We start from the raw sequence: 72,089 nt of genomic DNA, 5'->3' as shown, positions 1-72,089 counted from the left end.
TATGAAACCTCACCAGACCCACACTTCTACAACACAATCAAACCCTTGGGTTATTGATACAGGAGCTACTAACCACATGACAGGAGCCTCAAATTTGTTCACTTCTTACACACCTTGTTCAGGTAAGGACAAGGTACGTGTAGCTGATGGATCCATGGCACCTATTGTAGGACATGGATCCATTAGGTGCACTAAGACATTGTCCTTATCTCCGGTTCTACATGTTCCTAAATTTCCAATCAACCTCTTATCTGTTAGCTCTATTACTAAATCCCTTAACTGTAGAGGTTGGTTTGATCCTACCTGTTGTGCTTTTCAGGAGCTAGCGACACGGAGACTGTTGGGGACTGGGACCGTGCATGATGGACTCTACTATCTTGATGAAGGAAGTGATGAAGTTGCTTTTGCATCATGCTTGTCTCCTAGCCAAGAACTGCTACTCCATCATCGCAGGCTTGGCCATCTATCTTTTGCTGCATTATTACGTATTTACCCCTCTCTTTTCAAGTTGTGTCCCAAGGAGCTCCTTGTATGTGATGCTTGTGAGTTAGCTAAACATACAAGGGGTTCCTATCCTAGTATAGGTTTAAGAAGTGCCAAACCATTTGAAATGATTCACTCGGATGTTTGGGGACCCTGTGAGGTTCGTTCCATTTTTGGGCACCGATGGTTTGTGACTTTTATTGATTGCTTTAGTCGTTACACTTGGCTTTATCTCTTGAAGCATAAGAGTGATGTGTTCTTGGTTTTCAAGGATGTATGTGCTCTCATTAAAAATCAACATGGGGCAACTATTAAAACCTTGCGTTCAGACAATGGTACTGAATATATCAACAACGAGTTTGGACAGTTCCTTGCCTCAAATGGCATTGAACATCAAACTACCTGTGTTGATACTCCGGAACAAAATGGTGTTGCAGAGCGTAAAAATAGACATTTGCTTGAGGTTGCACACTCACTTATGTTTACAATGAATGTGCCTAAATTTCTTTGGGGGGAAGCAATAAAAACCGCAACATATTTGATAAACCATATGCCTCTTCGGGTTCTTGGTCACAAGACTCCCGCTGAGTGTCTCTTGAATTCTAATGACTTTGTAGTTCCTCCAAAGGTCTTTGGGTGTGTGTGCTTTGTGCATGATTATAGGAACTCTGTTGGAAAATTAGATCCCCGTGCTCTCAAATGTGTTTTCATGGGTTATTCCCCCTCTCAAAAGGGTTATAGATGTTGGTGCCCTTCAGAGCGCCGGTTTTTTATGAGCATGGATGTGACGTTCCGTGAGCATGAACCATATTATGGCTCAACACGTGACACTGGCATTGCATTATCCCCACGTGAAGTGCAACAAGAAGGGGAGAGTAGTAATGTAGACTCTCCATTAAGCCCCATTCTTGTTTCCACTTCAAGTGGTTTACCCATTCTAGATAATGCTCAAAATCAGGGGGAGGAGACAAATAATGATGGGTGCAATAATGGTTCTGGTCATGGAGACACAGAAAATGCAATAGAAAATTCTTCATTTCCTTCACAAGACGGTGAGCTTCACATGCATGAGGACCCAGGTACTAACACTAACCCATGTAGTTCCGCCACTCCTATTAGCACCGCGGGGCAGAGTGAGAATCAATTATGTACCCTTGCTCCTGAAAATAATCTACCGATTGCTTTGCGAAAACCTACTAGAAATCGAAACATTCCAGGACACCTCAAAGATTATAAACATGATATTGCCAATTTCATTTCCTATGAATATTGTAATCCACCCTTCAAAAGCTTTATTGCCTCTTTAGACTCTGTGTCCATACCATCTAATTGGAAAATAGCTATAGAGGATCCAAAATGGAAGGAAGCAATGTTTGATGAGATGAAAGCCTTGGAGAAGAATGAGACTTGGGAGCTCGTGGATCTACCACCAGGTAAGCAACCTGTAGGTTGTAAGTGGGTTTTCACTATTAAGCAGACCCCCGAGGGAAAGGTGGAGAGGTATAAAGCCCGTCTTGTGGCGAAGGGCTACACACAAACATATGGAATCGACTATGAAGAGACCTTTGCACCGGTGGCAAAGATGAATTCGGTAAGGACACTTATGTCATGTGCTGTAAACCTTGATTGGGATATTTACCAGATGGATGTGAAGAATGCTTTCCTTCATGGTGATCTCCAAGAAGAAGTATACATGCATATACCTCCTGGGTTTGAGTCCAGTCAAACCGGTGGAAAGGTGTTGCGCCTACATCGTTCTCTATACGGCTTAAAGCAGTCACCACGAGCTTGGTTTGACCGGTTCAGACAATCCATGCTGAAAAGGGGCTATGTTCAAAGCAATGCTGACCATACACTATTCTACAAGCATAGTAATAGCAAGGTTGCAATACTGATAGTGTATGTCGATGACACTGTGATTACCGGAGATGATTCCACTGAAGTTGCAAATCTGAAGCATCATCTTGCACAGGAATTTGAAGTGAAGGACTTGGGAAAACTAAGATATTTTCTTGGTATAGAGGTCTCACGGGGGTCAAAGGGCATTTTTCTCTCACAACGGAAATATATCTTGGATTTGCTCAAGGAAACAGGTATGCTTGGTTGTCGACCTGCAGCTACACCTATTGAGCAAAATCATCGTTTAAGTAGTGATGCAGGTACACCCGTGGATCGAGAGCGCTATCAGAGACTTGTTGGAAGGTTAATATATTTATCTCATACCCGTCCAGATATTGCTTTTGCTGTGAGTGTAGTTAGCCAGTATATGCATGACCCAAAATCAGCTCATATGGAAGCTGTAAAAAGGATCCTAAGGTATCTTAAAGGGTGCCTAGGAAGAGGCCTTTTATATACCAGACAAGGAGACTTACAAGTTGAGTGCTATACTGACGCTGATTGGGCTGGTTCCCTAGATGACCGACGCTCAACATCTGGTTATTGTGCATTTGTAGGAGGAAACCTAGTTTCTTGGCGAAGTAAAAAGCAAGGTGTAGTGGCTCGATCTACTGCAGAGGCTGAGTTTAGATCTATGGCTCACGGCATATGTGAGTTACTATGGATACATATCCTCCTAGCAGAGCTGCGGCTGTACTATGACAACAAAGCTGCCATTGACATTGCAAATAACCCTGTTCAGCATGATCGAACCAAGCACATAGAAATTGATCGTCATTTTATTAAGGAGAAGCTTGATAGAGGGATAGTTTGCCTACCGTATGTAACCTCAGCTAGTCAGGTAGCAGATGTCCTTACAAAAGGACTCCCTGAAAAAACATTCTCCATGTTTTGTAGCAAGATGGGTTTGTATGATGTATTTGCCCCATCTTGAGGGGGAGTGTTGGTGTATGACTATATTTACCTAGTTCCTTAGGGACTAAAATGTAAAATGTACACATACTATAGATGTATACAGAGAGAGGGACCGAGGAGAAGGGTCCAGAAATTTCCCCAAATCCTCTCCATGGTTCTTCCAATCCCTAAAACTATTCTCTCAAATCTTGCTTGATTTTCAAGAAAGCTTCAAGAGAAATCTAGTTATTTGGCACTTTGAGGATGTGGCTTTACAAAATCGCCACAATCAAGATTGGCTTTGTAAAAATATCACCCAACTCGTGTGCGCTTTGATTACCGTGCCATTTTCTCTTTTGCATTGCTTTTATTTTTATTTTTTCATTTCCTAACACCACAAAGTACCGAACTACTGTTAACCTACACATCAGAGATCAACTTACATTTAGTCGAAATGTACCATGGAAATTTGAGAATATGTAAACTATATACTACATGTTTCTGTTACCATGATGTCATGTTTATGTTTTTCTATAAATAATGTTTTTATTGACTCGTAATGAAGCATCAAGAGAATGAAAATATAATGACTATACACCCGGTCATTGCATGACTATATTGCACACAACCAAAACTAACACATGCGCATAAAGAAAACACGTTTGCAACTGCAAGAGCAAAGTCATAAAAGACCGAAGTTATGTATAGGCCATGGAGAAAGAAACACCAAAATTATCAAACTCTGATCAACGAAGTACGTCAAAGACCATCAGCAGTAATCATCTCTTGGCAACACAAGGACTACAAGAAAGGTTCTTCAAAAACAACGTCTTCAGGAAGAGAACGACGTGTACACGTCATCATTGCCTGATCCAATCTCCGAAGGTCGTATCGTGAGTTTTCTCTCTAAAGATCATGTCTAAACAAATTCCAAACAATGTCTTCGACAGAGTGATGACGCAAAAACATCGCCATTGCCAAGTATAACCAACTTGGGTCAAACCTAGGGTTTACCCCCGGAGCTCAAGGCCAGGTACCTAAGAAGCACCACCAAATGGAACTCCTCTTGCATTGTCACCTCCACTTTTTCTAACAAGTTGATGATTTCTTCTCCCTTATTTTTGGCAAAGTGTACTAGCGAATTTTCCGATCTCTTAATTTCTATATGCTATAGTACTAGTTAATACTAGAAGAACGCCCGTGCGTTGCAACGGGGCCACGTTAACTTAAAGAGTTCAATATTAAGACACTGGCGACCTTTTTTACCATCAAATCCTCACACACGCACTCCCTCCCTCTTCCTCACTCTCTCTCCTCCTCTCCCACTCTCTAACACACACACATATCCATCTTATTGGGTACGGGACCATAATCCATCTATTTCACACACACACGTTAGTGCATAACAATATTGATTATGTGTATTATATTTGCCACCAGAACTGAGGGAATTAATTTCATGTAAATCGGCCAGCCACAGCTCCAAGAATACGTGGAGGAGGTGGCCCGGGTCAGCGTCGGCGCCGTCCGGCGCGGGCCACGGGCCCGCTTCCAAGTGCACATGAAATGCACGTCTTCACAAATATTACAACCAGATGTGAGAAATCACATACTAACACGATGTTGCAATCAATTTGTAATTAAAGAAGCCAAAAGTCTTTTTTCTTAAACAAGAATTCCTTATGCTGGAGTTTAAACAAACCCCACAATAGCCCTACTTATCACCTAATTAAGCAGATGCATGACTTATGAAGCGGATAAGAAATCATGTTAACTTGGAACTAAAATTCCAACAAAAGAGTGAGGAATAAACCTTTTTATCATTGCTCTGAAGTCTGAACCTCCCCCTATTTGTTAGTGAGATGTGAGTATGCTTGGAAGATAATAATTTCTTATGCAACATATGCTTTTACATCCGAAAGAGCTACAAAATATGTTGACCTACCTATGTGCACTTCCTAAATCAAGCGGATAAAATTATTTCTATCGGCAATATAAAATATTAAACATTAGAAAGAAAGGGACAATGTCCACTAACCATGCAAATATTCTGACCATGGGATATTTAGGCTGGCGTATATGGGAAATCAAAGCTAAAAATGACTCGATGAGTTAGGGATACATCAATAAATATTGTAAAAAGTGATAAAAACAAATCTGCAGCAACTCGCGACCCCACGAACTCGTATTCGCAATGAGCAAATTAGTGAGGCCACCACGGTAGGCTAGCACCAAGGGACAAGGGCAACAACCGCCTTCCCATCCAACCTACTGATTCTGCTGGCGCTACTTTCATCCTAAGCCCATGAGTACCGTTAGTGTGTTGCCACGTACGGAGAAACTATGCACTGAAATTTTCATCCAAATCATGAAAAATGTTAATGTTCCTCTCCTCTCCCATCCCTCGTGTGAACATACCCAATTCGTGGTTGGCTCGCTACATTCAGCGTAGCTTTGATGTGCACTGCCCTCGCTCTTGATTAGTTGCCGCAGTGCCACGCATCTACGCCAACAAGCTGGGGAAACAAATGCAAATGTTACACCGAGTCAAAATCAACCATCCCACAATCGTAACAATAGAAAAGATAATAACCAAAATTTAACAGAAGAACTATTGCTTGGCTCCCAGATCCATCTCGATAGCCCTTGATCTGGCTGCTGAGCTTCTCCTAGCTGCCTCAACATCACGTCATTACCAAACATGTAGTGGATGCCTAGTGGGACAAGGATTAAGAAATAACATGAGGTGAAAAATGCGATGGCTGTCAATTCCATAAGACGATCCAAGTAATTTGACAAAACAGATCGGGAGCATCTTGTATAATCTCAAAAAAGCAACTAAAAATATGAGAAATGAAGTGATGAAAATCAGCCCCTGCTCTCATTTATGCTCGCTTTTGTAATGGGAGGCAAGGAATGGAGATACCGGGAGAAGAAAGGATCACATGGACGGCAAGCCTCCACCACCGGCAAGTGGGGTTGCTTCACATCCAATCTCCACGGCCGCCGCCTCCATGGGGACGAACTCCCATGTTCACAACCGGGCTCCCAATCGGCCGCTGCCTCGTCGACCTTGACGACGAAGTAGTCCCTCCCTTCGATCCCATTCACAACGGAGGCACCACCCATCCCAGCGGACGGGTCCGCGGTGAGATCCCTACTGGATTGTGGTCGTGCCTCCCCAAACCTCACCGCGGGACACATGAGAGGGCGCCGTTGCCATGGTCAGGCTTGGATGGGGAAAGGAGGCGACATAGCAGCAACGGCGCCTTCGCCGGGATTGGTGGCGACGGCGGCGGCGAGCGAGCGGGAGGACGGCGGCGGCGAGAGAGTAGGAGGGTGGTGGCGGCAGTCCATCGGCCGCCGTGACGTGAGAGGAGGATGGGGATGGGGCCGCGATCTGGACGTATGGAGCGGTCGAGAGGAGGGGAAGCAGGCGGCTGGGTTTTTCCATCATGCGGGGTTTAGGGGAGGTCAAACGAGAGGGTTTTTTTCGTGCGGGAGGCAGAGCAACGAGGGCGGATGTAGGGAGACGGGACGTGGTCAGTTGGCAGGAAAAGGAAAGCTACGCAAAATCACATCAATATAAGAAAATATCCCATCAATACTTGATTGATTGCGATTTATTTTTTATATGGTAACTAATCTGATCATCAATACTTGATTGATTGTGATTTATTTTTTATATGGTAACTAATCTGATGGGTTTATGTGGGTGGTGAAGCGAAAAGGAAAGCTACGCATTTTTTTAGTCAGTAGAGATGATTGATGATAAGAAAGGGAAAATCACATCAATATAAGGAAATATCCCATCAATACTTGATTGATTGCGATTTATTTTTTATACGGTAACTAATCCGATCATCAATACTTGATTGATTGCGATTTATTTTTTATATGGTAACTAATCTGATGGGTTTATGTGGGTGGTGAAGCGAAAAGGAAAGCTACGCATTTTTTAGGCAGTAGAGACGATTGATGATAAAAAAGGGGAAATCACATCAATATAAGGAAATATCCCATCAATACTTGATTGATTGCGATTTATTTTTTATATGGTAACTAATCTGATCATCAATACTTGATTGATTGCGATTTTTTTATGGTAACTAATCTGATGGGTTTATGTGGGTGGTGAAGCGAAAAGACAGGTGGGAGGGAGACGAAATAAAACCAGCGAAATAAAACCAACGAAAGTGGTGAGGCGAAATAAAAAACAGCGAAAAATAACCGGCGGACTATTCGTAGATTTTTTTGGTTCGTTTGTCTTGGTGCGACGGGATGTTAGGGCCTGGAGTGCGTGGGGGCGGGCGGGGGACTCGGCTTGAGGGTTTTTTTTTGGTTCTATGCGGCTTAGCGTGAAACGGGAGGTTGGGCGTGTGCGGGACTCGATCGCGGAGTTTTCCTTGGTTTTTCGCGGCTGAGAGGGAGGTGGGAGGAAGTACCAAAGAAGTATCAAAAAAGATCGGGTGAGGTGGGACGAAAATAAAACCCGGAACGCGACCTACCAACTGAGACATTAGGAGTAGAGATTTTTTAGTCAGTAGAGATGATTGATGATAAGAAAGGGAAAATCACATCAATATAAGGAAATATCCCATCAATACTTGATTGATTGCGATTTATTTTTTATCCGGTAACTAATCCGATCATCAATACTTGATTGATTGCGATTTATTTTTTATATGGTAACTAATCTGATGGGTTTATGTGGGTGGTGAAGCGAAAAGGAAAGCTACGCATTTTTTAGGCAGTAGAGACGATTGATGATAAAAAAGGGGAAATCACATCAATATAAGGAAATATCCCATCAATACTTGATTGATTGCGATTTATTTTTTATATGGTAACTAATCTGATCATCAATACTTGATTGATTTTGATTTTTTTATGGTAACTAATCTGATGGGTTTATGTGGGTGGTGAAGCGAAAAGACAGGTGGGAGGGAGACGAAATAAAACCAACGAAATAAAACCAACGAAAGTGGTGAGGCGAAATAAAAACCAGCGAAAAATAACCGGCGGACTATTCGTAGATTTTTTTGGTTCGTCTGTCTTGGTGCGACGGGATGTTAGGGCCTGGAGTGCGTGGGGGCGGGCGGGGGACTCGGCTTGAGGTTTTTTTTTGGTTCTATGCGGCTTAGCGTGAAACGGGAGGTTGGGCGTGTGCGGGACTCGATCGCGGGGTTTTCTTTGGTTTTTCGCGGCTGAAAGGGAGGTGGGAGGAAGTACCAAAGAAGTACCAAAAAAGACCGGGTGAGATGGGACGAAAATAAAACCCGGAACGCGACCTATCAACTGAGACATTAGGAGTAGAGATGATGTGTGTTTTTGCGAGGAAGTTAAGTTTGTTGTATAACAGGGATTTACAATCACCACATTAAATGCTTGGTTTGTTTTTATGGAAGTCAAGAATTAGATGTCTAAAGCTTATGTATGTACTTCTCGATGCCGACACTGTCGTTTGGTTGACGACGAACCAACATGTGGTTCCGACAAAGCCCTTCTCATCGTCGACCAATCGGATGTCGGGGCCTGCATCGGAGAAGATGTTGATGGATTCCTGCAGTTGCCTCACGGTGTGGAACCACTCTTGAAAATCATCAAAGAACTGGCTACCTTTTGTGTGCAGTAGTGTTAAAACAGGTAGTAGCGTCGTCTGAACTTTCTTATATGTTCGTTCATACTCATTTACTGTCAGGTTGCGGCGTGAATGAGTGTTAGTTTAAGTGGGTACACAAGAACCGTGAACAAGATTTGCTTTTAAGTGAACGGTCCGTATAATCCCACATAATTATATAAAATATGTGGCGTTATGCGGAATGTCCGTGGTCTGTCCCACTTATAGCAAGCATTATGTATACCGGAATGCGCGGCAGTAGTGTAATTGCGTCAACAAAAGCTTTTACACAGAAAAAAAAAGTCCAAACTGCTGCCATTAAAAATCATGGGTGAATCTTGAGAAAAGGTCTCAAATCTCACAGGCAACCGCACAAAGTTTTTTTTAAATACCTAATTAATGTCACGTCGCTCGTCCACCTGATCACCCGATTCCCGATCCAACGGCGGATAGCCACCACCGAAGCATTCCATCCCCCACAAGAGGACAGGGAAGAATCTCGTTCGCGTTGAGCCGCCGCAGACCTTCCCTTTCCCCACGCGCAGGCGATCCCCTCAAATCCCCGCACCGTCCCCCTCTCCTTCGATCGGATCCGCCCGCCCGCCCGCCCGCCGCTCCGGTCGATCGACGATGACGCTGGGCAGCTCCGGCGCCGGATCGAGCGTCGTCGGTGAGCGATCCCCGTCCTCCTTCGCGAGCTACCTTCCGTTTTCTGTTTGTTCCTTCTTTCCTCTACCGCGCGCGATTTGGTCCTATCTGTGTCGCCTTGCGCCGCGGTCCGATCCGGCTGCTTGTTCACGATCTGATGCGGTTTGAGGTGGAACATGCATCTCAGGAAAGTTGTGCGAGGAATTTGGTTGGTTCCAAGTGACCAGGCGACGCCGACGCGTGGATTAACTAGGGGGCGGTAGTTGCTTGGCGCATGGTTGGATACCATATAAGATCTTCCTGTTCAAGTGATCACCTGATATCTTTGTTAGGCGATGTGATTGATTGCAAGCCGCACTTCTGCCGTCCTGCTGATAGATAGATATGGTTGATGAAGCCATGATATGGGGTGACTGTGATGTAGTGTTGGATTTTCTCTTTTCTGTTTCACCAACTAATTCTAGAAAAAGGCGTAACAGCGTATGTGCTAGCAAGTGATGCTTACGGCCATTATGCAGGTCTTACTCACAACTCAATTGGACTTATGTAGCGGTAGGTATGGGAGTGGGGGCTTATTGCCCGAAGTGGTCAATTGTAAGCAGCAAACTGTATGTGTCCAGGGTACTGCATTTCCTTTACTTAAGCAGAAGGATTTTGGTATTGGTAGACCATTCAGAATGCTGTGTAAATTGTAGATAGGTGGTATTTCACTAATTGAGCAATTTGCACTTCTTTCTTTCTCTTAATCAGATGTTGGAAATACTGAGAATGAGGTTGGCGCTATAGAACATCTTACTGAAAGGAGATTATGGCAAGAAAAATTCATTTCTTAGAATATTATCCTAGACACGTGGCACATGTTTCGTTGGGCAAGCCATGTTCTTAGAATATTTCCTTTGTGTCTTGGATATTACATATATCAAGATTTGGCCATGCTACATGCGTGGTGAAATCGAGACTGCTACTACAGTGTTCAGTATGTGTGCTTTGAGGGAATTTTTTCCTATGGTGTCTGCCTTGGGTCCATGGTGTCATGTTGGCCTCATTATGGCGCAGTTTGGCAGCACCCTCGTCCTTGCGTGTTCCTAAGGAACATGGCGTTGTGGTGGCGTGAGGATGTTGCATGGCTTCCACACTACTCTGGCGGAGAGGAGGGAGAGGCGTTGTCAGCAATGGGGAGGAAATGGTGGTGCTGATGACGAGGATGCGGGAGGGTATACCAGAGGGAGACTTGTGTGTTGTCTCTGCTGTCCATGTTTGTTGGTGGCAGTGCTGTTATGGGGAGAAGCCCTAAGGCCCTACTGCTCTCCCTGGGAGGCATGATGACATAAATGGGCCTGATGGGCTAAGAAAGTTCTTTTCCAAATCCCTCTTCTTTCCTTGTTCTTTTTCTGCCTGCTGGTTGGCTGGCCCAATAGTTCATAGCCATTTTCTTTATTCTTTTACCAATTCTTCATGATGGGTATAGGTATCTTCCCTTTTTATTTTATCTTTTTGGTTGTAAGATAATGTATGTATGGTAACCAACCATACAGGCACAGGTTACCTTACCGTGCGTTAGATGGTGAGGTCACCTCCCGCACTAATAACCATGTTTTGCGTATTGTATGTGTCATGCCTCTACAGGTAATTGAATATGTAGTGTAAAGTGTTGACACTTGTATGATTTCTTTGGTACCAACGGAAAATGCCAATTGATATTTCCATATTTCTTGGAAACTTGGATGTGTGTTCTCCATTTCTCTTTAAAAGCATGCAGAAAATCCATACCCTGATTTTCATTCAAAAAAAAATCCATTCCCTAACCATATTGCTCTAGATTTGCAGTTTTTTTTAATCTCAAACGTAAGATCTCTTGATGTTCTGATGATAAATTGGGGTTGTGTAACCACAGATGGACTGAGTTTGCTTTGTTTCAATTGTGTGATTTTTGCTTGCCGAAGTTCATTTAATATGTTTTTTTTCTTATTTAATGTTGTACCAACTGAGCTTTGTCAATGGAAATTAATTTGACGAAAAATGGAAGCATGACTGTCGGTGGGAACTGGAAAGGTCCAGTATAGAAGACACAGCAGGGTTTACTAGTCCCAGACTGTGTATGAAGGATCACAGAGTGTATTGGTATCATGCTTGTGATTAATTACTGCATAGAAAATCTGAAAGGTTAATTATGCAATCATAGAGCTACCCTTGCATATCCGGAGGTTAAATTTGTATCAGTCTTGCCTAAACTTTTTTCTCTGAATTTTTACTGCTCAAGGATTGCTGCTGATTCTTCAATAATTTTTATGTTCCACCTTTGGAAAATGAACTGAACTTACATATTTTCTTTAGTCATTTTAGCTTCTTATATGGAGGTAACTAATATTTCAACCTGCTTGCAGTTCCTCGGAACTTCAGGCTGCTAGAAGAGCTTGAGCGCGGGGAGAAGGGCATTGGAGATGGAACGGTCAGCTATGGAATGGATGATGCTGATGACATATACATGCGGTCATGGACTGGCACCATTATTGGCCCTCACAATGTGAGTTTATGAGATGACTATAGTTCCTTCCTGTTCTATTGGTGAAAATGTGTAGTGACATTCTTCTTCCTTCAGCCGTTGCCATTTATATTATTTAAAGTCTTTTATCTTACTCAACCTTTGCAGACTGTCCATGAGGGTCGCATCTACCAGCTGAAGCTGTTCTGTGACAAGGACTACCCTGAGAAGGCACCATCTGTTAGATTCCATTCAAGAATCAACATGGCTTGTGTTAATCACGAGACTGGGGCGGTACTCACTCTCTCTCTCTCTCTCTCTCTCTCTCTCTCTCACCATGTCAATCCATGCATAGAAGATGAGCTTTCTTGATGTGTGGCATAGATTCATTGTTTGCCGTGGTGATGCAGGTTGACCCAAAGAAGTTCAGTGTGCTAGCAAACTGGCAGCGGGAGTACACTATGGAACATGTCTTGACCCAGCTGAAGAAAGATATGGCGGCGACGCAGAACCGCAAGCTAGTGCAGCCTCCAGAAGGGACATTCTTCTAGCGGGGTGTTTGCTGGCCCATCTCCAGTTCCAGCAGCAGCTATCTATGTCACTCCCATGGGATTTGAAATGTAGATTCGGCGTCTGCTGCCTGCAGATCTTTTCCCAGTTTTATGTGAAACTGTGTCCCTTGCGATCTGCCCGATTGCCGTTAAGGAGATGGAATGAAACATGTACCGGTTTGGCGATTTGGTGGTACTAATTAAGGCCTGTAATTGAAGAAACAACCCGTATCAAGGAAATATAATATGTGTTTGTGTTTTCTTGTTTCTTTCTTTCAAATTGCGTGTGTTGCAGCAACTGTTCACTCTTTGATGGTCTCACACCTTTGTGGCTCCAGCCGCCACATCAGATGTATAGGTTTCAGATGAACATTACTAGTACATTATTAGTATCACTCTAAAAATAGGTGCTACTAGCTGACTGCAATCTCGTTGCTTGTTTTTTTTTTTTTAAGTTGATAAAACTTGATGAAGTTTGATCTTAGACAAATTTTATATGCAGAGTAAAAAGAAACATAAAGAATACTCCTTTGCATCATTGGCTTGGTCAATCTTTACCTGACCAACTACCTAATACTACGCAGGCTCATCAAACAGCACATGGGTATATATATCTTGCGACCCGTACGGTTGAAAAATTCTTCAAACGTTTTGAGCCCGCACCCCATTGCTACTGCCCCAATGGTCTTTGGATCATCACTATGGTCTCCTGTGTGTCGTCGTCGCAGGAATCCGTTGCCGTCAACGGAATCTACTCCATCGTTGCCGCCGTAGAGGATCGTCACCGAGTTAGGGTGAGATTCGATCTCCTCGTGCTTTCTTTCTCTGATTCATTGCACAAGGATCTTTCCTAGTATCTTGCCACGTTTCAGATTCATATATCCACCAAAAATATTCATTAGAATAGATTCGAAGAAAAAATTAGGGTTAGGTTTCCGCCGAACTCATCTCGGACCGACCGAAATGAAATTTTCGGTCCCACCAATTGGCCCTGGCCATTGCACAACTAGAACTCGGTTCCACTGAAACGTACTGATTGGTGAGACCGAAAGTAAAATTTCAGTGAAACCCTAGCATCTCAGAGCCACCGAACCACAACTCATTCCAACCAATATGGTGTGTTTAGGCTCTGTGAGTGCTTCGGTGTCACCGAAATAATCAACTCGGTAGCTCTGAAATGCTTTATGTGGAAAACTAATACTAATGTTTGGACTCAATTTTTTGGAAAACTATCTGCGTTTTGTGATAACTCATCTACTCTACCCATACCCATCTATTCACAGGACCAGCTTTGCAAGATGTCTAGTGTCAGTGATAGTCAGAACCATTCTGAACAGAATGTTGAGCTTAGTGAGGGATCTAGTCCCAATGAGAGCTATGATGATGGCAGCAGGAGCACTCCAAGCAACTTACCAAAGGCTGCCACCAGGACAAGAAAGAAGAGAACCTCAGAAAGTGAGGACGAAGATTTTGTTGCACATGAGGTCACTTCCAAGAAGAAGGCAGTACTCAGAAAGGAGTATGGTCTGCAGCTACCACTAAGCCAGGTGCCAAGAAGAAAACTGCTGTGAGGAGAGACCCAACATCAAAACCTTGGAAGACCTCAGCTCCACAAGAGACAATGACCTTCACACTGGAAGAACCAAGTGATGAAGAAGGTGATGCCGGCAAGAAGAAAAAGAAGGATAGAAAGACAACTCCTACAATTATTGGTCGACCTTCCATGAAGGAAGATGATCAAGAGGAGGAGGAGGAAGAGCATTCTGAAGCACCTCCAGCTAAGACACAGAAACTCATGGCTGATGCTATGAAGTCAGCTGCTGCTCCCTCCAAGACCAAGTCAAAGCCCAAGGTTTCTGCACCCAAGAGGTCAACAAGAAACATTCCAGCTGCTGAGAAGAACAAGGCCCAAGTGCCTGAAGTTCAAGATGATGATGAGCCACCAGTGCTCAGAAAGCTCAAGCTCAAGATCCTAGACCATGACAATGCACACCCTGTTGCAGAAAACATGATGCTCAGGAAGGGCAAGGGTCTACGAGAGTGGATGAAAGTGGATCCCTATTTAGTTAGGAGAAGGACTGCTTGTGACTACCGTTTCCATGACAGGGAACAACACGATTTCTATGAGACAATTTTGCTTGATAAGAAGCCCATTGTAAGTGACATGATGTGGCTGGACTAGAAATACATAGATGCAAATGAAGATTATTTCCCCCACATTCATGAGAGTTTCAGACTTGCCGGAGTTGATGCATTTGTTGGTCAGAAGCTCACCAAGTGGAATGATGATCATGCAATTCTACTCCACAACACACTCCTATCCAGAGTGGAGGATTGCATGGATGACTGAGGGTTCCAAGTACCAGTCATCAATCTCTGAGTGGGCGACTCTTATTAATGCCCCTAAGGAAGATGAATATGACGTTGATGTTTATGGGAAGCCCAAGATGGACCATAACTCAATGGAAAATATGTACAAGGAAATTCCCAAGAAAGATCTTGGTACACACAAGCTTGGGCCAGTCAAGCACTTGCTAGCTAGGTTGTCCACAACCAACTATATTGAGGCATACCCTTTTGCCCAAGTCTGGAGATGACAAGATGATACGTGGCCACTTCATCAATTTGCTTCACTTGTTTGACTCCCCACCTCAGAAGTTCAAAGTTATGAGTTTGATTGTAGAGACGGTCAAGAGGACAACTACTAACCAGAAGAGATCTTGTGGATATGCCCCACACATTCAGATGCTTATCAACTCCAAGTTGGTACAGACACATATCTACTAGATCGTGAGCACCTCCCTCTTCAGCTAGAGTTCAAGGATAATGTGGTGGTCATGGATCCCTTACACCCTACATATATTGAGGCCCAAGAGGAGGCCTAGGTAGTAGCAGCGGCTAAAGCAACTCAGGAAGCCGCAGCTCCCAATGCACACATTGCAAACCTTAAGTCAAAGAATGATCAGATGACATATCTTCTAGAGGCCACCCTGAGGACTGAGAGGAGTCTGGCCAACATCCCGCAAAACCAGGAGAGTCTAGAGCGGGTTATCGAGACAAAGATTCATGATCTTGATGTGAAGATCACTGAGGTTCAGACAGTTGTGGAGAAGCTGCAGGAAGATGTTGAGGCAAGCAGGATTGCTGCCGAGGACAGTGGAGATGAGAGACCTACCACTCAGAGGTTCCAGACTATACCCAGGGCACACAGATCTTCACCTATGCCAGTTGTAGACACGAGGCCTACTCACTCTGCACCTGCCGCTACTTCTCCAGTGCCACCTCCAGTGTCTACTCCACCGGTCCAGCATACATATTCAGAGGCATTTGCAGATGCACTTCTCTCCACACCATCTATGCACACCAGAGCCACAAGCCAAAAGACCCCTTCAGGAGCTCCAGAGGATTGTGCCTAGAGAGACGCTTAGCTCTATACCTTTTCGATGGTTTTGGTACTTGTTGCCAAAGGGGGATAAATTGTATAGATCATAGGCCGAGAGAGAGAGATAGATAGATAGATAGAGAGAGAGTCTCACTTTTTCTCTTTGGTTTTATTGAGTTTTTGCTACTATGTTCGTTTGATCCGTGCTACTTGATCGGTTGATGCTAATGAGATACTATGTTTGGTTGTGTGGTTGATCATACTTTGCTTAATGTGTGCTTAATGCTTATCCCTACAATTATTTGTGTACGATCATTCACTTATATCTTTGGTGATGCGTGCATGTTATTTCACTCATATCGTTTTGTGCGCTCCACCAAGATGTATGTGACATGGAAGAGTGACCCATGATCATAATCGATTGTGCATTTGCATTCAAATGCAAAATTTTAATAATGCACAAATTTAGGGGGAGTTCTTGCTTATCACATACTTCTCAAAGCGATGATGTATTTCATTCATTTAATCATTTGTCGAAGCTTTGATCTATATTCTGTCATCAATTACCAAAAAAGGGGAGATTGAAAGTGCAACTAATCCCCGGATGGTTTTGGTAATTCATAACAACATATAGCTCATTGAACTAATATCCATTCAAGACAAATATTTCAGGATGTTCAATGATTGGCATGGCATGGACTAGAGATGTGGACCCCTCAAAATGCTAAGGAAAAAGATTGGCAAAATCTCAAGACTCTTCATTTGTATTTAAGTGATCCAAGATCACATTGAGTCATAGGAAAGACAATACTATTAAAAGGGGATGAGGCATTGCTTAATGGTCTAGTTGCTCAAAGTGTTTAGTGATATTGCTTCAAAACCCTCAGCCACTTTCTCCATCCAAATATGTCCAAACCCCGATTCCAAACTCGGCCCCACCGATTCGTTTTAGTCGGAGCCACAAAGTTCATTTGACATAGCCATTGCCAGAAACCCTAAGAGTTCGGTCACACCAATACAGATCTCGGTAGGTCCCATCGAGTTTATGCAATCGGTCTCACCAAGTTGGTTTGACAGACTCTCTGTTGCTTATTTCTTCACTTTGATCCCACCGAGTTGATGCAGTCGGCGCCACCGAGATGATGTTTGCCCTAAGACCTAGCATATCGGTCCCACTGAGTTGTTCTAGTCGGTCCCACTGAGATTCCTAATGTTCATATTTTGGAACAGATCGGTGCCACCGAGATGAGTCAAAAGTGTGTAATGATTGGATTTTGTGTGGAGGCTATATATATCCCTCCACCCCTTCTTCCTCATTGAGGAGAGCCATCAGAACGTGCCTACACTTCCACCATTCATTTTCTGAGAGAGAACCACCTACTCATGTGTTGAGATCAAGGGATTCTATTCCAACCATTTGAACCTTGATTTCTAGCCTTCCCCGAGTTGCTTTCCACTCAAATCACTCTTCCACCATAGCCAAATTTGTGTGAGAGAGAGTTGAGTGTTGGGGAGACTATCATTTGAAGCACAAGAGCAAGGAGTTCATCATCTACACACCATCTATTACCTTTTTGAGAGTGGTATCTCCTAGATTGGTTAGGTGTCGCTTGTGAGCCTTCATCATGATGTGGAGTTGAACCAAAAAGTTTGTAAGGGCAAGGAGATCGCTTACTTCATGAAGATCTACCCGAGTGAGGCAAGTCCTTCATGGACGATGGCCATGGTGGGATTGACAAGGTTGCTTCTGAAAGAACGTGCGGTGCCCCCATGTTTGGTTTTGGTAATTGATGACAATCTCTATGGACTAATGGTTGCATTGAGTTATATTTGAAGGATTTGTCCATAGGCATTTCTTGAAGTCCATGTGCTGGTTTCAAGGAGTTTATGAGTTGACCAAGGCGATATTAAGGAATTATCCAAAGTTTGGTCATGTGAGTGTTGGGCTTATTACAAGTATGTTTTGAATAAGAAGATTGTGTGATCATTCATGCTTACCTTCAAGGCATCATCCAAATGAAGAGAGTTGGAAAGGTTCAAGGTTGATCAAGACTAAGTCAAGAGTGAATCAAGTTGATCAACTCACAAAGCGTAGAAGATGTATCGAGAGGGATCAAGTGATCCCATGGTATGGTAAGCATTGTCAATCCCGCTTTGTGTACTAACCCATGGTCTTCGTGAGAGTTCTTTGTGGGGTTAGGTTGCCGTGTGCAAGTTCAAGTGATGCATCACGAAAAGATCAAGTGCTTGAAGCTTGCCGTCCATTGTGGTGACAATGGACTTGTGAAGGTGTGCAGAAGAGTGGCTCACCCATAGTGGAGTATGGGGGAGCAATCTACTAGTCTTCACCAAGCCAATGCAATCAAGAAAGGTGGTCCAACTTGATGGAGTCAAGATCGTCATCATCTAGCTCAAGTGGACCATGTGCAAGGCAAAGGTTTGCCGTTGATAGGTTTTCTATTTTTCCGGTCTCATGGTGGTAGTTGGGAGACCGGATTATAGGATCGATTGTCGTACTATCAAGGGGGGCTCTCGATGAGTAGCTTGATCGTATCATTCGTAGAGAGCTCAAACCATTGCATCCTTGCGTCATCTTTCTTGGTTCTTGTTTGGTTCTCTTTGTGAGTGTGGAGCTTATGGTCATCTTGATGACAAGCTCGAGTTCATCAAAAACGGAGTTCACTTGCATCTTCTATGATGTTTTCGATGTTGGAAGTTATGCCGGTTCTTCTCTGTTGGAGGTCTCACTCCTCTATTTGTTAGACATACCTCCCGTGCCTCTTCTTACTATAACCAACAAGCTTGAGTTTGCTCAATTCGGAGCTCATTTGCAGAAGTTATGGCAGTTCTGGTTTTATTGGATTCGTCTGTTGTCTTTAGCTGCGTTTTGAAGGCGCCATGTGCTAAAGCCTCTGTGGCGTGCGGTAGTACTGCTCAAGGGAGCGGTAGTACCGCAGGGGCCCGCAGTAGTACCACTCCTAGTGAGCGGTAGTACCGCTGCCTCTAGCCCAGAACGCTGGCGCGCACGGAAGTAGGCGCGGAAGTGTTTTTTTTACCTCCGCGACCCACGCGTCCTGTCGCTGATGCGTGCGGTAGTAGGCGCGGATGTAATTTTTTACATCCGCCCGTATGCAGTAGTACCGCTCCCTGTGAGCGGTAGTACCGTGCCGACTTTCTCTCGTAGCTAGCTCCAGCGGATGTAGGTGCGGCTGCAATTTTTTACTTCTATGGTCGCGCGGTAGTACTGCAAGGTCTCGCGGTAGTACCGCTCCTGCAGTAGTACTGCCCTGTTGCACCGTTGAAGTGTTGTTTCATTTGGCTTTTGCCGCCCTAGTGGTAGTACCGCTCGGTGCGGGAGGTGAGGATAACGGTTGGATTTCCCCCCTGCTATAAAAGGGGGTCTTCTTCCCCAATGAACCTTATCCTCTGAGCTCGTGTTCTTCCCCCATTGTTGACCTTCTTCGAGCTTGCTAACTCTCAATCCCTCCATGGATTCTTGCTAGTTTTTGAGGGAAAAGAAAGAGGAGATCTAGATCCACATTTCCACCAATCACTTTCTCCTCTATGTGACGGGAACCCCTTGGATCTAGATCTTGGAGTTCTTGGTGTTCTCCTTCTTGTTCTTCCTCTAATTTTCCTCCCTAGCATTAGTTGCTTTGGTGGGATTTGGGAGAGAAGGACTTGGGCACTCCATGTGCCCTTGCCATTGCATTTGGTGCATCGGTTTGAGTTCTCCACGGTGATACGTGGAAGTTACAAGTTGAGAAGCTTATTACTCTTGGGTGCTTGGTACCCTTGAGCTTGTTCTTCTTGGGTGCTTGGGCGCCCTAGACGGTTGGTGGTGTTCGGAGCTCAATCATTGTGGTGTAAAGCTCCGAGCAAGTGTCGAGGTATCCAATTAGGTTGTGGAGATTGCCCCGAGCAATTTGACGGATTTCGGTGACCGCCCCCAAGGGTTGCCAAAGCATACGGGTTCGGTGACCGCCCCCAAGGGTTGCCATTTGTACGGGTTCGGTGACCGCCCTCAAGGGTCCCTTAGTGGAATCACGGCATCTTGCATTGTGCGAGGGCGTGAGAAGATTACGGTGGCCCTAGTGGCTTCTTGGGGAGCATTGTGCCTCCACACCGCTCCAAACGGAGATTAGCACCCGCAAGGGTGTGAACTTCGGGATACATCATCATCTCCGTGTGCCTCGGTTATCTGTTACCTGATCCCTTTACTTATGCACTTTACTTTGTGATAGCCATATTGTTCTTAGTCATATATCTTGCTATCTCATAGTTTCTTATCTTGCTTAGCATAAGTTGTTGGTGCACATAGGTGAGCCTAGTTGTTTTAGGTTTTGTGCTTGACAAATTAACCGCTAGGTTTATTCCGCATTTGTCCAAGCCTAAACTGTAATTATTTTAAAACGCCTATTCACCCCCCTCTAGGCGACATCCATGATCTTTCAGCTTCTTCATGGCCCCTTCGTGGGTGGAGCCCTCCGTGGACTTGCGAAGTGTTACCCTTCGTGGGTTGAAGTCTCCATCAACGTGGATGTACAATAGCACCACCTATCGGAACCATGTCAAAAATCTTCATGTCTCCATTGCGTTTTCTTTCTCCAAACCCTTCCCCTTACCTTCATATGCAATGTTTTACATTCCGCTGCTATAGTCTTAGAATTGCATGTGTAGGTTGATTGCTTGACTTGTGCTAATTGCTAAAATTTGGCAACAAGTAAAATTGGGAAAATGATAGATTTTTATTTGTTCAAGTAGCCTAATCACCCCCCTTTAGACATACTTTTGATCCTACAGAGAGATCCCTCTCCGATTTCCATTAGAAGAAATCACAGTGTCTTACATATATTCAGTTCCTAGAGGAAAAAAGAACTTGCATGTCCTTTTAGTCTAAAAATCATGTTAATCCTTGGAGGATGATGGGAACAAATCACACATATGACCTGTACTACACACGCGTGAAGGCAAAGGATTTTTCTGAATGCCATTGTTGTCCGGTACACAATGTTTATCAGTGAGTAATTTGTCCCTTTCGCAATGTGATACCGGTGCATAGGGGAAGCATCATACACCATTGGTTTTGTTGATCTATTAAACCACAAGCTGGTACAATGTTTGAGATATAATGTTTTCTATCTAAATGTTGTTTCATACAATTAATCATTGGTTTTACTTGAGATTAAACCCAAATTAGTTTATACACTAAACTAGAAATAACACAACTACATATTGATTTTTTGCTTAAATTCTACAATAGATATTTTGCCGGATGACCCACTGTATGTGGACGCCACATCCTTTCTTCCTCACCCAACACACGCCCCTGTAAGCCTCATACTGCCGATATGTTTGACGAGATATGCATCAATAATTTCAGTAAGTCAGTGTGCTCGATTTGAGTGTGACAGGTACATCATTGTGTGCTTCTTAGTACAGTATGTGAGGCACCATGCGGGTGGTGACCTGGGAGGCTGGGACATGCTGGCGTGGCCAAACATCCGGTTCACTGTGATCAGGGTGTTAGAGGCTCTTCTTAGCCCGCATGCCTGCTGGAGGTAAGTTTTATATCCTCTTTCTGTCCATAGATGCTCTTGGTGTAGAGATATCATCTAGACTGTATCTTTAGTGAAACTTGCAGCTATGTGACACGTCTCCAACGTATCTATAATTTTTGATTGTTCCATGCTATTATATTATCTATTTTGGATGTTTTATATGCATTAATATGCTATTTTGTATGATTTTTGGGACTGACCTATTAACCTAGAGCCTAGTGCCAGTTTATGTTTTTTTCCTTGTTTTAGAGTTTCGCAGAAAAGGGATACCAAACAGAGTCCAAATAGAATAAAACTTTCGCCATGATTTTTCTTGGACCAGAAGACACTCAGGAGACTTGGAGGACAAGTCAGAGGAGCCTTGAGGCGGCCACAAGGGTGGAGGGCGTTCCCAGGGGGGTAGGGTGCGCCCTCCCGACCTTGTGGGCCCTGATGAAGCTATGTACCTAGGGTAGGGTCATAGGCCTGACCTAGACGCCCTCCCCAAGGACATCACCCTAAAGCCAGAAGCATTCAAAGGGCACCATCATCCACTCGACCAGAGACATTCCACTCAGAAGAATCAATGTCACTCGACCGTCACAGAAATCACTTGACAAACAGAAGATCTAAAGTCACTCTACACAGCAACGGTCGGGCGTTTACTTATAGACTTAATTATCATTTATAGCACTTTAATATAGACATTACCTGTAACGCTCCTTCTTTATGTACATTGAACCCCTTGTAACGTGGGCAGGCTGGGGTCCTGGCGCACTCTATATAAGCCACCCCTCCTCTGGGACAAGGGTTCACATCTTTTGTAAACTCACACACACATACAATCCAGTCGACCGCCTCAGGGCACCGAGACATAGGGCTGTTACTTCCTCCGTGAAGGGCCTGAACTCGTAAACTCGTGTGTACAACTACTCCATAGCTAGGATCTTGCTTCCTCATACCTACCCCCCATTCTACTGTCAGTCTTAGATCCACGACAGTTGGCGCCCACCATGGGGCAGGTGTCTTAGCAGTTTGTTGGAGAAGTTGCAATTCTTCCGATTCCCATCATCATGGTTTCCGGCGGAGGATTGGCTGAAGGCCGTGAGATCCGTCTCGGCGCGCTCGTCTTCATCGCCGACGACTCCGCTTGGCTCACGAGGCTCCACTCGACGTCGAGGCGCTCCCCGTCCGTGGGGCGACGCACTTCTGTGCATGCGTCTGCAGCGTCCTTCTTCGACAGCCGTCGACTCAGTATCATTCGGCTCCTACGACATCCTCGCTTCTCGTTGTTCGCCGGCACCAGGGATCCGGTCGATCGCGGCTTCAGTGGTGGGTGAGACATGCAGTGGCCCGCCAATCGGCTACCCCACAAATTGCGCCGATCTAGCCCGATGAAACTCTCTACGGCATGTTTGATCTGTCGACTGGCTCCGTTGAGACTGCATCCAAGTGCGATAGCAGTGACCCCGCGACGGAAGTCTTGATGGTCAATGGACCACGCAGTCCTCCTGGCTTCCCCCATGAAGACGGTGGCGATGGCGTCGGCGACCCATCACATGTCCACGAGGAGTATCGCCCCGAACCCTTCTCTTCGCAGCGGAGGGAAGATCTTCGCCGCCGTAATATGGATGTACTTCACACTCCTATCGTTGGAGAAACCCCCGAGGCCCAGGCCTTGGAGGAGGCGCGCCTAGACAACTTGGCTGAGCGCACTCGACTGGAGAACCTCCAGCGCGCACTCGAAGAGCGTGCTCGGCAGCGGATTCCTGAGTCTAGTCGACGACAACTTTTTCTGCCTCTGACTCAGGTATACCGAACTTCGATCCAGAATCTCACAGCTGCAGCTCGAATAGCAGAGTCAATTCAACCTTCCAAGTCAGAAGCTGGCCGAGGTTTAATGCAGATCCGGGCTTTACTCCGGGCAGCAGGAGAGCAGAATACAGCAGTATATCAGTCGCGGAATAGGATTCATAGCAGATCTGTGGTGGCAGATATTGTCCAATCTGCTCACAGCCCAAGATCGCCTCCGCGACGTGAGGGACATGGGCACCGGCAAGATCAGTACAGGAACCGTGAGCAGTATGATCATCGACTCGACCACGATGACCGTCATCGAGTGCCCACGCCTCCTCCAAGGAGTGGGTCATACGTGCCTCGGCGACAAGATGACAGGCGCCCCCACAGCGACGAACGAAGAATTACGGTTGACCCTAGAGAGCCAGGCTTTGATGCAAGATCTATTCTCGTTCAAGGTCTGGTTGATAGGAATAGGGCTCACAGAGAAGGCCACGATAGAGATTATTCGACTGGAAGCAGGGTGCACATTTCAGGACCCGAGTGTTTCAGCAGAGCCATCAGAGCAGCAGTGATTCCTCCCAACTTCATGTTGGCAACTGGAGTCAGCAAGTTCACCGACGAGTCCAAGCCAGACACTTGGCTTGAGGACTAACGAGTGGCTGTGCAGATTGGTGGCGGCAATGATGATGTGGCCATGAAGCACCTTCCCTTGATGTTGGAGGGCTCAGCCAGAGCGTGGTTGAATCAGTTGGCTCCTGGCAACATATATAGTTGGGAGGAACTTGCTCGAGTGTTTGTTAGAACCTTTGAAGGTACTTGCAAAAGGCTAGCAGGGTTGACAGAATTACAGTCCTGTGTTCAGAAGCCGAATGAAACCTTGAGAGATTATATCCAAAGATGGATCACTTTGCACCACACAGTGGAGAATGTGTCAGATCACCAAGCAATTTGTGCCTTCAAGGAAGGAGTTAAGTACAAAGAGTTGAACCTGAAATTTGGTCGGACAGGAGATATGTCCCTGAGTCGAATGATGGAGATCACCACCAAGTATGCCAATGGTGAAGAGGAAGACCGACTCCGGAGTGGCAAGCACAAAACAGTCGCCCAAGAAACCGGAGGAGGTAATTCCAGTCGGAAACAGAAGCGAAAGGCCGAACCAGCTGCTCCCGGTGAAGCTTTAGTTGTTGCCCAAGAAAAGTTCAAAGGAAAGCCCAAAGGGTCCTGGACTCCCAAAAAAGTTAAGGATAAATATGGGAATGATGTGTTGGATTTACCCTGCCATATTCATACCAAAAAAGATGAAGAGGGGAACATCATTTACCCTAAACACACCACTCAACAGTGTCGTTTCCTGATCCAGCAGTTCTGAGAGAAACAACCCAAGGAGAAGGAAAATGAGTCGGACGGAGGTGAGGATAGGGAAGAAGATGATGATGGTTTTCCCAATGTCAATTCCATGCTGATGATTTTTGCTGATGCTGAAAGCAAAAGTCGATTGAAAGTTATTAACAGAGAAGTAAATATGGTTGCTCCAGCAACACCCAGTTATCTGAAGTGGTCCCAGACTGCCATCATGTTCGACCAGTCGGACCATCCAGCACATATAGCCACCCTGGGGAGGCAAGCAATGGTGGTCGACCCAGTAGTTGAAGGCACTCGACTGACTAAAGTGCTGATGGATGGTGGCAGTGGCCTGAATATCCTTTATGCTAAAACTTTGAAGGGAATGGGCATTCCGATGTCCAAGATTAGTGAAAGCAACATGAGTTTCCATGGCGTTCACATACCTGGCAAGAAGGCTCAGTCACTCGGCCAGATCACCCTTGATGTGGTTTTCGGTGATTCCAAGAATTACCGCAAGGAAAAGTTGACATTTCACTGTCACTGGCAATCAGCAGAAGGCAGAGGAGTGCTTCCAAAAGGGCTCAAAAATTGCCGATGCACAAATGGCAGTAGTAGAACTGCAAGAGTATCAGAAAAATGCAGATCCGAGTGATCACTGTCACTGGCAATCAGCAGAAGGCAGAGGAGTGCTTCCAAAAGGGCTCAAAAATTGCCGATGCACAAATGGCAGTAGTAGAACTGCAAGAGTATCAGAAAAATGCAGATCCGAGTGATCACTGTCACTGGCAATCAGCAGAAGGCAGAGGAGTGCTTCCAAAAGGGCTCAAAAATTGCCGATGCACAAATGGCAGTAGTAGAACTGCAAGAGTATCAGAAAAATGCAGATCCGAGTGATTTGCTGCGAGTCAAGAAGCCTGCCACAGATTCTGCATTTCAGTCGTCCGGTGAAATGAAGCCGATTCATATTCACCTGACTGATCCCAATGCCGCTCCGACCCATATCTCAACAACACTCGACGGCAAATAGGAAGAAACGCTCATCCAGTTCCTCCGTGAGAACTGGGACATCTTTGCATGGAAACCTTCTGACATGCCGGGTGTGCCCAGGGGACTGGCTGAGCATCATTTGTGAGTTGACCCAAAAGTAAAACCAGTCAAGGAACATCTCCGACGGTCCGCCATCCAGAAGAGAAAAGCAATTGGTGAGGAAGTGGCTCGGCTCCTGGCAGCTGACTTCATCCGAGAAATCTACCACTCCGAGTGGATCGCCAATGTTGTCATGGTCCCCAAGAAGGATGATTCACTTCGCATGTGCATTGACTTCAAGCATATCAATCGGTCCTGCCCGAAAGATCATTTTCCTCTCCCCCGCATCGACCAAATCGTGACTCAACTACGGGGTGTGAGCGTTTGTCTTTTCTGGACGCCTATTCCGGGTACCATCAGATCCGACTGTATGGACCTGATGTGATAAAACGGCTTTCATCACTCCATTCAGATGCTTCTATTATGTCACCATGCCATTCGGATTAAATAACGCCGGAACGCCTATTCCGGGTACCATCAGATCCGACTGTATGGACCTGATGTGATAAAACGGCTTTCATCACTCCATTCAGATGCTTCTATTATGTCACCATGCCATTCGGATTAAATAACGCCGGAGCCACATTCATGAGGATGATCCAGAAGTGTCTGCTCACTCAAATCAGTCGGAATGTGGAAGCATACATGGATGACATTGTGTTCAAGTCACGTAAAGGTTCCGACCTGCTGGCTGACCTTGCTGAAACCTTTGCCAATCTCAGAAGATATGATATCAAACTTAATCCATCAAAGTGCACATTCGGAGTTCCTGGCGGAAAGTTACTCGGTTTCCTCATTTCCGAACGAGGGATCGACGCTAACCCGGAGAAAGTTGGTGCTATACTTCGGATGAAACGCCCTGTGCGTGTGCATGATGTCCAGAAGTTTACTGGTTGTTTGGCTGCCTTGAGTCGATTCATTTCCCACCTCGGTGAAAAGGCATTGCCTCTTTACCGACTGATGAAGAAGTCTGATAAGTTCGAGTGGACTCCCGAAGCTGATGCAGCGTTTGCAGAGCTCAAAGCCCTGCTTTCCACCCAGCCGGTGCTTGCTGCACCAATCAGCAAAGAGCCTTTACTGCTTTATATTGCAGCCACTAGACAAGTTGTTAGTACAGTACTCACGGTCGAGCAGGAGGAAGAAGGAAAAGCCTATAAAGTTCAGCGCCCGGTATATTATGTTTCTAAAGTTCTGACTCTGTCGAAGCAAAGATATCCACATTATCAGAAGCTTGTTTATGGGATTTACATGACCACGAAGAAGGTTGCACACTATTTCTCTGATCATTCCATTACAGTCGTCAGCAACGCTCCATTATCAGAGATTCTGAACAACAGAGATGCAACTGGTCGAGTGGCAAAGTGGGCGATTGAACTCCTTCCCCTGGACATCAAATTTGAGGCAAAGAAAGCTATCAAGTCCCAAGCAATAGCTGATTTCCTCGCCGAGTGGATCGAACAGCAACTTCCGACCCAAATTCACTCGGAGCATTGGACCATGTTCTTCGATGGGTCCAAGATGCTGAATGGTTCCGGTGCTGGGGTGGTGTTGCTATCCCCCCGTGGTGACAAAATCAGCTATGTTCTCCAAATTCACTTTGACTCCTCCAACAATGAAGCTGAATATGAGGCACTTCTGTACGGGTTGCGTATGGCCCTTTCACTCGGCGTCCGTCGCCTCATGGTCTATGGCGACTCGGATTTAGTGGTCAATCAGGTGATGAAGGAGTGGGACGTCAGAAGCCCAGCTATGACTGGTTATTGCAATGCAGTGAGAAAGTTAGAAAAGAGGTTTGAGGGGTTAGAGCTCCATTAGATCCCTCGACTGAAAAATCAAGCAGCCGATGATCTGGCAAAGATAGGCTCCAAAAGGGAAGCCATTCCCAGCAATGTGTTCCTGGAGCATATTCATGCACCTTTAGTTCAAGAAGATCCCTTCACTGAAGAGCCCCCGCAGCCGAAGAGTGCCATCGATCCGACTGAAATCGAGGTTCCAGCCATGGTCGATTTGATTATGGAGGTTTTGGTCATCACCCCCGATTGGACAGTACCATATACCGCGTACATTCTTAGAAAGGAATTCCCAGACGATGAAGAAGAGGCTCGACAGATCGTCCGTCGATCGAAAGCGTTTACTGTGATAAGAGGACAGTTGTTCATAGAAAGTGTGACTCGAGTTTGCCAGAAATGCATAACACCTGAAGAAGGTCGAGTGATCCTCAATGACATCCACTCGGGGACCTGTGGTCACCATGCGTCCTCTCGGACCATTGTGGCCAAAGCATACCGAGCGGGATTTTACTGGCCACGAGCAAATGACATGTTAAAAGAAATAGTCGACAAATGTGATGGTTGCCAGTTTTACTCCAACATGTCCCACAAGCCTGCGTCGGCCCTGCAGACCATTCCGCTCATCTGGCCTTTTGCTGTTTGGGGATTGGATATGGTTGGACCTCTAAGGACTACTAGGAGTGGATTCACTCATGTGCTTGTAGCAGTCGGCAAGTTCACCAAGTGGATTGAAGCCAAGCCTATCAAGAACCTTGAAGCCAGTACTGCTGTCAGCTTCATCAGAGAGTTGACATTCAGATATGGTGTTCCACACAACATCATCACTGACAACGGGTCAAACTTCGATTCTGATGAGTTCAGAACTTTTTGTGCTTCCCAAGGTACTCGAGTCGACTATGCCTCAGTCGCCCACCCCCAGTCGAATGGGCAAGCTGAAAGAGCAAATGGATTGATTCTTAAAGGATTGAAACCCCGACTGATGCGTGACCTCAAACACGCAGCAGGAGCCTGGGTCGATGAACTTCCATCGGTATTGTGGGGATTGAGGACAACTCCCAATCGGTCGACTAGCAGAACCCCCTTTTTCTTGGTTTATGGAGCCGAAGCTGTACTTCTGAGTGACTTGCTCCACAATGCGCCCCGAGTCGAGATTTTCTCAGAAGAAGAAGCAGAACAGGCACGGCAAGATGCAGTTGATCTCCTGGAAGAAGAAAGAGAGATGGCCTTGATCTGATCAACCATCTATCAGCAAGACCTGTGTCGATTCCATGCCAGAAACGTGAGGGGTCGAGCATTTCAAGAGGGAGACTTGGTTCTCCGAGTGGATCAGCAGAAACCCCACAAGCTTGCTCCTACTTGGGAAGGCCCCTTCGCTGTCACCAGAGTGCTCCACAATGGAGTGTATCACCTCTACAACGTCGAGCATAAGAAAGACGAGCCGCGAGCTTGGAATGCGGAGCTGCTCCACCCCTTTTATACTTAAACACTCAGTCTATTGGGATGTAATAAGAAGCACATTTATAGTTTGTTTATCAAAGGCAAGAGTTTTTACAGTCTTCTAAAATGATTGTCGATTGCTTACGCTTGTTTCTGAAATCCCCCAGTGGGTGGCTTAGCTGTGAATCCGTTTCGCCTAAGTTTAAAAAACCCTACCGAGTGATGAGCAAGCCTCTCACTCGGTGGCTTAGCTGCCAATCCGTTTCGCCTAAGTTGAAAAAAAATTCCTACCGAGTGATGAGCAAGCCTCTCACTCGGGGGCTTAGCTGCAGTCTAGTTCTCGCCTAAGTTTCAAAAATCCTACCGAGTGATGAGCAAACCTCTCACTCGGGGGCTTAGCTGCAGTCCAGTACTCGCCTAAGTTGAAAAAATCCTACCGAGTGATGAGCAAGCCTCTCACTCGGGGGCTTAGCTGCAGTCCAGTACTCACCTAAGTTTCAAAAATCCTACCGAGTGATGAGCAAACCTCACACTCAGGGGCTTAGCTGCAGTCCGGTACTCGCCTAAGTTTCTAAAAACCTACCGAGTGATGAGCGAACCTCACACTCGGGGGCTTAGCTGCAGTCCAATACTCGCCTAAGTTTTTAAAAACCTACCGAGTGATGAGCAAACCCCACACTCGGGGGCTTAGCTGCAGTCCAGTACTCGCCTAAGTTTCTAAAAACCTACCGAATGATGAGCAAATCTCACACTCGGGGGCTTAGCTCCAGTCCAGTACTCGCCTAAGTTTCTAAAAACCTACCGAGTGATGAGCAAACCTCACACTCGGGGGCTTAGCTGCAGTCCAGTACTCGCCTAAGTTGAAAAAATCCTACCGAGTGATGAGCAAACCTCACACTCGGAGGCTTAGCTACAGTCCAGTACTCGCCTAAGTTTCAAAAATCCTACCGAGTGATGAGCAAACCTCACACTCGGGGGCTTAGCTGCATTCTAGTACTCGCCTAAGTTTCAAAAATCCTACCGAGTGATGAGCAAGCCTCTCACTCGGGGGCTTAGCTGCAGTCCAGTACTTGCCTAAGTTTCTAAAAACCTACCGAGTGATGAGCAAACCTCACACTCGGGGGCTTAGCTGCAGTCCAGTACTCGCCTAAGTTTCTAAAAACCTACCGAGTGATGAGCAAACCTCACACTCGGGGGCTTAGCTGCAGTCTAGTACTCGCCTAAGTTGAAAAACCATCCCTATCGGCAAGGATGACAAGGTGCAGGTCGACTGCAATCCTCCCCACGGAGCTGTGCCGCAAGTACAATGTGCGCTCCATCCCTATCCGCAAGGGTGACGAGGTGCAGGTTGATACGTCTCCAACGTATCTATAATTTTTGATTGCTCCATGCTATATTATCTACTGTTGTAGACATTATTGGGCTTTATTATCCACTTTTATATTATTTTTGGGACTAACCTATTAACCGAAGGCCCAGCCCAGAATTGCTGTTTTTTGCCTGTTTTAGGGTTTCAAAGAAAAGGAATATCAAATGGAATGAAACCCTCGGGAACATGATTTTCTCAACAGATAAGACCCGGGAGACTTGGACCCTACGTCAAGGCACGTAATAGGAGGCCACGAGGTAGGGGGGCGCGCCCCCACCCTCGTGGGCCCCCTGTTGCTCCACCGACGTACTTCTTCCTCCTATATATATATCCACGTACCCCCAAACGATCAGAACAGGAGCCAAAACCCTAATTCCACCGCCGTAACTTTCTGTATCCACGAGATCCCATCTTGGGGCCTGTTCCGGAGCTACATCGGAGGGGGCGTCGATCACGGAGGGCTTCTACATCAACACCATAGCCCCTCCGATGAATTGTGAGTAGTTCATCTCAGACCTACGGGTCCATAGTTAGTAGCTAGATGGCTTCTTCTCTCTTTTTGGATCTCAATACAATGTTCTCCCCCTCTCTTGTGGAGATCTATTTGATGTAATCTTCTTTTTGCGGTGTGTTTGTTGAGACCGATGAATTGTGGGTTTATGATCAAGTCTATCTATGAACAATATTTGAATCTTCTCTGAATTATTTTATGTATGATTGGTTATCTTTGCAAGTCTCTTTGAATTATCAATTTGGTTTGGCCTACTAGATTGATCTTTCTTGCAATGGGAGAAGTGCTTAGCTTTGGGTTCAATCTTGCGGTGTCCTTTCCGGGTGACAGTAAGGGCAGCAAGGCACGTATTGTATTGTTGCCATCGAGGATAACAAGATGGGGTTTTCTTCATATTGCATGAGTCTATCCCTCTACATCATGTCATCTTGCTTAAGGCGTTACTCTATTTTTAACTTAATACTCTAGATGCATGCTGGATAGCGGTCGATGAGTGGAGTAATACTAGTAGATGCAGGCAGGAGTCGGTCTACTTGTCTCGGACGTGATGCCTTTATACATGATCATGCCTAGATATTCTCATAATTATGCTCAATTCTGTCAATTGCTCAACAGTAATTTGTTCACCCACCGTAGAATACTTATGCTCTCGAGAGAAGCCACTAGTGAAACCTATGGCCCCGGGTCTATCTTTATCATATTGTTCTCCTACTACTTTGCTATTTACTTTGCCTTTATTTTACTTTGCATCTTTATCATAAAAATACCAAAAATATTATCTTATCATATCTATCAGATCTCACTCTCGTAAGTTGCCTTATAGGTATTGACAACCCCTATTTGCGTTGGTTGCGAGGATTTATTTGTTTTGTGCAGGTACGAGGGACTTTCGCATAGCCTCCTACTGGATTGATACCTTGGTTCTCAAAAACTGAGGGAAATACTTACGCTACTTTGCTGCATCATCCCTTCCTCTTCGGGGAAAACCAACGCAGTGCTCAAGAGGTAGCAAGAAGGATTTCTGGCGCCGTTGCCGGGGAGGTCATCGCAAAAGTCAACATACCAAGTACCCATCACATACCCTTATCTCCCGCATTACATTATTTGCCATTTGCCTCTCGTTTTCCTCTCCCCCACTTCACCCTTGCCATTTTATTCGCCCCCCTCTCTCTATCCTCCCTCTCTTTCTCTATTTGCCTCCATTTGCCCTCTTGCTTTTTGTTTGCTTGTGTGTTAGTTTGTTTGCTTGTCACGATGGCTCTACCTAAATTTGATGATCTCCACCTTAAAAGGCTAGAAGAAATCGAAAGCAATGTCAGGAGATTTATGGTTTTGCAATTTGAACATAATAGTTTCTCTAGAGACGGGCTTAAAGAATAGAAAAGTTTTATGAGTTTTTTTGAATAAAGAGCTTGATGATATGTCTAAAGAATTCGATGGTTTAAGATCCCAAATTGCTCACCTTGAGAAATTAATTGTTGAAATTTCGGATAAGCAAGCCACCTTAGTTAATAAGATGGCCGCTAAACCAGATTGCTATGAAAATAATGATGAAGATGTAAAAGTTATGGATGTGTCCCCTATGAAATCTTTGTTTTGCAGTATGAATCTTGATAATGATGGGACTGATTATGATCCACCTTTAACTAGAAGGCGTTCCAAGAATTCGGAATTTGTTGATCTTGATGCTAAAATTGATAAAAGTGGGATTGAAGAAATTTAAATCCTAGATGTTGCTAAACCCACTATTATGGATTTCAAGGAATTTAACTATGAAAATTTCTCTTTGATTGATTGTATTTCCTTGTTGCAATCCATGCTAAATTCTCCTCACGCTTATAGTCAAAATAAAGCGTTTACTAAACATATCGGTGATGCCTTGATGCAATCTTATGAAGAAAAACTTGAATTGGAAGTTTCTATCCCTAGAAAACTTTATGATGAGTGGGAACCAACTATTAAAATTAAAATTAAAGATCAAGAATGCTATGCTTTATGTGATTTGGGTGCTAGTGTTTCCACGATTCCAAAGACTTTGTGTGATTTGTTAGGTTTCCGTGATTTTGATGATTGCTCTCTAAACTTGCACCTTGCGGATTCCACTATTAAGAAAACTATGGGAAGAATTAATGATGTTGTTATTGTTGCAAATAGGAATTATGTGCCCGTAGATTTATTGTTCTTGACATAGATTGCAATCCTTCATGTCCTATTATTCTTGATAGACCTTTCCTTAGAACGATTGGTGCAATTATTGATATGAAGGAAGGAAATATTAGATTCCAATTTCCATTAAGGAAAGGCATGGAACACTTTCCTAGAAAGAAAATTAAATTACCTTATGAATATATTATGAGAGCCACTTATGGATTTCCTACCAAAGATGGCAATACTTAGATCTATTCTTGCTTGTTATGCCTAGCTAGGGGCGTTAAACGATAGCGCTTGTTGGGAGGCAACCCAATTTTTTTTCCTTGCTTTTTGCTCCTGTTTAGTAATAAATAAATTATCTAGCCTCTGTTTTGGTTGTGTTTTTTTGTGTTTAATTAGTGTTTGTGCCAAGTAGAACCGTTGGGAAGACTTGGGGAAAGTCTTGTTGAACTTTCTGTAAAAAACACAAACTTTAGCGCTTACAAGAACTGCTGCCATTTTTATTTGGAGAGTGATATTTAGTTAATTCTTTTTTAAGATGATTAATAGATAAATTACTCACGTCTAGCAATTTATATTATAATTTTTGGGGTTCCAGATCTTGCGCTAGCTACAGATTACTACAGACTGTTCCGTTTTTGACAGATTCTGTTTTTCGTGTGTTGTTTGCTTATTTTGATGAATCTATGGCTAGTAAAATAGTTTATAAACCATAGAGAAGTTGGAATACAGTACGTATAACACCAATATAAATAAATAATGAGTTCATTACAGTACCTTGAAGTGGTCTTTTGTTTTCTTTCGCTAATGGAGCTCACGAGATTTTCTACGTTAAGTTTTGTGTTGTGAAGTTTTCAAGTTTTGGGTAAAGATTTGATGGATTATGGAACAAGGAGTGGCAAGAGTCTAAGCTTGGGTATGCCCATGGAACCCCCAAGATAATCTAAGGACACATAAAAGCCAAAGCTTGGGGATGCCCCGGAAGGCATCCCCTCTTTCGTCTACTTCTATCGGTAACTTTACTTGGAGCTATATTTTTATTCGCCACATGATATGTGTTTTGCTTGGAGCATCTTGTATGATTTGAGTATTTGCTTGTTAGTTTACCACAATCATCCTTGCTGTACACACCTTTTGAGAGAGCCATACATAATTTGGAATTTGTTAGAATACTCTATGTGCTCCGCTTATATCTTTTGAGTTATATAGTTTTGCTCTAGTACTTCACTTATATCTTTTAGAGCACGGTGGTGGATTTGTTTTATAGAAACTATTGATCTCTCATGCTTCACTTAGATTATTTTAAGAGTCTTAATAGCATGGTAATTTTCTTAAAATCCTAATATGCTAGGTATTCAAGATTAGTAAAATTTTCTTAAGAGTGTTTTGAATACTAAGAGAAGTTTGATGCTTGATAATTGTTTTGAGATATGGAGGTAATAATATTAAAGTCGTGCTAGTTGAGTAGTTGTGAAATTGAGAAATACTTGTGTTGAGGTTTGCAAGTCCCGTAGCATGCATGTATGGTAAACGTTATGCAACAAATTTGAAACATGAGGTGTTATTTGATTGTCTTCCTTATGAATGGCGGTCGGGGACGAGCGATGGTCTTTTCCTACCAATCTATCCCCCTAGGAGCATGCACATAGTACCGAGATTTTTGATGACTTGTAGATTTTTGCAATAAGTGTGTGAGTTCTTTATGACTAATGTTGAGTCCATGGATTATACGCACTCTCACCCTTCCATCCTTGCTAGCCTCTTCGGTACCGTGCATTGCCCTTTCTCACATTGAGAGTTGGCGCAAACTTCGCCGGTGCATCCAAATCCCGTGATATGATACGCTCTTTCCATAGCCATTCCGAGATATATTGCCATGCAACTTTCCATCATTCCATTCATCATGACACATTCATCATTGTCATATTGCTTAGCATGATCATCTAGTTGACATAGTATTTGTGCAAAGCCACCGTTCATAATTCTTTCATACATGTCACTCTTGGTCCATTGCATATCCTGGTACACCGCCGGAGGCATTCATATAGAGTCATCTTTTGTTCTAGTATCGAGTTGTAATCATTCATTTGTAAATAAATAGAAGTGTGATGATCATCATTTTCTAGAGCATTGCCCCAAGTGAGGAAAAATAAAAAAAATAAAAAAAGAAAAAGAAAGAAAGGCCATAAAAAAAGAGAAGGCCCAAAAAAATGAGAGAAAAAGAGAGAAGGGACAATGTTACTATCCTTTGCCACACTTGTGCTTCAAAGTAGCACCATAATCTTCATGATAGAGAGTCTCTTGTTTTGTCACTTTCTTATACTAGTGGGAATTTTCATTATAGAACTTGGCTTGTATATTCCAACAATGGGCCTCCTCAAGTGCCCTAGGTCTTCGTGAGCAAGCAAGTTGGATGCACACCCACTAGTTTCTTTTGTTGAGCTTTCATACATTTATAGCTCTAGTGCATCCGTTGGATGGCAATCCCTACCCCCTACATTAACATAAATTGGTGGGCATCTCCATAGCCCATTGATTAGCCTCGTTGATGTGAGACTTTCTCCTTTTTGTCTTCTCCACATAACCCCCCTCATTATATTCTATTCCACCTATAATGCTATGTCCATGGCTCGCGCTCATGTATTGCGTGAAAGTTTATAGGTTTGAGATTACTAAAGTATGAAACAATTGCTTGACTTGTCATAGGGGTTGTGCATGATGAGAGCATTCTTGTGTGACGAAAATGAAACAAGACTAAACCATATGATTTTGTAGGGATGAACTTTCTTTGGCCATGTTATTTTGAGAAGACATAATTGCTTAGTTAGTATGCTTGAACTATTATTATTGTTATGTCAATATGAAATTTTGTCTTGAATCTTTCGGATCTGAATATTCATACCACAATTAATAAGAATTACATTAAAATTATGCCAAGTAGCACTCCGCATCAAAAAATTCTGTTTTTATCATTTACCTACTCGAGGACGAGCAGGAATTAAGCTTGGGGATGCTTGATACGTCTCCAACGTATCTATAATTCTTGATTGCTCCATGCTATATTATCTACTGTTTTAGACATTATTGGGCTTTATTATCCACTTTTATATTATTTTTGGGACTAACCTATTAACCGGAGGCCCAGCCCAGAATTGCTATTTTTTTTGCCTGTTTTAGGGTTTCGAAGAAAAGGAATATCAAACGGAGTCCAAACGGAATGAAACCTTCGGGAACGTGATTTTCTCAACAAATAAGACCCGGGAGACTTGGACCCTATGCCAAGGCACGTAACAGGAGGCCACGAAGTTGAAAGCACAAGGTGAATCCTTGTAATGACTTAGATGGATCTCCGTGATGAAATAGTTGAAAAAGGTTGGAACTCCGGAAAAAGGAGAAGATGAACAATTGAAATCAGGAATTTGATGAGCCCCCGGAATAGAGAATTAACCACTTGGATGAAACAATAATAAGAATTACGTTATGCGTATCCTTCACCAATTTAAATTGATGACAAGCAGCGGATTTGGCATACTACTTATTCTCGTAGAAAAGATTAAGAGAGGTATCGATAACTTGATAAGGTCTTGATGGAACCGCCGGTGGGATTTGTAACAACAAATGAATTGATATGATAACAATGTAAGAGAAATCTTGAACGAACCACCGTAAGAATTAAAATGACCGAAGGGAAGATAAAGGAACACCAGGAAGTATTATGAAATGAATGAGGATACTTGAGAGAATTTAGATACAAGAGAATGAAGAGATCACGAGCTGATTAGATAATATTTGAATGATGCACTGGTAAGATTAGAGAATGATAACTGACAGCTGAGGATGAATAAACCTGAATTGATGGACTCTGGATAACAAACTGAGAAGACTCTTGAATTGCTCCGGATAGGTGAAAAGAATTCTCATGATAAGAACAATTACGAGAGGATGGCAACAAGCTAGAATCACGAATCTTGAAGAGAATGGAGCAAGATTGAAGAGAAACTCTTCTTTGGTCTTCAAAATCCGAGAATGACGACGAGAAACACCACCATGAATAGTTGAGATACTCCGGAAGAATCAAAAGTGAAGAGGTTGAGCCAACGATGAAAAGAATTCGACAGATCTTGGAGAAGACATTTGACTGATGATAACTCATTCTTATGTCAAACTTTCAAAAGAACTTGAGAAGCTTTGGGAAAATAAGAAGAGTCAGGTAAGATCCTAGAAAAGACCCGTGGGTTAGGGCCCACTCAAGAGAAACACCGTTGAAATGATTGCTTGAACATAGAGATTGCACCAGATGAATTAAATGAGTTGAATGAGATAACATCCTCGAAAGAGCTTGAACGAATGTAGAGTGGAAACACAAATCTTCGAGATATCTTGAACACTTCGGAACAATAAATAGCGAGAAGTGGAATGATAATGAGGTGCACCGGCATAAGAAAATCATTTGAAACGAGGAAAAGGATGTGATCACCATCGAAAGATTGCATTGAACACACCGGGGAAGATAAAAGAACAAAGAATTATAAACTTGAGGCTCCATTAGAATCTTCATGAGAATCACCGGGTAAGAACATGAAGGAAAAGAATGGAGAGACTTCACATGAATAAAAGGATACTTGATCAAGAAATCTGAATCCTTGAAAAAAAAAGGGGGGGGGGGGGGGGGAAAAACAAAGACAACTAGGGAATGGATGAAACAAACAACGTTGAGAGCTTAGATTGAATCTTGCGGATGTAGAAAATGGACGGACCCGCTTGAAGAGAAGCACACATGTTGAAAAGGATTGACGAGATAGTCTCGATTATCGAGAAGGATTAGTACTCACATAGAAGTATGAGAACACCGCTTAGGAAAAGGCATGGAATCACCATTTGACTTCGAAGCAACTCGAATACCACAACTCAAAACAAAACAAAGGATTGGCTTGCAGAATAAGCCGAAACAAACATATGATAGAGATTTCGCCCGAAGTTTACGTGGTGGGGCCTACACGGGCTCGATCGTACAGCACCATCATGTACAAGGCAGTGCACATGACATACGAAGCATCCCCGAGTCGGCATAGCCAAGTACTCTTTAAGACACAACGAGACCACTGTAAAACCAACCGTGGATAGGCAGACCACTAGACGTCGAACTCCAATTTCATATCATACATCTGTCGAAAAGATATCCTAAGAGCTACTTGAATTCCCACTTATAAACTCCTGAAACTTTCCGATTATGCAATCAGGTGTTGGGGATACAGGGGAAGCATAATATCTCACCCAAAACTAGCAAATCCTACATCCAGCTGTATCCATCCTTCAACACATAACCAAGAAACCTTCAGAAATCATCTACCTCAACCTTCAAAAAGCATCCGTTATACGAGTTATGGCAATACTCCCGAACTCCCGCCCCAATACTGGGTGGTGTCGAGGTTATCTCACCAACAACTGCATAAAAGAGATTTTCGATGTCGGCGAAACTAAACTCAGGTATTCCAGAACTGCAACGATAAAATTGTTACGACAACACCTCGGAGCTCAACTCCCCGGGACACTGCCACAACCCCTAAATGACAGGAGGCACCAAGAACAATGTTCTCGTCACAAAACCATCGGAACGATTCCAAGATACCCGCGTGATCCTAATTTTTTTTAGTGAAATTTGAGAAGAGAAGAGTCAAAACTCTACGCCAGGATGCCTCACCAGAGCGACGAAGGGACTGGGGAGTAAAAAGAAGTCCTAACTCTCTGATATATATAATTCCTAAATGACTCAAAACATTTCTAGAATCAATAACGCCAGTGATTCGATCAAGCAGGGGGCTCCTAAGGTCGGGGAAGGCTCTGATACCAACTTGTAATGCCCTCGATGCGGCTATATCTCCCACGTGTCAAAGCACAACTTAGAGGCATAACCGCATTGAAAGCAATGTCGCAAGTGAGGTAATCTTCACACAACCCATGTAATAAATAAGGGAAAGAGATACATAGTTGGCTTACAATCGCCACTTCACACAATACATGAATAAAGCATTACATCAACCAGATACAATCAAGGTCCGACTACGGAACCAAAATAAAAGAAGACTACCCCAAAGCTACAGAGATCCCCGATCGACCCCAACTGGGCTCCACTACTGATCAACTGAAACGAAACAACACAAAGGACAAGATCTTCATCGAGCTCCTCCTTGAGCTTGGTTGCGTCACCTGCACGGTTCAACGGCACCTGGAAGCTGGTTTTGGAAGTATCTGTGAGTCACGGGGACTCAGCAATCTCACACCCTCGCGATCAAGACTATTTAAGCTTATAGGAAGGGTAAAAGGTATGAGGTGGAGCTGCAGCAAGCGACTAGCATATATGGTGGCTAACATACGCAAATGAGAGCGAGAAGAGAAGGCAAAAGCACAGTCGAACAACTATGATCAAGAGGTGATCCTAGAACAACCTACGTCAAGCATAACTCCAACACCGTGTTCACTTCCCGGACCCCGCCGAGAAGAGACCATCACGGTAACACACGCGGTTGATGTATTTTAATTAAGGTCAACTTCAGGTTTTCTACAACCGGATATTAACAAATTCTCATCTGCCCATAACCGCGGGCATGGCTTTCGAAAGTTCAAAACCCTGCAGGGGTGTCCCAACTTAGCCCATCACAAGCTCTCACGGTCAACGAAGGATATTCCTTCTAGCAGGAAGACCCGATCAGGCTCGGAATCCCGGTTACAAGACATCCTCGACAATGGTAAAACAAGTCCAGCAACACCGCTCGAATGTGCCGACAAATCCTGATAGGAGCTGCACATATCTCGTTCTCAGGGCGCACTCAGATAGGTCAAGCTACGAGTAAAACCAACCCTCGAGTTGCCCTGAGGTGGCCCCGCAGGCTGCCCAGTTCGGACCAACACTCCGAGGAGCACTGGCCCGGGGGGGGGGGGGTTAAAATAAAGATGACCCTTGAGTCTGCAGAACCCTAGGGAAAAAAGAGGCTAGTTGGCGAATGGTAAAACCAATGTTGGGCATTGCTGGAGGAGTTTTATTCAAGGCGAACTGTCAAGGGGTTCCCATTATAACCCAACCGCGTAAGGAACACAAAATCCGGGAACATAACACCGATATGACGGAAACTAGGGCGGCAAGAATGAAACAAAACACCAGGCATAAGACCGAGCCTTCCACCCTTTACCAAGTATATAGATGCATTAATTAAATAAGAGATATTGTGATATCCCAACAAAATAACCATGTTCCAAACATGGAACAAGCTCTAATCTTCACCTGCAACTAACAACGCTATAAGAGGGGCTGAGCAAATCGGTAACATAGCCAAACAACGGTTTGCTAGGACAAGGTGGGTTAGAGGCTTGGCTCAACAACATGGGAGGCATGATAAGCAAGTGGTAGGTATCGTAGCATAGGCATAGCAAAAGAGCGAGCAACTAGCAAGCAAAGATAGAAGTGATTTCGAGGGTATGGTCATGTTGCCTGAGATCCCGCAAGGAAGAAGAACAAGTCCATGAAGAAGACAAACGGACGTAGTCGAATGGATCCTCACAACTCCGGAACGGAACCGAAGCTCACGAGAAAGGCAACCCGGAAAGAAGCAAACAACATAGTAAACAACCACTACAACAACATGGCATGATGCACAACAAGTATGATGCATGTCCGGTTTAATGAAGCATGGCATGACAACGTGCACAAGCAATTCTACAAATTAAGTGGAGATCAATATGCAACTCTGTTGCATATCGACGAAACACCACATTCAAGTTATTTAGTTTGATCTTGTTTATGTACCCAACAATATTAAATGTTGTTAAACATGGCAAGAGGGTGAAGCAAATGAAAACTACCTATCTAGGCAAGATTAAATGAGGCCGGAACGACAAACAACAACTCCAGAAACTCCTCATGTGCAATTTAAGGATTTGGTACTGTTCTGCCCTAAACACAATTTTAGGGTTGTTAAACATGCAAAGTAAGTACACCATGTTAACCTAGGCAAAATTCTACCCCATTTACATATAAAGTTTGTTAGGTTTTGGAGCTACGGTTATTTAGTTATGAATTAAAGCATTTTAACATGACATAGGAGCAAATTTAATCAAACAGCATTTTAAACATTTCAAACATAGATGAAAGTTGGATATTATGAATCTAGACAAAATTCTAAGCAAGTTAAATATATAACTTATTTTAAACCGATGCACGGTTGGTGAGTTATTAAATGCATGTAGTCTAGGAGGTTTTCTGCAAAACTGGGTTCTCTGAAATAAAAGATAAATTCGCAGACAGGAAAAAAAACATGCAATGGGCTGGATCTGGGATGAACTGGGCTGCACAGGAGCATGCGCAAGAGAGAAATATCTCGTCCAGGGCGATGGATAGCATGAGAGCGCTCACTCTGGGCCTTACGGGCCTGCTGAAGACGGGCAGGGGGTTCGGGGCCGGTTGGGGCGGATCGGGCCAGACCGGTTCGAGTGAGCCGGCAGGACCGAGCGGTTTCAGCTGGTTCGACCGTTCGACAGTGTACATGGCAGAGGAGGCCTGGTCAACGAAGGATAACTGCAGCTCCCGCTCGCTGCAGCCAAGATGCAGCGCGGCGAGGGACTTGGCGCGGAGGCGACCACCGGCGATAAGTGGGTGGCGGGGACGGCGGGATCCGGCGGCGCAAGGGAGCTCCGAGGCGGGGAAGAACTGGCCGTGGCCGGCCGGCGGTAGGCGCGGGCGCCCGAGGAGGCGAGCGGCCGACGACGGCCGGACCTGGAGTCGAGGCGGCGGCATGGTCTTGGCGGCTCGGTCGATGGACTTGCCGTGACTCCGGCGAAAGGACGAAGCGGGGAGGCCGTGGATGGCGTGGATCCGACCGTGGGGATGGTGCGAAGATGACCCGCGGCGGCAGGTGAGGCAGTGGCTAAGGATCTGGAGCTCGGCGCCGGGCGCGAACTCGGCCATGGAGGTTGCGGCTATGTGGGTCGCCGGGCAGAGGATGATAGAGCACAGCGAGGTGGCCGGGCACAAGTTGGATGGTTGCGGGGGAGGTCCTGGACGCCAGAACTCGTGGCGATGGAGCAGTTCTTGGTGGTGGCTTGAGCATCAGGCGGGCATGGTCATGGAGCTTCTGCTCTGGCGAAGATCCGACGGGGCTGCTGTTCCACGTGAGCAAGAGAGGTCAGGGAGGGAGAGAGAGAAAGGTGGTGAAGCAAGGAGGCAGCGGACGGCCGGCGGGGCTCACCTGTTCTGCTCGTGGACGAGCTCCTGCTCGGGCCCGAGCACGAGGCTGCGGGCTAGAGGTGGCTCGGGGTGAGGAGTCGCTGGATCGGATGGATGGATGGCTGCGGCGATTGGGTGGATCTGAAAACGATGAAGGACGGTGGTCGGCTGCGATGGAGTGTATCGGGAGGGATCTCGAGGGGAAAGAGGGGTGGTTGACTGGCGGCGGCGGCGATTGGACAGGGGAGGATCCCTACAAAATAGGGTTTGGTCTAGAAATGCACCGACTATATATAGTAGGTGGGTTAAGGTAGGGCATTTGGTCCCTCCGATCACAATCGGACGGTCGGGAAAAAAGGCTAGGGATCCCAAATAAGAAAACGGTGATGTTTTGTAGATGTTTGGGGATGATCCGGACACAACGGTAGCGAGAGTCCGGGTCAGGTTCAGGACAACTTTCGGACACGCGTGAGGAGGAGCTACGGGCTGACGAGAGAGGTAAGGTTGGACCTGGTGGTAGGTAGTGAGCTGTGTAGACGGTCTCGAGCTGAGAGAAGAGAAGAGAGGGAGGCCCGACGACTGTTTCCGGAGACCGAAAACGTCCGACATTTTGACTGACTATAATGTCGCTATAGTTATCCGTTGGGGCGTCAAACGGACTCCGAATGCGATGAAACTTGGCAGGCGGTCTACCTACACTATAAAAAGACCGCACGCCAACTCTCATCCCATTCCGAGAACATTTTCCGGCCACTTATAAAATAATATTTCAGACATGCCGCGGGCGCGTGCAAGTGTGGCTGGGCTCAGAACGCATAACAGACGGAACTGAGGGAACCCGGACGAATGCATGTTTTGAAAACATGATGATGCAATGCACATGATGACATGACAAGATGCGGCACGCAAGAAAATGCCAAGGCAACAACAACGAAACACCGGAAGACACCTGGCGCAACGGTCTCGGGGTGTTACAAATTTGTTCACCCACCGTAGAATACTTATGCTCTCGAGAGAAGCCACTAGTGAAACCTATGGCCCCCGGGTCTATCTTTATCATATTGTTCTCCTACTACTTTATATTTACTTTGCCTTTATTTTACTTTGCATCTTTATCATAAAAATACATATTATCTTATCATATCTATCAGATCTCACTCTCGTAAGTTGCCTTATAGGGATTGACAACCCCTATTTGCGTTGGTTGCGAGGATTTATTTGTTTTGTGCAGGTACGAGGGACTTGCGCGTAGCCTCCTACTGGATTGATACCTTGGTTCTCAAAAACTGAGGGAAATACTTACGCTACTTTGTTGCATCATCCCTTCCTCTTCGGGGAAAACCAACGCAGTGCTCAAAAGGTAGCACAGGTCGACTGCAATCCTCTCCACGGAGCTGCGCCACAAGTACAATGTGCGCTCCATCCCTATCCTCAAGGATGACGAGGTGCAGGCCGACTGCAATCCTTTCCACGGAGCTGCGCCACAAGTACAATGTGCGCTCCATCCCTATCCGCAAGGATGACGAGGCGCAGATCGACTGGGATACCTCCCTCAGAGTTGCGTCTCAAAGAATATTCCGAATGAAGAATAAGTTCTGCTCGAAGGCAAATGCAAGCACATGCAGAAGATATACCAAGATCAGATAAAATCTCAAAAGTTTCAGGACGAAGATAAAAGTACTCGGGCGTCAGGCCCGAAGGAGTTTAACAGTTACAAAAACCACTCGGCATTCCGAGGCAAATTTAAAGCAAGTTTAAGTATCAAGTTTGTTCACTCAGCAGGAGGAGGGCTTGCGGGCTCGACGAACTCGTCCAAATCGATCCTGTCCGCGATCCGAGTGGCAGCAGCAATGAAAGTCTCCATGAAGGATTGGAAGTCGTGCCTTTTTGTGTTGGCGACCTTGATCGCCGCCATCTTCTCTTCTCGAGCTTCTTTGCAGTGGACCCTAACCAGCGACATGGCCACGTCAGCGCCACATCGGACAGAGGACTTCTTCCATTCTTGCACTCGACCGGGGACTTCATTGAGCCGAGTCATCAGAGACTCGAGATCATTCTGAAGAGTTGCCCTTGGCAAGAGCGATGAGTCGATGCGTGAAACTGCCACCTTCAGACGGGCAAGATAACTTGCAACACTGGCGACGCGGGATTCCAGTCGAAGCACATTCATGGCAGCCTCGTCGTCGACTGGAGAAAGGATAGGGTCCAAGCCCGTCTCGATCCGTCCAGTCTCCTCTTCAAAGTTTTGGCGGAATTATGTAGAGTCAAGGAGTTAATGAGTCGACTGGTCCAGACTAACTTGCAAACAGTAAAACAGTCGGGTAAAAAGGGGGTACCTTCGAGCATAAGAAAGAGTTTCTTGGCGAGAGCTTTCAGATAAACCTCCAAATTGTCCCTCCTACGAGTCATGCTTTCCAGCTGGTTGTTCAAAGCCACTTTATCGTTTTTCAGACGAGTCGCCTCTCGATTGGATTCAGTGAGAGACGACTTCAACTTGTTGATCTCCTCCTCTAGCGCTCCGACCGAAGCCAGTTTCTGGTCAGCAAGGGCAGTCTTCTCCCGAGCCTCCTTCTGCGCAGCTGCAAGGTCCAAGTCCTTCTTCTCCAGGGCTAACCCCATTTTCTCTGCAAAATACACATTTAGATTAAACAGAAGAATGAAGATATAACTTGAAGGATGGTCAAGATAAGCGGTCGACAATCCGTTACCTTCCGTACCAGCGACTTCATCTTGAGCCTTCTTCAAGTTCTGCTGAGCTAACTCCAGGTCAAGGTTGAGTTGCCTCTGCTTTTCCTCAAATTTATAAAACTTGGAGATAAGCGAACAAGATTTCTACAGTGAGTAAAAGACATATCAATCGACAAGATCAAAGATTATTTACTTTCGAGTGAATAAAACTTCAAGACTATTCAAACCCCAACCGACTGCCAGCAGTCGACTACGGTCTCAGGGACTACACCCAGTGGGTGCACTTAGCGTGCCCCCACTGGTTTGGATTCCACTCGGCTGGTCCGCCCAGACCAAGTACAAAAAAAGAGAAGGGAGAGAAAGAAGTACTCAGACCCCAACCGACTGCCAGCAGTCGACTGCGATCTCGGGGACTACACCCAGTGGGTGCACTTAGCGTGCCCCCACTGGTTCAGATTCCACTCGGCCGATCCGCCCAGGCCGAGTAAAAAAAAGATGAAAAAGCACCCAGTGGGTGTACAATCTCGAAGTGCAAGACAATGAAAGATTGCGCGAAGGAAAACATTCGGGTAGCATATCCTAAAAGAGCAAGTTCAGTCGGAAGTTAACTTACCTGGACATTGGCTCGAAGAGTCGCGCTGGCGTCATAAGCAGCCTGACTGCTTTCGTGCACCGCCTTCACCCGCTCCATCATTATGCCAGCCTGACGAATGGCCTCCACAGCGGCCTCCGACTTACTTTCTGTAACATGATGAGTGGCAAAGAAGGGGACGGACGGTCCAGACGCAGCGGCTTGGAGATTCGAGGCATGAAGTTGGATGGTTGAAACAAGCTCTGGTGTAGTCGACGATGCAGGACACGCACTCGACACTGGGTCAGCAAAGGTTACAGAAACCTTACTCGCATCTTCGAGCTGTTGAATTACCCGCTCCGCCGCCGGCTTTGACTGGGATGTCTTGCTAGCTATTGCCTTCTTCCTGGGCCTCGGCGACACGTCCTCGTCATCATATGGAAGCTCAATGACATTGGGAGGGGCTGCAAAGAAATCAGCCGACTCTAGATGAGTCACCAGAATTTAATCGATCATACAATCGAGAACAAGATCATGAGAATTGTACCCGGGTTGGAGGTGACCGCATCTTCCATGTCCTCGTCTTCATACTAGCGGGTGGAAGTCCCAGAGGTAGCAGCACTACAAATTTCAGAATTCAGTCGGTCATGTCGGACGAAATGAATCGACTCAAATCCAAATTCATACTAAAATGAGAAATCAAGTCCAACTAATACCCGGAAGCAATGGGGACGACCACTTTGATCTTCGGCAAGGCTTTTGGCGGTTTGGACGGCGTGGCTTTCGGTTGCTTCGACACCTTTTCAGTCGGCGCTGGAGAAGACGTCCGAGGGCGCTTCGATGACTGCCCAGTTTGCGCGGTCGCTTTGCCGCGGGCGCTTGCTGGATTGCGAGAAAGCTTGGATCGTCTTTCCCTACGAGGAGGAGAGTCGACCTCTTCTTCATCACTCGGGTCGTCGCTATCCTCGTCCTCTTCACCATCAGAGTGCCACTCGCCGCTTTTGCCTCCACTCGCTTCTCCCTCTGGGCCCTTCTCCTGCTCCCCATTGGGCATCGAGCACATCTCAGTCAGGGCCTGGAAGACAACAACCAAGATAGGAGTCAGTCGGATGACAGCAAACAGCTACTTGCTAAATCAAGAAGACACTCGACCATTTGGAGTCATACCTTGTCGGTTTCGTACGAGTTGTTGAGTGGGGGAATCCTCTGGGATCCCCTGGGGTTATCTTTGTTGCCAGTAATACCCTTCAGCCACCCTTCCGACGTAGCTTCGTCGACTTCTTCTGGATGGATTCGAGTGGTGTCGTCAGTGCCCGAATACATCCACATCGGATGGTCACGAGCTTGAAGTGGTTGGATGCGTCGCCTGAGGAAGACCTCCAACAGATCCATACCGGTTACCCCATCACGGACAAGCTGAACTACTCGCTCAACCAGCACTTTCACTTGTGCCTTCTCCTCTGGGGTCGCTTTCAAAGCAGAGGGCTTCTCCACTCAGGCCATGGAAAAGGGGGGAAGTCCAGTCGACTGACCCGGAGTCGGCTGGTCCTTGCGGTAGAACCAGGTCGACTGCCACCCTCAGACCGACTCAAGAAGAATCATGGCTAGGAAAGTGCTTTTACCCCTCATCTGAATTCCAAGGCCCCCGCACATCTGGATCACATGCGTCCTCTTGTCACTCGGGTTGGCCTTCTTGACCGACTGAGAACGACACGTGAATATGTGTTTGAAGAGGCCATAGTGTGGCCGACAGCCCTGGAAGTTCTCACACATGGACACGAAAGCAGCAAGATAGACAATGGTGTTTGGTGTAAAGTGGTGGAGTTGCGCCCCAAAGAAGTTCAAGAAACCTCGAAAGAAAGGGTGGGGAGGCAAGGAAAACCCGCGGTCGATGTGAGTAGCAAGGAGAACACACTCACCCTCCTGTGGCTGCGGCTCGGTCTCGTTCCCCGGGAGTCGTGCCGATTCGTGGGTGATCAGTCCCCCCTTGACTAGGTCGTCGGTGTCGTCCTGACGGACCGCCGAGCGAATCCAGTCGCCCTGGATCCAGCCCGGCGGCAGGCCAGACCTCGAGGAAGATCTGCCCCAGCTGGACTTCTTCCCCTTCGCCTTCGCCGTCGCCTTCTTCGCGCGCTCCAATGCCACCGTCTTCTCGTTCCCCATCGCGGCGAGCAGAGCTCGAACAGGGCGGCGGCGCTGGGGCAGGAGCAGATGCAGCAAAGAAAACTGAGAGGAAAAGAGAAGAACGAAGACGCACTGTTCAAAAAAAAACTCGGCCCGACGCCTTATATGGGGCCGCTTCCGAGTGGCTGCCCTGTGGGTCCGGACGACCCAATCAAATCCCGCAACAATCGCGCACGAGGTACATGGTGAAAAAGGTGGCGCGGTGATCGAGGCGGCCTCACCTAATCCCTTCTGATTACTGCGGCCTCCCCCGTCCCGCGCGCTTCCCAAAATCCGAATCCCACAATATCCGCGCGCAACAAGGCAACCTGTCAGACGGAATATCTTTTTCATATCAGTATTCAAGACATCGTAGTAAAGTTCACTCGGCAGATTCAAGAATGGATCAGGGCGACTGAAAAGAAGTTGAGATCATTATGATCGTTCGCTTGGTCGCAATAAGTCACTCCCGGAGCACGAAAATTGAATCGGAGGAATTCTCAACTCCTTCTCCACTCAAGCCCCGAACCATTCGGGGGCTAATGATAAAGCTATGCACCTAGGGTAGGGTCATAGGCCTGACCTAGACGCCCTCCCCAAGGACATCACCCTAAAGCCAGAAGCATTCAAAGGGCACCATCATCCACTCGACCAGAGACATTCCACTCGGAAGAATCAATGTCACTCGACCGTCACATAAATCACTCGACAAACAGAAGATCTAAAGTCACTCTACACAGCAACGGTCAGGCGTTTACTCATAGACTTAATTATCATTTATAGCACTTTAATACAGACGTTACCTGTAACGCTCCTTCTTTATGTACATTGAACCCCTTGTAACGTGGGCGGGCTGGGATCCTGGCGCACTCTATATAAGCCACCCCCCTCCTTTGGGACAAGGGTTCACATCTTTTGTAAACTCACACACACATACAATTCAGTCGACCGCCTCAGGGCACCGAGACGTAGGGCTGTTACTTCCTTCGCGAAGGGCCTGAACTCATAAACTCGTGTGTACAACTATTCCATAGCTAGGAGCTTGCCTCCTCATAACTACCCCCATTCTACTGTTAGTATTAGATCCACGACAGGCCCTTCGTAGCTCCCCTGACCTAATTCTTTCACCTATATATACTCTTATACCCCAAAAACATCCAGGGAGCCACAAAACCACTTTTCCACCGCCGTAACCTTCTCTACCCGTGAGATCCCATCTTGGGGCCTTTTCCGCCATCCTGCCGGAGGGGGAATCGATCACGAAGGGCTTCGACATCAACAACATTGCCTCTCTGATGAAGCGTGAGTAGTTTACTTCAGACCTACGGGTCCATAGCTACTATCTAGATGGCTTCTTCTCTCTCTTTGATTCTCAATACAAAGTTTTCCTCGATGTTCTTGGAGTCTATTCGATGTAATACTCTTTTGCGATGTGTTTGCCGAGATCCGATGAATTGTGGATTTATGATCAGCTTATCTATGAATATTATTTGAATCTCCTCTGAATTCTTATATGCATGACTTGATATCTTTGCAAGTCTCTTCGAACTATTGATTTGGTTTGGCCAACTAGATTGGTTTTTCTTGCAATGGGAGAAGTGCTTAGGTTTGGGTTCAATCTTGCGGTGGCCTTTCACACTGACAGTAGGGGCAGCATGGCACGTATTGTATTATTGCCATCAAGGACAACAAGATGGGGTTTTCATCATATTGCTTGAGTTAATCCTGCTGACGGTGTCCTGGACTAGGGGGTACTCACCATGTTGTCTCCCGACCAGGTGGATCGGGCCGAGGACCCCCATGGCGGTTTATTCATGGGCCACTTCGGATAGCCCATTCCACATACAAGAAAGATTCCACAAGACTTGGTGATCAAGACAAGGACTCCTCCCCACCAACGTATTCGACTAGGACTCTTGTTATCTTAGGCCTCCGGTACATTATATAAGCCGAGGCTAGGCTAGTCGATAGATGATTATGATATTATCCATCATACCCTCAGGTTTTAGACCACAACATATGATCTCGAGGTAGATCAACTCTGTACTTGATACTCCACCAATATAAACAAGAGCAGGACTTAGGGTTTTACCTCCATCAAGAGGGCCCGAACCTGGGTAAAGCATCGTCTCCTTTGTTCCTGTTACCATTGATCCAAGAATCCACAGCTCGGGACCCCCTACCCCGAGATCTGCCGGTTTTAACACCGGCAATGGTGCTTTCATTGAGAGTTCCGTTGTGTGATCGGCAAAAGATCAATGGCTCGCCTGTAGATCAACTGCGACGTCGGTGTCTTCATCACCGGCTCGACTGGTCACCTTGGCTTGACCAAGGACTGTGCCCTGCCTCCAATCGTCATGTTCGGATGAGGGCCTTCATCAACATCAACTCCGATCTCTATCATGATCATGGAGGAATCATCCATGGAGCTCGGGGGCTCAACGTCAACATTGACCTCGGACGACCGTGCTGTTTTTACGAATGGTGAACTTATATCCGCTACCACCACCTCCTCGAGTATCGCTTTGACGATTCCTTCAGTGGAATTATGTGGAATTGAGTCTAAAACAACACTGTAAAATTTTGTCGCGTTTCGATGGAGCAATCTCCGCCGATCTCCGATATACTGGAGCCCTATCGAATCTGTAGAGTAATCTGGACGAGTTTGGAGCATGGTGTCCATCATATAGCTCGGACGTCCTTTGGAAGATCCAACCGTTGATCGGCTGCGGAATTCCTATATCTACCACCTCTCAAAATTTCAGCTCGATCCAACCGTCCAAACTCCGGAAACCTTCCGTTCAGTGCATCACTTTTGGGATCTATTTTCTGCACGAATACGAATCCGATCCGAGTTCATCTTTCTTCATGAACGGGATATTGGACAACCTTTTTGGAAGAATCTCTTTGTAAGGTATTATGTTTTGTTTACGAACACGAGCTCACAAATTTTGCTCCTTTTCGGAGGTAATGTTCGTCGTCACGTAGGTGTCAAACTAGACTTTACTCCACGTCTACCGACCTGTGCTAGACAGATCGTCGCTTCATCGAGCCGAGCCCAACCTTATCGGATCATCAGCTCGGCAAGCCGAACAAGAGTTCGGCATCACGAATACTAAATTATCAGCAACACCATCGCCCCATGGATTGCATGGGTCAGGCGCGTCGACATTGCCGCTCGGTCACTTCATCAATCCGGCTTTCACCGCGTCACAAGTTATGACCAGCGTCGGCATGGCCGCACTGTTGCTTCTTCAAGCTGATGTCCATCACGCCGAATTGCTTCAATACCTCGGCTGACATGGCAGCTGCAACGTCTCCTTACCGACCCACTCCATTACCCCGGCCTAGACCGAGGACTTCGCCATCTCTTCATCAGCCTACTCTAGAGACTTCAGCGTCACCAGCCGACCAGCTTCTTCACGTTAGCTGGACCGGGGGCTTTGCCTCGGCGAGCCAATCTTTTCCAGCATCGCCATGCCGTTGCTTCATCACCCATTAGGCAATGGGTGTGCGGATCTAGTCCCAACTTTGGGAGTAATCTTTCTTCATGTTGCTACAACAGATAAACCAGGTGCTATTAATCCTAGTAATTTTTCGTGCTTGGGTTTATTTTTTCTGAGGAGTTATTACTCCGGTTTGTTCCATCATCTGTACACAGGTCTGTCAAATGGTGGCCGCATTAACGAGGTCGCATGGTGGTTCGGTCAATTTCCTTATACAGTTCGGCGAATGCCGAATCCGGAACTCGGACCGCCATGTGAATTCAGGCTTTGCCACGCCTTCACCGCGTCACGCCGACGCCCTGCATCAACATTGACTTCGGCGCCAGGACAAATCTCTTTAAATAAATTATTTTTGCAAAAAGCAATTATGCAAGGATTTTATATATATTTATATTATTCTTTTTGGACCGCACTATTTTATGTGTGTAGGTGATCAACTTCGACTGCGCCACGCGGTCACTTTGGCAAGCCAACGTCGTCGTCCCAATTGGCATAAATCGTCTCGCATGATCACCTTGTTGATTGAATTGCCATACCTACATGTTTGGTTGCCTCGGGGACTTCAGCTTCATCAAGAGTGTCCTACTTCGTCGGGTGTTCGGTGATGGGCCATATTTCTTTTATTACTCACTTTGCATAAATTATTAATCATGCAACTTTTATTATTTTTTATTACTATTACTATTGAGGGAGTCCTGGATTAGGGGGTGTTCGGGTAGCCGGACTATACCTTCAGCCGGACTCCAGGACTATGAAGATACAAGATTGAAGACTTCGTCCCGTGTCCGGATGGGACTTTCCTTGGCGTGGAAGGCAAGTGTGGCGATGCGGATATTCAAGATCTCCTACCATTGTAACCGACTCTGTGTAACCCTAACCCTATCCGGTGTCTATATAAACCGGAGGGTTGTAGTCCGTAGGACATCAACTCCATATACAACAATCATACCATAGGCTAGCTTCTAGGGTTTAGCCTCCTTGATCTCGTGGTAGATCTACTCTTGTACTACCCATATCATCAATATTAATCAAGTAGGAGTAGGGTATTACCTCCATCGAGAGGGCCCGAACCTGGGTAAAAACATTGTGTCCCTTGTCTCCTGTTACCATCCGGCCTTGATGCACAGTCCGGGACCCCCTACCCGAGATCCGCCGGTTTTGACACCGACATTGGTGCTTTCATTGAGAGTTCCTCTGCGTCGTCGCCTTTAGGCCCGATGGCTCCTTTGATCATCAACAACGATGCGGTCCATGGTGAGACTTTTCTCCCCGGACAGATCTTCGTCTTCGGCGGCTTCGCACTGCGGGCCAATTCGCTTGGCCACCTGGAGCAGATCGAAAGCTACGCCCCTGGCCATCAAGTCAGGTTTGGAAGCCTAAATTACATGGCAGACATCCGCGGAGATTTGATCTTCGACGGATTCGAGCCACAACCAAGTGCGCCGCACTATCTCAAGGGGCATGATCTAGCTCTGCCTCCGGACAGTGTCCTGGAGGCCGCACACGCACCGGTTCCGACCCCTAACTCGGAGCCTATTGCGCCAATCGAGGATGAGCGGTTGGACGTCACCTCGGGGGCTGCGATCTCAAAGGCGATCAAGCCGAATGCCAGCCCCGTACTCTGCATGACCCATGACTCCGAGGATCCGGACTCCTCCCCGGACTCCGAACCCCCCGCGCCCCTGCCAATCGAATCCGATTGGGCGCCGATAATGGAGTTCACCGCCGCGGACATCTTTCAGCACTCGCCTTTTGGCGACATCCCGGATTCTCTCAAGTCTCTCTCTTTATCAGGAGAGCCCTGGCCGGATTACGGTCAGCGAGGATGGGATACGAACGATGAAGAAGTTCAAAGCCCACCCACCACCCACTTTGTAGCCACTGTCGACGATTTAACCAACATGCTTGACTTTGGCTCCGAAGACATCGACGGTATGGACGACGATGTAGGAGACGAACAGGAACCAGCACCTGTAGGGCGCTGGAAGGCCACCTCGTCATATGACATATATATGGTGGATACTCCAAAAGATGGAGATGGCGATGGAATAGCGGGGGATGACACCTCCAAGAAACAGCCAAAGCGCCGGCGTCAGCGGCGCCGCTCTAAATCCCGCCAAAGCAAAAACGGTGATTCTGGCACGGGAGATAATACTACCCCGGATAGCGCCGAAGAACACCCACCACAGCAAGATTCGGCACAGGAAGATGGAGAAGCCTGCCCTCATGAGAGAGCGGCAGACCGAGAGGTCGAGGATGATAACTATATGCCTCCCTCCGAAGACGAGGCAAGCCTCGATAACGACGAATTCGTCGTACCATCAGACCCCGCCGAACAAGAGCGTTTCAAACACAGGCTTTTAGCCACGGCAAGCAGCCTCAAGAAAAAGCAGCAATAGCTTAGAGCTGACCAAGATTTGCTAGCTGACAGATGGACCGAGGTCCTTGCAGCTGAAGACTATGAACTCGAACGCCCCTCCAAGAGTTACCCAAAGCGCAGGCCGCTACCCCGATCAGAGGAGGAAGCACCTACATTACCAGCGCACGACATGGCAGACCGGCCACCTCGCGGCCGCGACAGAGAGGCCTCTCGGCCCTCAACAGAAGCCATGCCCCGACACCGCTCAACTAAGGCACGGGAAAATGCGCCAGACCTGCGAGACGTACTGGAGGATAAGGCAAGACAAACAAGATCGATCTACGGATCACGCAGGCGCCCTACGGCACGTGACGATGATCTTCACTCCGAATACAACAAATCCGGCCGGGCCGAACACAACAGACATAGCTCTTCCGAGCTGCGTCGTGACATAGCCCAGTACAGAGGCGCCGCACACCCGCTGTGCTTCACGGATGAAGTAATGGGTCATAAAATCCCAGAGGGTTTCAAACCCGTAAACATCGAATCATACGATGGCACAACAGATCCGGCGGTATTGATCGAGGATTATCTCCTTCACATCCACATGGCACGCGGCGATGATCTACACGCCATCAAAAACCTCCCGCTCAAACTTAAAGGACCGGCCCGGCATTGGCTTAACAGCTTGCCAGCAGGCAATCGGTTCTTGGGAGGACCTGGAAGCCGCATTCCTCGACAACTTCCAGGGCACTTACGTGCGACCACCGGATGCCGACGACTTAAGCCACATAATTCAGCAGCCAGAGGAATCGGCCAGGAAATTCTGGACACGGTTCCTAACAAATAAAAACCAGATAGTCGACTGTCCGGACGCAGAGGCCCTAACAGCCTTCAAGCATAACATCCATGACGAGTGGCTTGCCCGGCACCTGGGACAGGAAAAGCCGAAATGTATGGAAGCCCTCAGGACACTCATGACCTGCTTTTGCGCGGGAGAAGACAGCTTGCTAGCTCGCAGTAACAACTTATCAAAGAACCCTGGTAATTCGGATACCAAGGACAAAAGTGGCAGGACACGTAGGAATAAGCAAAAACGCCGCGTTAGCAGCGACAGCAATGAAGACACGGCAGTCAATGCCGGATTCAGAGGCTATAAATCCGGTCAGCGGAAAAAGCCATCCAAAAAGAATACTCAGGGCCCGTCCAGTTTGGACCGAATACTCGACCGCTTGTGCCAGATACATGGCACCCCCGAAAGGCCAGCCAATCACACTAACAGGGATTGTTGGATGTTCAAGCAGGCAGGCAAGTTAAGAGCCGAAAACAAAGACAAGGGGCTGCACAGCGACGACGAGGAGGAGCCCAGGCCGCCGAACAACAATGGACAGAAGGGATTTCCCCCACAAGTGCGGACGGTGAACATGATATACGCAACCCACATTCCCAAAAGGGAGCGGAAGCGTGCGCTACGGGACGTATACGCGATGGAGCCAGTCGCCCCAAAGTTCAACCCATGGTCCTCCTGCCCGATCACTTTTGATCGAAGGGACCATCCCACTAGCATCCTTCATGGCGGCTTCGCCGCATTGGTTCTCGACCCAATCATCGACGGATTTCATCTCACAAGAGTCCTCATGGATGGCGGCAGTAGCCTGAACCTGCTTTACCAGGATACAGTGCGGAAAATGGGCATAGATCCCTCAAGGATTAGGCCCACAAAAACGACCTTTAAAGGCGTTATACCAGGTGTAGAAGCCAACTGTACAGGCTCAGTAACACTTGACATGGTCTTCGGATCCCCGGACAATTTCCGAAGCGAAGAGTTAATCTTCGATATAGTCTCGTTTCGCAGTGGCTATCACGCCCTGCTCGGACGAACCGCATTCGCAAAGTTCAATGCGGTGCCGCACTATGCATATCTCAAGCTCAAGATGCCAGGCCCTCGAGGAGTAATCACGGTCAATGGAAACACCGAACGCTCCCTCTATACGGAGGAGCACATGGTGGCTCTCGCAGCGGAAGTACAAAGTAGCCTTCTTAGGCAATTCTCCAGTCCGGCCGTTAAAAAGCCAGACACCGCCAAGCGCGCCCGGAGTAACCCACAGCAGGACCGCCTGGCACGTTCTGAGCAAGCATAGCAATGCGGCCCCAACCCCAGCTCTCGCGACATAGCGAAACCAGTGCCTCGCGTACATAACTACGCCCTTGAAATACCATGGGCTCAGGGGAAGGGGCACAATAACGGCACGCCCAAAATACGGCTTAAAATGTACTAGGAGCTGCCGAATTCTTTTTTTAATTTTTTCTTACTTTCAGGACTCCATACTTCGGACGACCTGTTCGGCAATTCGACTGCCGCACAAACGATGCAAGATCCAGGGAGGCAGACAAGCCATGCCGCATTATGGAACTCCCAGGTGGTCTCTGTTACGAGCGGTATACCTGTTTTGAATACAATTCCGCGGCCTGCCCTTGGTCAGGACATGTTAAATAGTCCAATATCTTTTTGCTTATCGCACTATTTGTATCGTTCGGCTTTGATAAATAGCCTCTCTATAAACAATGCATAGCTTTTTGTCTATTTTTCGCATTATCCTCTTTTCACATATATGTTTATTAAATGACATGATTGCACCCGTACACCATGGTACGGCAAACACGCCAGGGGCTTCAGTACCCCTCATTATGGTGTGAGAAGTCCATACACTTTCACAAGTGCGGCACCCCGAACTTATAGCACTATATGCATCGGCTCCGAATCATGATTTGGGTCAATAGTTGGGTTTGCCCGGCTCCTATGTTTTGGTGCCTTACGTTCCGCTATATCGGCTAAGGTAGCACTAGGAGAACCACTGCGATTGTGCCCCGGTTCAGCTGGGTTAAGCACCTCAGTGGAGAAAGCTAAAACTGACTGTCATGATGAGGCGAGAGACCGGTCGCTGTTCGAGAGGTTTTTCGAGTCCCTAAAGACTTATGCCGCTTCGAGCGAGGAGCTGGCTTTGTCCGGCCAAGGCGTGGATAGTGCCCCGAACTCGGTCTTCCGAACCAGGGGCTTCGCTGAAATTTAAAATTATAGAGTTCTATGGCTTAGTTAGAGTGTTCAAGCATTATAGTCCGATTGCCTGGTTCGTTGTGCTGAGCGCCTCCCTCGAAGGACCCAACTATGGGAAAAAGAGCGCTCAGGTTTATCCCGAACACCCCGGCACTAGTGGCATGGGGGCAGAAGCCGACGACTGGCCATCTCTCAATTTTTTGATAAACGACCGCACATAAAGTAATATTTTAAATTCAATAAGCATTGCTTAGCGCATATGAACAAGTTTTCAGCGCACAGGATAAACACAAGCGAGTTCATTCAAAAATCACATCCTTGGTACATTCATCCGCCACAATGCGGGCACCTGCAAGAACATCCTTGTAGTAGTTCTCGGGCTTGCGATGCTCCTTCCCCGGTGGCGGTCCATCCTTCATAAGCTTCTCACCGTCCAGCTTACCCCAGTGCACCTTTGCACGGGCAAGGGCCCGACGGGCACCTTCGATGCAGACAGAGCGCTTGATGACCTCGAGCCTCGGACAGGCCTCCACCAGCCGCCGCACCAGCCCGAAATAGCTCCCAGGCAGGGCCTCTCCGGGCCACAGCCGAACTATGAAGCCCTTCATGGCCTGTTCAGCCGCCTTGTGGAGCTTGACCAGCTGTTTTAGCTGGTCGCTCAAAGGCATAGGGTGTCCGGCCTCAGAATACTGAGACCAGAACACCTTCTCCGTCGAGCTGCCCTCTTCAGCTCGGTAGAATGCGGCAGCGTCTGATACGCTGCGGGGAAGATCTGCGAATGCCCTTGGAGAGCTCCGGATTCGGGTAAGTAACAAGTAGTTTACTTTTATATTTCTGTTTTGCATAAAGAATGCCTTACCCGCTGCTATCTTCCTCATCTCCTCCAACTCTTGGAGGGCCTTTTGGGCTTCGGCCTTAGCAGACTTGGCAGTCTCAAGGGCCGTCGCGAGCTCGGATGCTTGCGCCTTTGACTCAAGCTCCAAACTCTCATGTTTTTTCATGAGAGCCTGAAGCTCTTGCTGCACCTCACCGACCTGAGCCCCAAGTCTGTCTCGCTCAGTGCGCTCCGCGGCTGTTTTCTTTTCGGCCTCAGACAGCGCCTGCTTAAGGGTCGCCACCTCAGTCGTGGCCCCTACAATAAGCAGTACAATCCTGTTATTTTTTGCAATCACGCCTTTTTATAGGCACTTTTTCTGTAAGGTATTTCTTACCTTCTCTCTCCTCGAGCCGCCGCTTGGCAAGGCCGAGCTCTTGCTCGGTCCGCTCGAGGTCCTGCTTCAGGACACCCACCTCCGCAGTCAGTGCGGCGGTGGATAGCAGCGAAGCCTGCATACGCATATTGACTCTTTTTTGTTAGACTCCTGCGATATTTAATAGATCCTCTATTCGGCTTTTCTTTCCGAACGCCAAACAGAGCATCAGGGGCTACTGTCTATGCGGTAATATTTTTACATATTTTTACTTACCTCGAAGCCTGTTAGAAGGCTAGCGCAAGCTTCAGTCTGTCCGCTCTTGGCGGACTGAACCTTCTGGATCACCGTACTCATAATAGTACGGTGCCCCTCGTCGATGGAGGCGCCGTCAAGCACCTCCAGCAGATTGTCCGGCACCCCTGGTTGGACGAAGGCCGCCGGCTCAGAAGGCTTGCTCCTCTTGGAAGGAGTTCGCCTACCGCGGTCCGGAACTGTGGAAGATTCCGGCGCGGTGTCCGGCACAAAGCCGGACTTGGAGCCCTGGGGGCCTTATCCCCTTCACTCCTGGAGTCCGGGAGGTTGCCTTGCGGCTCCTCCGGGACCACCTCCTCCTGCCCCAGAGCTTGTCGCGACGCCACTTCGGCGTCGTCTGTAGTGCGGGGGGAGACAGCGGGCGGAACTGAGTTCACGTCCGATGAGTCCAGGGAGCCGCCCGACGATTCGTTGAATTCGGCCCGGGGCGGGCTGCATAATTACGTTCGACATTAGGGAAAGCTGTGCAATAAAGGAACATCATGAGTTACTCTGATATCCGAACTTATGATTTCGCCGGACGCTTGGCCCTGTTTGGCTACTCCTCTCTGCCCTCTTCGGCGTCGGGGGAGTAGTCCGGCGGAGGGGTCTTCCTTTTCCTAGATCCCTCGGCCTCCCCCGTTGGGGCGGCCTTCCTCTTCTCTCCTCCCGCTGGGGGGGGGAGTTTTCTTCTTCCTCCTCCTCGTTTTCACGGGAAGAGGGCGTCTCGGACTCGTCGGATGATGAGTCCGACACCACCACGTTACGGGCACTCTTTCGAGTCCCCGTGGTCTTCTTCTTCTTGGCCTTCTTCTCCGGCACCACATAAGGCACCGGAACCAGCAGCTTCACTAATAGAGCTGGGGCTGGGTCTTCGGGCAGCGGAGCCAGACAGTTAATCGGTCCGGATATCGCTCGCCAAGCCTGTCAAAGGTAAGGGAGTTTAGATCCCGCATAGAGTCAAACTATGAAAAAAGCTTAACATCCTGTAAAAGGTGAAGATAGCTTACCTCGCTAGCGTGACGCTGCAAGCTGTATCCGCGGTCCTCGGAAGCGGATGCGGGAGCCTCGGCGCCCTTGAATAGCACCTTCCAGGCATCTTCGTACGTCGTGTCGAAGAGCCTACTAAGGGTTTGGTGCTGCGCCGGGTCGAACTCCCATAGATTAAAATCCCGTTGTTGGTACGTCGTGTCGAAGAGCCTGCGGACGAGCATAACCTGGATTACATTAACAAGCCGGATTGGCTTGTTCACCAGGGACTGGATGCATGTTTGCAATCCGGTCACCTCTTTTTCGTCACCCCGCGACAGGCCCGTCTCTTTCCAGGACATAAGCCGCGTGGGGGGTCCGGATCGAAACTCAGGGGCTGTGATCCAGTTCGGATCATGTGGCTCGGTGATGTAAAACCACCCGGATTGCCACCCCTTTAGGGTCTCCACAAAAGAGCCCTCGAACCATAGGACGTTGGCCATCTTGCCCGCCATGGCGCCTCCGCACTCCGCCTGGCTGCCGCGCACCACTTTGGGCTTGACGTTGAAGGTCTTGAGCCAGAGGCCGAAATGAGGGTGGACGCGGAGGAAAGCCTCGCACACGACGATAAACGCCGAGATGTTGAGGATGAAGTTCGGGGCCAGATTGTGGAAATCCAGGCCGTAGTAGAACATGAGCCCCCGGACAAATGGGTGGAGTGGAAAACCCAGTCCGCGGAGGAAGTGGGGAAGAAATACTACCCTCTCATGGGGCCTTGGGGTGGGGAGAAGCTGCCCCTTTTCGGGAAGCCGGTGCGCGATGTCCTTAGACAGGTATCCGGCCTTCCTTAGCTTCTTGACTTGGCCCTCCGTAGCGGAGGAGACCATCCACTTGCCTCCCGCTCCAGACATTGCTAGAGAAGGTTGAGGTGGGAAGTGCGGGCTTGGGCGCTGGAGCTCAAGTGCACAGGAGATGGATAGGCAAAGGAGGAAAAAGGCGTAGGTAAAAAGGTGGATCCTTATCCCCTTATATGGGCGGATGCGGTTGTGCGTCCCCACCAGCCTAGTAAAACTCGCTTGCCTCCCAAGCGCCGTGATAAATGGCGCGGTTGGGTTACCCACGTCTGTATTGATGAGAATCCCGTAAAGGGGGTACACGATCTCTGCTTTGACAAGATGTGCCAAGGAAACCGCCTCGCAAAACGTGCTGAGGTGGAAAAGTAAAAACGATTCGAGTAAATGACTTGGCCGTAGTGTGATGACGCACTGCGGAATACGTCAGCAGATTTGATTTGTGTTTATATTATTCTCTCTATGGCAATATGTGGAAACTTATTTTGCAGATCCGGACACTACTCTTGGTGTTTACAATCTTCTATGAAGGACTTGGAGGAGGAACCCGCCTTGCAATGCCGAAGACAATCTGCGCGCCGGACTCGTCGTCATTGAAGCCTGGTTCAGGGGCTACTGAGGGAGTCCTAGATTAGGGGGTGTTCGGGTAGCCGGACTATACCTTCAGCCGGACTCCAGGACTATGAAGATACAAGATTGAAGACTTCGTCCTGTGTCCGGATGGGACTTTCCTTGGCGTGGAAGGCAAGCATGGCGATGCAGATATTCAAGATCTCCTACCATTGTAACCGACTTTGTGTAACCCTAACCCTATCCAGTGTCTATATAAACCGGAGGGTTGTAGTCCGTAGGACATCAACTCCATATACAACAATCATACCATAGGCTAGGTTCTAGGGTTTAGCCTCCTTGATCTCGTGGTAGATCTACTCTTGTACTACCCATATCATCAATATTAATCAAGCAGGAGTAGGGTATTACCTCGATCGAGAGGGCCCGAACCTGGGTAAAAACATCGTGTCCCTTGTCTCCTGTTACCATCCGGCCTTGACGCACAGTTCGGGACCCCCTACCCGAGATCCGCCGGTTTTGACACCGACAACTATTTTCTCCGGCTTGCACTATCTTCTGTGCACAGGTAAATGATCCGGATTGGGAAGCACTGTCACCTCGGCGTATCGACATACCACATCACCTCGGCTGGACCTGGGGCTTCGTCATCACTTCATTAACCCACGCTGGGTACTTCGGTGTCACACTGCCGGCCTGCATCGGCCATGCTATGTCGCCACTTCGGAGCGTCGAGCTCTTCGCTCTGCCACCTCGGGACCGGCTTGAGGGCTGGGACCTTGTCCCGCTGTAAGCTCGGACCGCGTCGTCAATGCCGAACACATTAACCAGCTAAGTCGCTTTTATGCTCAAAGTTTTAAATTTTTAATCTGTGTTCGGTTCGACCGTGCTCACATACTTCATTTGTTAAGAACACTTCTCTTACCCAAGTTTACTGGGGGCTCTTAAATTTATATGAGTCATTTTATAGTAAATGTGTTCTCTTCCTGGTCGTTGCAAAATCTTTTTCTATCACTCATTTTTTGACGTGAGTGTGTGGTCAATAGTCGGATAGCCCATTTTCTCTCTAATGACCACTCAAGTTTAGTTTGCTAAACTGGCCTAACGAGAAGTACTCCGCCTTTGGGATAGGAGGTTGAAGCCGAAGGCTGACCCACTCGACGTCTTGAGATCGGATGTGTCATGTTAAAGCACGACGGAAGCACAAACTAATTTTAAGACCAATTTTTGGATTGGCACAAAAAAAATTGATTTAGTTCGGACGTAGAGTTTCCGCATAAGTTTTTTGGTTTTTTAAGCTTATGGCACTTTTTGATCTATTTGTGTGCTTTTTTTATGAGGCGGGACATCCTCTTGACCGAGGTACCCTGCGTAATAATCCAGCTTGGGAAATCTTTTTCGACCCATAGTTCGGCATTTTTTGTGCCGACCTGCACCTCGGTGTTGGGTCTAAGCATAAATCCCGCAGTACACTGTCGGACACTTTTTAAGCATCGACAATATCAATAGGGGGCTGCGACTTGAGCCGAACCCACCAAAAGCCAAGGTACTCTGAGGAGCCCTTGGCAAAATGTTCTCGGATATTGCTTTATATGCAGCAGTTTCGAATTGTGTCTTCGGTCAATAGTTGGGTTGCTCGGCTCATGTGCTTGCCTCCTACGTTACGCTTTGTTCGGCTAGGTGTGCAAAGGGAGAACCACTGCGATTGTGCTTCCAGCTATCATGGTTAAGCGCCTCAGTGGAGAAAGCCAAAAACTGACTCTCACAATAAGCGTAAACTGGTCAGCAATCCGATGACTGTATTAAACTATAAGATCGATAGAGGTCACCCTGTGTTAAATGGCGGCGTTCATAACATTGGCCGAAGTGTTTACGGCTTGATCTCGACTATTGCCGAACACTAACCGGGGCTAGTTACTGGCCTCCCAACTTTAAGCTCCTATGACTAAGTGAAAGTTATAAATCCCGCATATCTGATTGCCTCATTTCTGCTAACACAACCGCCTTCGGGCACCGATACGTTGGCTAAGGGTTGTTTTTTTCACGAAAACACCCTGCGTAGCATCTACCAGGGGGTGGAAGCTGGCGATGGGCCACTTTCAACTGATAAACGGCCGCAATGGAGTCAAAATAAACATATCATCAGCGTTTGTATTTAATATACGAGGGCTGCTGTAATGCCCCGAGACCGATGCGTGAGAATACTTCCATATGTTCCGGGTTTCGCCGTGTGTTTCATTTGTGCCTGCCCTTTTATTTTTGCATTGCATCATGTCATCATGCCATCATCTCATAAATCTTTTGCAACTCAACTAAATAAATGGCATGGATCTTTGATCCATTTAAATCGAGGGAATTCACATGGTGATTCTCTTTATAACATATCCTCCTGATATTAGGGAGCTATATTAAATATTTCATTTGATGGAATTAACCAGAACACACTTGCAAAATAAATCTCAATGCCTTTGTTATCACAAACTCTTGGCCTCTAACTTTGCCATATATCCTTTCATCATTTTCCGGAGCTCCACCTAAATTCTCAACATTTTTGGACATTTCTAATTCCTAGCCCTTGTTCAAACCTTTTCAATTAAATTCAAATGACTTTGAATTTAATTCTTGCAATCATGTCCACTCCTACTTTTCTTTGACCGTGCACATTTTTGTGAGTCCGGGGAAATTAACCACATGCCCTAATTCTTCTTCCAATCTTCTCTTGTCTTCTTTCCTTTCTTCTAGTTCTCTGTTAATGAAAAGAGAGAGGAGGAAGAGAGAAGCCCAGCCGCCACTTGTGTCGAGTGAGGACCATTTTGGCCCAACCAACAGCCCATTCATCCCCATATTAACCCTAGCCTCCTCCCGATCCCCTCGCTCTCTCCCTCGATGCCCCCTCCAGCGCCGCCAGGAGCCCCGATCCCCATCTCCCTCTGCTTGATCTCCTCCTCACCCTCTCGCTCTCCTAGCGCGTGCCCCTTCGCCTGCCTGCTCCCTCCTGCTTCTTCGACCTCGCCTTGCCCCGCAACCCCGCCACCGGTCCGGCCGGCGAGCCCATGCTCCAGCGCCGCGCCGCTGCACCCTTGTTGCTCGCGACCGCCATGGGTGCCTGCAGGACGACGCCGCTGTCCTCGTGCTACAACGCTGCCGGCAAGCCCTGCCTCTGTCACCTCCTTCCCACGCGTGAGATGCTCTCCTCCGATAGCCACCTCCCGCTCGCCTCCTTCTTTTCTTGCTCGTGCGCCAGCGACCATGGCTGCCTCGTCATCAAGCTCGACTTCGTCTCCCTGGTGGCCGACTGCCTCGACCTCCTCTGCAAGGTGAAGCCACGCCCGCGCCAAGTTACCTGCTCCTTCTCCACGCCCGCGCCCGCGACCTCCTCATCGTCTTCAACAGGAAGACGCCGCCAAGCTTCGCCCCTGGCCCTGCTTCTCCTCGCTGAGGCCATGGATGCCTGCGACCTCGCCGCCAGCCGCTGTCGACCTCGCCGCCTTCCTGCATGTGCGTGCCTCGCTGCTGGTCTCATGCCAGAGGTCCCGCTCCTCACGGCCATGGTGTCCGTCGTGACTGTACGCACCTTGCTGCTACTTCGTCGGCCGCCTCCCTTCGTTGAGCACCAAGAACCGAGGCCCGTTGTGTTGCTTCGTTTGGGATGCGTCAAGTTCCTCTACTAGCTGTGTCAAGTTCCTCTACTAGTCGTGCACGCCTCTGGATTCGTCCAAGTTCTGACGATGCTTTTGTACAACTATGCCGCGGAGACCAAGACTGACAAGTCCACACGGGAGCCCGAACGACTACTTCCACGATGATGCGAGTACAAGTACCGCGACACCCAGATCCCTCGGATCAGTCAAGTTCATCTACGAAAACATGTATGACCGTCGTCGAAACTGCAAAGTACCTCTACGCGCGGATATCGCCAAGTACCACGATACCGACGACATCCACTACTACTGTCGCCGAGGGTTTCGTCAAGTTCAACTTCTTCGGCTACGAAACGTGTACCACTACCGTCGCCCAAACGTCTACGGAACATGTACCACGACCATCGCTGAAGACCCCGTGGACGTCAAGTTCCGTGTCGTGACCCCGAACATCTACGGACATGAACCACTACTTCCCTCGATGACCCGTGAACATCTACTTCCCCTACACCACATCGAACTTGAACCCCTCCAATAACGCACGCTTTAAAGGTATAACCACCGAGATCGGCGTCCGAGAACGAATGCTTGTGCTGTATGAGACGCACCCTTTGTTTGCACCGTGTCCGTTTTGTCACTCGTTTCCATGCCCCTAACCCGTGGGAACCCGGTTACCGGGAGCACCCCACCGTTCATCGCATGACACGCTCCCGTCACTTTCTTTTGCACCGACGTCTCAATGAGTTGTCGGAACCGGAACGTTGCCGTGGCACCGTTTCGTCATCATCACCGTGGCACCCCTTTCATTTCCGCCACGATGACAAATGATCCATAATGCTCTTGTCAACTTTTAATAAAAATTGCATAAACTTGTTCATGTCATCTGTGTCATGATAACAACAATTAAAATGTTTAGATTGTTGTTGCACCAAATTACTAATGCATATGGGGATTTACCGGATTTGTTGTTTGTTATATCCGGCCCCATTTAAATTGTTTAGATGGTATAGTTTTGTTATGCTTCACATCTTGCCATGTTAACCAACATTTAATATTGTTGAGTATCTAACCGAGAGTGAACTAAATAAGTCATGTGGTGTTTCATCAATATGCAACGGAGTTGCATATTGAGCTCCACTTAATTTGTAGGATTGCTTGTGCACTTTGCCATGCCATGCCTCTTTAATCTGGACATGCATCGTACTTGGTTGTGCATCATGCCATGCTTATGTGATGGTTGTTTACCATGTTGTTTGCTTCTTTCCGGTGTTGCTTCTTCGGGTTAGTTCCGTTAACATCGCATTTGTGAGAATCCGTTCGACTACGCCCGTTTGTCTCCTTCATGGACTCGTTCTTCCTCCTTGCGGGATTTCAGGCAAGATGACCATACCCTCGAAATCACTTCTATCTTTGCTTGCTAGTTTCTCACTCTTTTGCTATGCCTATGTTGCGATACCTACCACTTGCTTTTCATGCCTCCCATATTGTTGAACCAAGCCTCTAACCCACCTTGTCCTAGCAAACCATTGTTTGGCTATGTTACCGCTTTGCTCAGCCCCTCTTATAGCGTTGTTAGTTGCAGGTGAAGATTGAAGTTTGTTCCTTGTTGGAACATGGAGATGTTGCTCCTTGTTGGGATATCACGATATCTCTTATTTAATTAATGCATCTATATACTTGGTAAAGGGTGGAAGGCTCGGCCTTATGCCTGGTGTTTTGTTCCACTCTTGCCGCCCTAGTTTCCGTCATATCGGTGTTATTGTTCCCGGATTTTGCGTTCCTTGCGCGGTTGGGCTATAATGGGAACCCCTTGACAGTTCGCCTTGAATAAAACTCCTCCAGCAATGCCCAACCTTGGTTTTACCATTTGCACTAACAACCTACCACATTCCCTTGGGTTCTGCAGACTCAAGGGTCATCTTTATTTTAACCCCCCCGGGCCAGTGCTTCTCTAAGTGTTGGTCCGAACCGAGCTGCCTGCGGGGCCACCTCAGGGAAACTTGAGGGTTGGTTTTACTCGTAGCTAGTCTCATCTGAGTGTGCCCTGAGAATGAGATATGTGCAGCTCCTATCGGGATTTGTCGGCACATTCCGGCGGTGTTGCTGGATTTGTTTTACCTTGTCGAAGTGTCTTGTAGAACCGGGATACCGAGTCTGATCGGAATGTCTCGGGAGAAGGTATATCCTTCGTTGACCGTGAGAGCTTGTCATGGGCTAAGTTGGGACACCCCTGCAGGGATTTGAACTTTTGAAAGCCGTGCCCGTGGTTATGGGCAGATGGGAATTTGTTAATGTTCGGTTGTAGAAAACCTGAAGTTGACCTTAATTAAAATACATCAACCGCGTGTGTAACCGTGATGGTCTCTTTCCGGCGGAGTCCGGGAAGTGAACACGGTGTTGGAGTTATGCTTGACGTAGGTTGTTCTAGGATCACTTCTTGATCATAGTTTCTCGACCGTGCTTTGCCTTCTCTTCTCGCTCTCTTTTGCGTATATGTTAGCCACCAAATATGCTAGTCGCTTGCTGCAGCTCCACCTCATACCCTTACTTTACCCATAAGCTTAAATAGTCTTGATCGCGAGGGTGTGAGATTGTTGAGTCCCTGTGACTCACAGATACTTCCAAAACCAGCTTGCAGGTGCCGTTGAACCGTGCAGATGACGCAACCAAGCTCAAAGAGGAGCTCGATGAAGATCTTGTCCTTTATGTTGTTCTGTTTTCTAGTTGATCAGTAGTGGAGCCCAGTTGGGGTCGATCGGGGATCTGTGTAGCATTTGGGGTAGTCTTCTTTTATTTTGGTTCCGTAGTCGGACCTTGTGTGTATCTAGATGATGTAATGCTTTATTCATGTATTGTGTGAAGTGGCGATTGTAAGCCAACTATTTATCTCTTTCCCTTATGTATTACATGGGTTGTGTGAACATTACCTCACTTGTGACATTGCTTTCAATGCGGTTATGCCTCTAAGTCGTGCTTCGACACGTGGGAGATATAGCCGCATCGAGGGCGTTACAGCTGCCTTCTGCAATCATTGTTATAAAGCCATAAGTATGCATCAATTTGACTTAAGATTTTGGCCAAGCTGGGTTGCATGGATCCTGTGCTTACCCCTACGTTCCCGATTGTTCGGCTAGGCGGTAAAGGGAGCACCTCTTATTGTTACTACCGGGTCATCCGCGTTAGTACCTCAGACTGGGTGAAGCTGAAAGCTAGTGATCTTAAAGGATATAATTGGTCCGCAATGACGGAAGTGAAATTTTTGGTTCATTAATACCATAGAGTTCGGGAACTTTCCCCGAACTAAATCCTCAATATTTTCCTCCCACATTGATTGGAGGTGAGGTTTCATGATCATGATCAACACGACAACCCAAAGAAAGGAACCGATAGCGAGATTATTTTCTTTGGAAGATGTTTCATATCTCTCTGTGTGCCTTTGTTTATAAAACTGTATGGCCGGATTCCCTTGTTTTCCATAAATCTTTGCCCTTATAACGGCTTTATAAAGTAGGACAAACACTCCCCGGCTTCTGGCCGAAGAGGTTGAAGCCGATGGTCGGTCAATAAAGTTTTGTACAATGCGGATCCTAGAATTAATGATGTAAAGTACTTGGGTACATAGAATCATTACACATAAATTGTGAGCAAAAATCAATTTTTCCGCAACCAATCTTTTAAAGAGTCAATGGCACAGTCTCTTTGAGACAACCGAGCAGCTAACATAACACTCTCATAGTTCCCTATTGGCATTGATTTCCTATCTATTAAGCCCCTTAAGGCCGAACTTGGGTGGTGAGCTCAGCTTTCGTTAGCTCTAACTCCTTTATGGGATCTTTATTCTCTTTCAGAGAAGTTTGTGTTAAACACAACAAAATTTTCTGTCAAACCGATATCGATCCTTAATTCGACCACCCGTGCCCACATTAAGGCTCGGGGGCTACTAGCTTATTATTTGCAAATATTAAAGGGGCACATCGATCCCCTGATCTGGCGTTGCCACCCGACCAGTGTCTCGGTGACTACTGCATTGCCTATTCAATGTAGAAAATTCAAAGAGCTCAGTGTTTGGCTTGACCAAACTCTGGGCAAACGCGTTCTCGGACAACAATAGGTACCATCTGGGACTTATCCGGCATCAAGCTAATATGTTACGGCGATTTCTCAAAACCCTCTCTTAAGGGCCCGTCCGTCGATCGCTATCTCCTCTAATGTGCATCTCAGATTGTAGGCTGACACACACCTTGAGGGCTACTGGCTATATATCTCGGTACAGAATAAATGGCACCAATTGAAAATATTCACAAAAAATCAGCCCGCAGTCGGGGTGGTGCACCACCTCGGAAGCAGTCTGGCATAAAGCTCAGGCACTAGTGGCTGGCTCCACAGAGGGAATTTCCAGCATTAAGCTCGGCTAAACTCCTTCGACTTTTTTGAGCAGAACGTAGGGTTTTACCTCCATCAAGAGGGCCTGAACCTGGGTAAAACATTGTCTCCTTCGTTCCTATTACCATTGATCCGAGAATCCACAGCTCGGGACCCCCTACCCCGAGATCTGCCAGTTTTAACACCAACACCCGCTACATGATTTCATCTTGCTTAATGCGTTACTCTGTTCTTATGAACTTAATACTCTAGATGCAGGCAGGAGTCAGTCGATGTGTGGAGTAATAGTAGTAGATGCAGAATCGTTTCGATCTACTTGACACGGACGTGATGCCTATATTCATGATCATTGCCTTAGATATCATCGTAACTTTGTGCTTTTCTATCAATTGCTCGACAGCAATTTGTTCACCCATCGTAATAATTTCTATCTCGAGAGAAGCCACTAGTGAAACCTATGGCCCCGGGTCTATTTTCCATCATATAAGTTTCTGATCTACAATTCTAGTTTACTATTTACCTTCCTTTGCAATCTTCACTTTCCATTCCACAAACCAAAAATACCAAAAATTTTACTTTACCGTTTATCCATCTCTATCATATTTCACTTTGCGAATAACCGTGAAGGGTTTGACAACCCTTTTGTCGCGTTGGTTGCAAGTTGGTGTTTGTTTGTGCAGGTATTCACTGGCTTGTTACGCTACTGGATTGATACCTTGGTTCTCAAAACTGAGGGAAATACTTATGCTCCTTTGCTCCATCACCCTTTCCTCTTCAAGGGAAAAACCAACGCAAGCTCAAGATGTAGCAAGAAGGATTTCTGGCACCGTTGCTGGGGAGATCTACACCAAGCCAAGACATACCAAGTACCCATCATAAACTCTCATCTCCCGCATTACATTATTTGCCATTCGCCTCTCATTTTCCTCTCCCCCACTTCTAAAACGATTTTCGAAAAGATTCGCCTTTGATGACCCACAAGTGTAGGGAATCTATCGTAGCCTTTTTGATAAGTAAGAGTGTCGAACCCAACGAGGAGCAGAAGGAAATGATAAGCAGTATTCTGTGCAAGCACTGAAATTATCGGTAACAGATAGTTTTGTGATAAGGTATTTTGTAACGAGTAGCAAGTAATAAAAGTAAATAAGGTGCAGAAAGATGGCCCAATCCTTTTTGTAGCAAAGGACAAGCCTGGACAAACTCTTATATAAAGGAAAGCGCTCCTGAGGACACATGGGAATTATCGTCAAGCTAGTTTTCATCACGTTCATATGATTCGCGTTCGGTACTTTGATAATTTGATATGTGGGTGGACCGATTCTTGGGTACTATCCTTACTTGGACAAGCATCCCACTTAACATTAACCCCCATCGCAAGCATCCGCAACTACAACAGATGTATTAAGGTAAACCTAACCATAGCATGAAACATATGGATCCAAATCAGCCCCTTACGAAGCAACACATAAACTAGGGTTTAAGCTTTTGTCACTCTAGCAACCCATCATCTACTTATTACTTCCCAATGCCTCCTTCTAGGCCCAAACAATGGTGAAGTGTCATGTAGTCGACGTTCACATGACACTACTAGAGGGATGGCAACATACATCTCATCAAAATATCGAACGAATACCAAATTCACATGACTACTTATAGCAAGACTTCTCCCATGTCCTCAGGAACAAACGTAACTACTCACAAAGCATATTCATGTTCATAATCAGAGGGGTATTAATATGCATAATGGATCTGAACATATGATCTTCCAATAAGTAAACCAACTAGCATCAACTACAAGGAGTAATCAACACTACTAGCAACCCACAGGTACCAATCTGAGGTTTGGATACAAAGATTGGATAGAAGAGATGAACTAGGGTTTGAGATGAGATGGTGCTGGTGAAGATGTTGATGGAGATTTACCCCCTCCCGATGAGAGGATCATTGGTGATGACGATGGTGATGATTTCCACCTCCCGGAGGGAAGTTTCCCCGACAGAACAGCTCTGCCGGAGCCCTAGATTGGTTCCACCAAGGTTCCGCCTCGTGGCGGTGGAGTTTCGTCCCGTGAGCTTGCTTATGATTTTTTCCTCGATGAAAGACTTCATATAGTAGAAGATGGGCATCGGAGGGCCACCATGGGCCCACGAGGCAGGGGGCGCGCCCAGGGGGGTAGGGCGTGCCCCCCTCGTGGCCAGGGTGTGGGCCCCCTTTGGTGGATTCTTTCTCCAGTATTTTTATTAATTCCAAAAATAACTTCTGTGAAGTTTCAGGACTTTTGGAGCTGTGCAGAATAGGTCTCTAATATTTGCTCCTTTTCCATCCCAGAATTCCAGCTGCCGGCATTCCCCCTCTTCATGTAAACCTTGTAAAATAAGAGAGAATAGGCATAAGTATTGTGACATAATGTGTAATAACAGCCCATAATGCAATAAATATCGATATAAAAGCATGATGCAAAATGGACGTATCAACTCCCCCAAGCTTAGACCTTGCTTGTCCTCAAGCGAAATCCAAAATCGAAAAATATGTCCACATGTTTAGAGATAGAGGTGTCGATAAAATAAAATACGGACATGAGGGCATCATGATCATTCTTAGAACAACAACATATATATATTGTCATATTATCTCTTATGCTAAAGTAACAATTCAATCACAATTTCAAGTATGAATCATAAACTTCATTGAGAACCAACAAACTCTAATCTCAGTCATTGAGGCAATTGCAATTTATCATAACATAGGAAAGAGTCAATATAATAGCTTTTCAGCAAGTCTACATACTCAACCATCTTTTAGTCTTTCATAATTGCTAACACTCACGCGATATTTATGGTTATGAAGTTTTAATCGGACACAGAGAAAGACATGGGCTTATAGTTTTGCCTCCCAACGTTTTACCTCAAGGGTAATGTCAACAATAATAGTTCATGAAAACCCACATCTAATTAGCCATATATATCAGGATCTTTCCAACACATTGTGCTTGCCAAAGGATAAAATGTAAAAAGGAAAGGTGAAAATCACCATGACTCTTATATAAGGTAGAAGGTAAAAGTAAAATATAGGCCCTTCACAGAGGGAAGCAGAGGTTGTCATGCGCTTTTATGGTTGGATGCACAAAATCTTAATGCAAAAGAACATCACTTTATATTGCCACTTGTGATATGGACCTTTATTATGCAGTCCGTCGCTTTTATTTCTTCCACATCACAAGATCGTATAAAGCTTATTTTCTCCACATTAATAGATCATACATATTTAGAGAGCAATTTTTATTGCGTGGACCGATGACAACTTACTTGAAGGATCTTACTCAATCCATAGGTAGATATGGTGGACTCTCATGGCAAAAACGGGTTTAGGGATATTTGGAAGCACAAGTAGTATCTCTACTTGGTGCAAAGAAATTGGCTAGCAAGAGAGGGAAAGGCAAGCTCAACATGTTGGATGATCCATGACAATATAATTTATCTCAGATGTACCCATTACGTTGTCTTCCTTGTCCAACGTCAACTCTTTAGCATATCATACTTTAATGAGTGCTCACAATTATAAAAGATGTCCAAGATAGTATATTTATATGTGAACCTCTCTTTCTTTATTACTTCCTATTAATTGCAACGATGACCAAAACTATGTTTG

The 72,089-nt window shown here is 46.6% G+C and overlaps 2 protein-coding genes across 3 annotated transcripts; one reads left to right on the top strand and one right to left on the bottom strand.

Annotated features, from left to right (window-relative positions):
• Positions 1-9,352: 9,352 nt before the first annotated feature.
• On the top strand, positions 9,353-12,835 carry LOC125508985 (ubiquitin-conjugating enzyme E2 variant 1C). The gene is made up of 4 exons (XM_048673807.1): positions 9,353-9,563; positions 11,926-12,065; positions 12,192-12,317; positions 12,434-12,835. The coding sequence occupies exons 1-4, from the start codon at positions 9,524-9,526 to the stop codon at positions 12,572-12,574; spliced, it is 447 nt and encodes a 148-aa protein (XP_048529764.1). The 5' UTR covers positions 9,353-9,523; the 3' UTR covers positions 12,575-12,835.
• Positions 12,836-41,137: 28,302 nt separating this feature from the next.
• Positions 41,138-42,448, bottom strand: LOC125555989. Of its 2 annotated transcripts, none has more exons than XM_048718792.1 (2): positions 42,224-42,448; positions 41,138-42,137 (listed from the first exon to the last, which is right to left on the bottom strand). In XM_048718792.1, exon 2 carries the CDS (start codon positions 41,941-41,943, stop codon positions 41,227-41,229), a length of 717 nt encoding a protein of 238 aa, XP_048574749.1. In that variant the 5' UTR covers positions 41,944-42,137; positions 42,224-42,448; the 3' UTR covers positions 41,138-41,226. The 2 variants fall into 2 exon arrangements, with proteins under 2 accessions (XP_048574749.1, XP_048574750.1); XM_048718793.1 differs by having other exon boundaries at positions 41,138-42,134.
• Positions 42,449-72,089: the final 29,641 nt, after the last annotated feature.

Source organism: Triticum urartu, chromosome 5 (genome assembly GCF_003073215.2).
Source record: "Triticum urartu cultivar G1812 chromosome 5, Tu2.1, whole genome shotgun sequence".
In the NCBI taxonomy this organism is placed as follows: Eukaryota; Viridiplantae; Streptophyta; class Magnoliopsida; order Poales; family Poaceae; genus Triticum; species Triticum urartu.
Note: the sequence above shows the minus strand (reverse complement) of the source record. Positions and strands in the feature narration are given on the sequence as shown.

What these genes read in the sequence shown, in the direction of transcription:
- LOC125508985 (XM_048673807.1), top strand. Translation starts at nt 9,524, where the DNA reads ATGACGCTGGGCAGCTCCGGCGCCGGATCGAGCGTCGTCG. An exon ending in CGCCGGATCGAGCGTCGTCG is followed by an intron (nt 9,564 to 11,925) that starts GTGAGCGATCCC and finishes ACCTGCTTGCAG; the next exon opens with TTCCTCGGAACTTCAGGCTG. An exon ending in CCATTATTGGCCCTCACAAT is followed by an intron (nt 12,066 to 12,191) that starts GTGAGTTTATGA and finishes CAACCTTTGCAG; the next exon opens with ACTGTCCATGAGGGTCGCAT.
- LOC125555989 (XM_048718792.1), bottom strand. Translation starts at nt 41,943, where the DNA reads ATGGCCGAGTTCGCGCCCGGCGCCGAGCTCCAGATCCTTAGCCACTGC.